Source organism: Zingiber officinale, chromosome 4A (genome assembly GCF_018446385.1).
Source record: "Zingiber officinale cultivar Zhangliang chromosome 4A, Zo_v1.1, whole genome shotgun sequence".
In the NCBI taxonomy this organism is placed as follows: domain Eukaryota; kingdom Viridiplantae; phylum Streptophyta; class Magnoliopsida; order Zingiberales; family Zingiberaceae; genus Zingiber; species Zingiber officinale.
This window is the reverse complement of record NC_055992.1, coordinates 78,661,546-78,733,634: the sequence shown is the minus strand read 5'-3', so window position 1 is coordinate 78,733,634 and position 72,089 is coordinate 78,661,546. Positions and strand designations below refer to the sequence as shown.

General features: G+C 40.5%; 1 protein-coding gene across 3 annotated transcripts; it reads left to right on the top strand.

Annotated features, from left to right (window-relative positions):
- Positions 1-25,125: 25,125 nt before the first annotated feature.
- On the top strand, positions 25,126-61,891 carry LOC121970017 (protein CLP1 homolog). 3 transcript variants are annotated; one of them, XM_042520403.1, is made up of 11 exons: positions 25,126-25,255; positions 28,471-28,689; positions 28,762-28,965; positions 29,045-29,113; positions 29,194-29,289; positions 30,570-30,811; positions 30,919-31,057; positions 31,158-31,214; positions 31,663-31,797; positions 42,645-42,880; positions 61,651-61,891. In XM_042520403.1, exons 3-11 carry the CDS (start codon positions 28,798-28,800, stop codon positions 61,652-61,654), a joined length of 1,146 nt encoding a protein of 381 aa, XP_042376337.1. In that variant the 5' UTR covers positions 25,126-25,255; positions 28,471-28,689; positions 28,762-28,797; the 3' UTR covers positions 61,655-61,891. The 3 variants fall into 3 exon arrangements, with proteins under 3 accessions (XP_042376337.1, XP_042376336.1, XP_042376338.1); XM_042520402.1 differs by having other exon boundaries at positions 28,757-28,965; XM_042520404.1 differs by lacking the exon at positions 61,651-61,891 and adding an exon at positions 52,877-53,117 and having other exon boundaries at positions 28,471-28,965.
- The last annotated feature ends 10,198 nt before the right edge of the window (positions 61,892-72,089 follow it).

Sequence of the window (72,089 nt, the reverse complement as noted above, 5' to 3'; positions counted from 1 at the left end):
TTTGATAGAAAATAAGCTCCAGGGAGTTTTATGATACCTCTTGTTGCTAGAGAAATGGTGTAAGAAGGCCTTCTTGAAATCTTTGAATCTTCGGATAGAGCTCTCTGGCAATCTCTTAAACCAGCGTTAAGCAGCCCCTCCCAGTGTTGTAAGGAACATCCGACACTTTACTCCATCAGAAAATTGTTGCAATAAGGGTAGACGCTTTCAAATTTTTATAGGTGATCCTCGGGATCTGTGGTTCCAGTGTATTCGGCGATTTGAAGACTTTGGTATTGTTTGGGAAGAGGATCATCCATTACATTTTGGGAAAATGGGGTAATAACTCTCTCTGGTGAGCTATCACTAGTCACCACCATCTTGGCCTTACGCTTTTCTCTATTTGGTGCCTCTCCAGAAGATTCCTGGAACATAGGCCTTCGCCCCCCTTGCTCGAAAGGAGTACCAGGAAAGGCTCGAGGACGTCGGGTGGGAGAAGCAGCGGCGGGAGGAACATATATGCGGTCCTCTTCTTCTTCTAACTCCTTCCCTTTTCGATGATCGGTTATGGAGATTTCGGGGTTATAGGCCGCTGGCATAGTAGTTCCAGTGTGGGCTTGTTGTTGTTGTTGTTGGAGAGCCTTCTGCACGTGTGCGTTGATGAGGAGATCCAGATCCTCACGACTAATAGTAAGTATGTTCGATTTTTCGGCGTCTTCCATCTCGCGATCTCAGATTCAGGTGAGCTTCCTACAGACGGCGCCAAATTTGATCCTGTCTGAGAAGCTTGATGAAACGGAGAGCCGAAAAGGGGTAGAACTTACTGTCGATGACGAGGAAGAAATGCTACGACACTGTCGATGACGAGGAAGAAATGCTGCGACACCTTTGATCCGAGAAACCCAAAGTGGATCGGGAAGAACAAATTCATCGGAGATCTCCTGATACGAAAACTCAAGGACGGAAGGAAGGCTCCAATGAAGAGGGATGAGATATAGAGTTCCTCAGAATTCCTGCGCACAGGAGACCAACCAACGCTATCGTCAGTGACCTAAGACCGGGGTGGGAATCCCTCGCTAGGCCCTCCGACGCTCAAGTCAGTGATCTCTCTCTTTGGGTCTCGAAGAAGATGAACAGTGACCTCTCTTAGGGTTTAAGTCCAGGGACTATGCGTACCTACCAACGGAGAGGATTCCCCTTTTTATACCATTTCATATAGCCTCCGTAGCCATGAAGTGGACCCCAGTCTTCAAGTTTGTTACCAGATGACGTAAGTCATGCACTTGTGAGAAATGACTTTTAAGGAATCTTTTTTGTACCCCAGATGTACCTTCTTTGTCGTCTAGTACCTGCAGAAAAGTCTAGAAATATTCTTCTCGCTAAATTAGTCAACCTGTTATGCAATCACATGCCCTAGATACTTTTATGAGATGTTTATGCACATTTCTGAAATATTTACTCTCACCTCGTCTTACATGTCACAGTGAAATATGCTCATCACCCTTGATTATGTTCCTTGTTATTGTTATGTTACGAACAGTCCGGTATGTATATTGTACCCTTGTCTTGAACGAGAATGAACCCAAGTTATTCCCGGATGAGTTATTATTATTGATCCACATTCACTCCGACTGTTTGACGACATACTATGATTAATGGAGCTTTGTCTTTACCCGGGCGATCCTATATACCCGGTCGAGGTTGGTTTGTGTTCAAATGCTTTAGTTCGGGTATTCTAGGCTTCGATGTGTTGATCTATCTGATATTAGGTCTATATCTCCATTACAGCATCATATCGCTCGGCATAAGTTTATCGTTCTTGAGGTATGATACCGCCCGATCCCGAACTATCCTATTTAAGAGATCATACCGATCGATATTAATTCGTCTTCGTTGAATCCCCGTATCGTCTGATATTAGTCTATACTTTCGTTAAAGCATTATACCGGTCGATATTGGTCTATACTTTCCTTAAGTGTATCAACTCGACCGCTATCCACGCTCACTTATTTCTTTCGTTCCCTCTCGCTAGCGATCCACTCAACTTAACCCTTATCACGTGCTGATATGGACAATCTTGATTCATTTATCACACGTGTGTAAGGTCGCCCAATCTCGACGGGTCTTTCTTAAGGTATTGTCCCGGTCGATATTGGGTTTCCTTTCTCTGGGTATGGTACCGAATGGTAGTTGTCTATATTTTTTAGGTATTATACCGAACGGTATTTGCCCATAGTTTTCTAGGTGGTATACCGAACGATATTGGCCTATATTTCACTTCTGTCGACACTTATGCTCCACCTAATTCCAACATCTCCTTCCCACCGGGGATCCTACTAAACCTAACCCATATCAGACACCAAGCAAGGGTGGTAGGCCACACCATCAAGAGAAAAAATAATTTTTATAAAATTTTATAAAAGAAGAAAACCTCTTATAAAATTTTACAAGTTCTCTTTCCTAATGTGGATGTTAAAAAAGGAAAGTTTTAAAATTTAAAACCAAGTTTTAAAATTTAAAACCAAGTTTTAAAATTTAAAACATCTCTAATAAAATTTCCTTTTTAAACATGGTTACACAAAAAAGAAAGTTTTATAAATTTTATAACTCTCTTTTAAAACCATGATGGTTACATAAAACGAAAGTTTAATAAAATTTATAACTCTATTTTAAAACATGTGGCCTAATTCAAATAAGGAAAGTTTTGTAAATTTAAAATCTCTCTTTTAAACTTGTAGATTTCTACAAATAGAAGATTTTAAAAATTCAAAAACACCCCTCTTATTTTGAATATAGTGGCCGACCCCCTCTTGCTTGGACACAAGCAAAGGGGTCGGTCCCTCTTAAGAAGAATGTGACCGACCCTAGGCTTGGTCACCAAGCCTTGGGACGACCCCCTCTTGGACACCAAGATGAGCTTTTAATGGATGGACTTGAGGCTCTAATGAGGCTACGACAGGGACCTAGAGGAGAAATTAGTTTTGGCCTCCTAATGAGCTTGAGTATCCTGTGTTCGCCCTGAACACACAACTCAAGTTCATCAATAATAACTCATTCCACTAGAGAGTTATTATTGCACTACCACACCAATCTCATATTACATTTTGGGCTCCTACTTATCATGAATGCGTTAATCTCCCTGTGTTTAAGATATCGAATGTCCATTAATTAAATGAGTTACTGACAACTCACTTAATTAATATCTAGCTCTGAGAGTAGTACCGCTCAACTTCATTGTCATGTCGGACTTGGTCCACCTGCAGGGTTTAACATGACAATCTTTATGAGATCCTCAAGGAGACATCATCAACCTAGCGCACTAGGACATAGTTTCATTTTATAATCAATAAGACACCATATAACTAATATCATTTCCCAACTTATCGGGCTTTTGATTTATCGAGCTAAATCTCACCTATTGATAAATTAAAGAAATTAATATTAAGTATATGTGCTTATTATTATATCAGGATTAAGAGTACGCACTTCCATAATAACATAGGTTTGTTCATTTATCTATTCAGTGTAAAATGAACAATCCTCAGGTGGTTCTGCTCAATCACTCTAAGTGTATTAGTATAATTATATAGTCAAGATAAACTAATACCTAATTACGCTACGACCGTACTAATGGTTTGTCTCTTTCCATTTTTGGTCGCGAGCTACTATTTATAATTTATAAGGCACTTGATAACATGATCTTCTGTGTGTGACACCACACACCATGTTATCTACAATATAAACTAAAATGGATAACTACATTTATCATAAATGTAGACATTTGACCAATGTGATTCTTTATTTCTAATAAATGTTTATACTAAAAGCTAGGCTTTTAGTATACATCCTAACAGTATTGACCAAACTTATTTGTGATTCTTAGGTATTCAAATGGCCTTCAACCCACTAGCAGCTATTCTCAAAGAGAATAAACTTACTAGTCCCAACTATATAGAATGGAAACGAAACCTAGACATTATCTTGACTGCTGAAGGTTATAAGTATGTACTGTTAGAGGTCTGCCCTAATGCACCCAATGATGATTCTAGTGAAGAGGAGAATGAGTATTATAGAAAGTGGATGAAGGCAGATGAAATGACACGATGTTACATTTTGACATCTATGTCAAATGTATTGCAACATCAGCACCAAGCCATGCCTACCGCTTATGATATGACGTTCAATCTCAAAGAACTCTTCGGACACCAGAATCGGGCTACTAGGCAAGAGGCAATGAGAAACTTAATGACAACCACCATGTCAGAGGGTATACCTGTAAGGGATCATATCCTCAAGATGATGGCTTATTTGAATGAAATATATATACTTGGAGCAGAAATCGATGCGGAAACGCAGGTCGATATTATTCTCCAGACACTGCCCAGAAGTTTTGAGCAGTTTCGCCTGAACTATAATATGAACAAAAGGACATATACATTGGCGGAACTACTAATAGAACTTCAAGCAGCAGAAGAGTTATTTCGTTATAATTCTCAAGTTCACTTTGCTAGAAAGGTTTCTAATTCTAAACCGAAAGGAAAGAAGAAAAAGAAACAAGCAGGTTCGGCAAGGAAAGTGAATCATCCTCTAGGTACTGGACCAAAAGCAGGAGTGAAGAAGCCGAAAGGCAAGTGCTTCATCTACAAGCAGGCTGAACATTGGAAGGCAGACTGTCCTAATAAGAAAGTGAAGAATAAAGGTACATCTTATTCTCTAGTTGTTAAAACATGTTTAGCGGTGTTATTTACCAACACCTGGTGTGTAGATACGGGAGCCACTGATCATGTCTGTAATTTTTTCCAGGGGTTCCAGGAAACCCGACGATTATATGAAGGAGAAATTACCGTCTACATGGGAAATGCTACGAAAGTGGCGGCTGTTGTAGTGGGAGACGTCAATTTATCTTTTGATAGGAATAGAATTTTGGTTTTAAGAAATTATCTCTATGTACCAACTTTTAGAAAGAATTTAATTTCAGTTTCTAAATTGTTTGGGGATGGATATTCTATCTATTTTGATGACAAGGTTGTTATCAAGAAAAATAGAATTCTTATTTGTTCTGGTACATTAATTGACAATTTGTATACCTTAAATCCAATTACTCCCACAAAGCAACAAATGGAAATTAATAACGCATCTTCTAATTCTAATAAGAGAAAAGAACCTTCTGAGATGAACGAAACATATCTTTGTGTTGGGTTTTTCGGGTCACGAAAACTGCTTTTTCGCGTCGCGGAAACCCCGAAACCCCCGTCACCGGATCCGTGCGAAGAATAAAAATTTTGAAAACCTTCGAGTACGAGTTTACTAACTCTAGATCTACATTAGAGTTCTAGATGGTTAAGAGTTTTTACCATTGATGCGCGCCCTTCGCGAATCCTGCTCGTCCAAGGTGCCGGATCTCAAGGTTGTCAAAGTAGACAACCCTCTATGCGTATCCGCACGAACAAAAGAGGGAGAAAACCAAACTAAAGTGTGCTAGCACCTTAGTAGGGTTCGGCCAAGGTAGGATGAGAGGGAGAGAAGAAAGAGCTCAAGGAGGAAGAAGATAGAATGAATGCCTTGAATGAAAAAATTCATTCTCATTCATTTTGAGTGGCCGGCCACAATTGTAACTCCCTTACAATTAATGTGGCCGACCACATTAAATGGAAAGGGGTTTGTAACCTCCATGATGTGGCACATACATGTGCTAGCCTTGATGATGTGGCACATCATCATTAGTCCTCCTATTGCCAACTCACAAATGAGGTGGCAAATAGTCAAGTCAAACTTGACATTTCATCTTCCTTCTCAAGTCAAGTCAAACATGACCAAATCTCTCTCATGGTTGATCTAATCTAACCATTTGATTCAAGCCAACTTAATATAATGAATCTAATTCATTTAATTAAATTGATTCAATGAGTCATAATCCAAATTAGACTCATTGAACACATGAATCAACTTGAGTTCAACTCAATTAGCTCAATTTGGATTACTCTTAATCCAATTTGGTTCATCACATGAACCTAATCCTCTTGGTTCATCATATGAACCTAATCTCCATCTAATTGTCCTTTGTGTGTGACCCTATAGGTTCTTGTAACGTTGGCAATGCTCCTAAACTCATTTAGAAGCATATGTAATGAGCGGTATCTAGTAACACATCATTACTACCCAAGTTACAAGAATGTTGAGATCCAACATCACCTTGTGACTACTAATTGTGACTCCTCACAATATGTGACATTGTCCTTCTATCCTAGACATCTAGATTGATCAATGTGAGGCATAGACCGTGTCATCCTCTAATCAATCTAAATCTTGAACTCCAAGTAGACCCACTCGATCAAATGAGCTCAACATCTCATATTGACTCATTTGAGCATGGTCATGCACTTAGTGGTCTCACTCTATCAAGAATATCGATGTCACTCCCGTCATATAGGAGGGATAGATCCCATCTACATCACTCACATCCCTCTGCATAATTTGTTACATACCCAGTAATCGCCTTTATAGTCCACCCAGTTACGGGTGACGTTTGACGAAGCAAAGTACATAACTTCTTATGTAGGGAACCATGGTGACTTCAGGTCCAAGGACCAATAGTCATACTAATAGCCATATGAGAAAGTATATGACACTCATATAATGATCCATGATACTTTCTCATGGCGGGTCATTCAGTATACATTCTCCAATGCATACCCATGTGTCAACTTGATATCTCTATATCCATGACTTGTGAGATCAAGTCATCGAGTTGACCTGTATGCTAGTCTCGTCGCATTAACATTGTCCCTGAATGTTAATACTTGACTAGGAATGATTAAGAGTAGTATTCCCTATATCATCTCACTATCGATTCAACTAATCGATTGATATAGGTGAGAACCTTCTACTCAAGGACGCTATTATACTTAGTTATTTGGCACCAATACAAGTAAGTATAATAACCAAAACAAATGCCTTTATTAATATACAAGAATATGATACAATGAGTCCATACAACAATCATCAAATGATTGACTTTAGGGCTCTAACTAACACTTTGGCATCTAAGACTTGGTCATATTAACTTAAGTAGGATTCAAAGGCTTATAGCCGATGGACTCTTGGGTTCAATAGAGTTGGAAAACTTTCCAACATATGAATCTTACTTGGAAGGTAAAATGACCAAAAGACCTTTTAAGGACAAGGGGTATAGAGCCAAAGATGTGTTAGGATTGGTTCATTCTGATTTGTGTGGTCTTATATCTATCCAGGCAAGAGGTGGTTTCAAATATTTTGTCACCTTTATATATGACTATTCGAGATATGGATACATTTACTTGATGCGCCGCAAGTCTGAATGTTTTGATAAGTTCAAAGAATATAAGGCTGATGTAGAGAAACGTCATGGAAAAAGTATCAAGACACTACGGTCAGATAGTTGTGGCGAATACCTCTTAGAAGAATTTAGGAATTACTTATCAGAAGTCAGGATTCAATATCAATTGTCTGCACCCGGTACACCCCAACAGAACGGTGTGGTAGAAAGAAGGAATAGGACTCTTATGGAAATGGTTAGATCGATGATGAGTTATTCTGAATTACCTAATTCATTCTGGGGATATGCTCTGGAAACGACAGTACACATTCTGAACTTGGTACCTTCTAAATCAGTACCTACTACTCCCACAGAATTATGGAATGGGCGAAAGACCAGTCTAAGACATATTCGGGTTTGGGGTAGTCTAGCACATGTGCTGAAACCAGATGCTGATAAGTTGGAATCTCGTACAGAAGTTCGCTTGTTTGTGGGTTATCCTAGAGGAACGAAAGGTGACTTATTTTATAGCCCTAAAGATCAGAAGGTCATTGTTAGCACCAATGTCCATTTTTTAGAAGAAGACTATATAATGGACCACAAGTCCATGAGTAAAATTGTTCTAGAAGAAATTAGGGAGGACACGTCTAACTTAGTACCATCAGTACAAGATGAAGTACCACAAGAAACTGCAACACGTGTTACAAATGATACACAATTGAAGACGGTACCTCGTCGTAGTGGGAGAGTTGTGAGGCAACTTGAAAGATTCATGTTCTTAGGATAGTCTTCGGACTTGATCCCTGGAGAACATGAACCTGATCCTCGGACATATAACGAAGCACTCTAAGATAAAGATGCAGTATCTTGGCAAAAAATAATGAATTTCGAAATAGAATCTATATATTCTAATAAGGTCTAGGAGCTTGTAGAACCACCGGATGGTGTAAAAGCCATTGGATACAAGTGGATCTACAAAAGGAAAAGAGGGACAGACGGGAAGATGAAAACCTTCAAAGCAAGGCTTGTTGCGAAAGGGTATACTCAGAAAGAGGGAATCGATTATGATGAAACTTTTTCGCCAGTAGTCATGCTTAAATCTATTCAGATTCTCTTATCCATTGCCGCTTATATGGATTATGAGATTTGGCAAATGGATGTCAAGACAGCTTTCCTTAATGGAAGTCTTGAAGAAAATGTTAGTTAGAGCCCTAGAGCCAATCATTTGATGATTGTTGTATAGATTCATTGTATCATATTCTTGTATATTAATAAAGGCATTTATTTTTTTGGTTATTATACTTACTTGTATTGGTGCCAAATAACTAAGTATAAAAGCGTCTTTGAGTAGAAGGTTCTCACCTATATCAATCGATTAGTTGAATCAAAAGTGAGATGATATAGGGAACACTACTCTTAATCATTCCTAGTCGAGTATTAACATTCAGGGACAATGTTAATGCAATAAGACTAGCATGTAGGTCAACTCGATGACTTGATCTCACAAGTCATGGATATGGAGATATCAAGTTGACACATGGGTATGCATTGGAGAATGTATACTGAATGACCCGCTATGAGAAAGTAACATGGATCGTTATATGAGTGTCATATACTTTCTCATATGGCTATTAGTATGATTATTGGTCCTTGGACCTAAAGTCACCATGGTTCCTTACATAAGGAGTTATGTACTTTGACTTCGTCAAACGTCACCCGTAACTGGGTGGACTATAAAGGCGATTACTGGGTATGTAACAAATTATGCAGAGGGATGTGAGTGATGTAGATGAGATCTATCCCTCCTATATAACGGGAGTGACATCGATATTCTTGATAGAGTGAGACCACTAAGTGCATGGAAATGCCCAAATGAGTCAATATGAGATGTTGAGCTCATTTGATCGAGTGAGTCTACTTAGAGTTCAAGATTTAGATTGATTAGAGGATGACACGGTCTATGCCTCACATTGATCAATCTAGATGTCTAGGATAGAAGGACATTCTCATATATTGTGAGGAGTCACAATTAGTAGTCACAAGGTGATGTTGGATCTCAACATTCTTGTAACTTGGGTAGTAATGATGTGTTGCTAGATACCGCTCATTACTTATGCTTTTAAATGAGTTTAGGAGCATTGCCAACGTTACAAGAACCTATAGGGTCACACACAAAGGATAATTAGATGGAGATTAGGTTCATATGATGAACCAAGAGGATTAGATTCATGTGATGAACTAAATTGGATTAAGAGTAATCCAAATTGGGCTAATTGAGTTGGACTCAAGTTGATTCATGTGTTCAATGAGTCTAATTTAGATTATGACTCATTGAATCAATTTAATTAAATGAATTAGATTCATTATATTAAGTTGGCTTGAATCAATTGGTTGGATTAGATCAACCATGAGAGAGATTTGGTCAAGTTTGACTTGACTTGAGAAGGAAGATGAAAGGTCAAGTTTGACTTGACCATTTGACACCTCATTTGTGAGTTGGCATTAGGAGGACCAATGATGATATGCCACATCATCAAGCCTAGCACATGTGTGTGCCACCTCATGGAGGTTACAAATCCCCTTCCATTTACTATGGTCGGCGACATTAAATGAGAGGGGGTTATATTTTGTGGCCGACCACATTTGAATTGCAAGTGAATGCAATTCAATTGTCATTTAACTCATCTTCTTCCTCCTCTCAATCTTGCTCTTCCTCTCCTCCTCCTTGGCCGAACCATCTAAGGTGCTAGCACACCTTTGTTTGGTCTTCTCCACCTAGTTTGTTCGTGTGGATACTTCTAGAGGATCGTACACTTGACGATCTCGAGATCCGGCGAACCGTTGGACGAGCGGGATTGCGAAGGGCATCACATCGAGGGTAAATTCCTTCTTCTTGTAGATCTAGTTTAGAACTAGCGTAAGAAACTCGTATTCGTAATGTTTTTCAAAAATTTTATCTTCGCACGGATCCGGTGGCTTGGGGTTCAGGGTTTCCGCGACGTGAAAAAGCCGTTTTCGCGGCCCGAAAAATCCAATAATGGTATCAGAGCCACGTGCGAAGTCGTGTACGAGTTTATTTTGGTTTTTATGAAAATCTACAGATCTGTAACTTTCTGTAAATTCATGATTTTTATAGTTTTAATGGGTATTTTTCTCGTAGAAGCGAAGCACAAGTGTTTAGACACTTGTAGGCTTTGACTACAGAGAAGATTTTTCCGAAACGGCAAGGTTTCGACCCAATTTTTTCGAAACAGCAAGGTTTCGACCCAAATCATTTTGGGACAGTGGGCTAAGACACTGTAGGATCGCTTAAAAGCAACTCGCAATGGTTATATCACGGGTAGGGGTACTGCCCCTAACCCCGCAAGGGGCTTTGTTCCGCAATTGCGCCCGAAATCGTTAAACGGGACCGCCGGGAAAATTTTACTCATAAAATTGTAAAACTTGTAATAAAAATTACAGAAAATTATAGATAATTCATAATTTAGAATTATGTATTATTTTGTGATAGTCATGGCCTAAAAGACCCAATTGGATTGGAAAAATTGTGTTGTAATTTATAATACGGTCTGCGCGCCGTCATTTGTGTTGTGTGTGCTGTATACTTGATACGTGACCTGCGCGTCGTGCCTATCTTTTATATTCCTGTTGTAAATTAGTTTAGACTTGAATGTAACTCGAGTTTCAAAATTGTAATGTACAAAATTGGAGCGGTGGAAGGTCCACTCGAGACGGAGTTACGAGGAAGGCGCGAGCAACACAAGGTGGTCAAAAGGAAGGAGCTTGAGAAGCTGTTGACCTTAGGTTGACCATCCGATCTTCTCATTGGCTTGAGAAGATCGTAGTAGGACCATGACTAATCATAAAATTATTTAATTAATTGCTTGTGTGTGTATGTGATGCATGCTAGTAAAATAGTAATTAATTAGCACTTTAACGATTAGATTAGATCTAAATCATGTACAAGATGCACCCTTATCGATTAGATTAGATCTCAATCGCGTCAACTCAAATGCCTATCATGCCGTGATACCTATCACTACCTCGATCACATGTGTTGTTGAATCTGCCAAAGCAGAGCAACACATATTATCTTGGTAGGGTACGGAGGGACAATCTTGGTCACGCCTATCAATGCATGGGTGAGTACAACTCAATTAGATTGAGTAACTAGTTAACTCGGTTGGATCGAGTACAACTATAAGCATTCTTCCAACGGTTGGAAAGATAGGACATAAATCACATTTATATTAATTCTTGGGCGTATTAGCCAAAGCTAACTCAAGTTTTAATATAACTGCGGATAATGATCCTATAAACAAGAGTTGCATAGAGATGTAATTGGTAATCGCTACCTACCAATCATACTAAGTCTTGGGCATATTAGCCAAAGCTAACTCAAGGGTTAGTATGATGTGGATCTTGCCCCACATGAATTATATAGAATTTAGTGGGAGCATCATTTAGTTATAGGCCTAATTAAATGATTAAAAAGAATATGATATTTACTTTCTGCTTTCAATTCTGTTGTAGATTACCATGACTGTCCTTGAGAAGGACAAGCTCAACGGAGAAAATTTCGTGGACTGGTACAGGAATCTAAGAATAGTTCTCACTCAGGAACGTAAATTGTACGTTCTGGAGCAGCCAATTCCGGAGGCTCCTCCTGCCACTGCCACGTGAGCTGACCGAGATGCTTACAAGAAGCATCAAGATGACACATTAGATGTGTCTTTGTCTAATGCTCGCGACCATGAACTCTGAGCTTCAGAAGCAACACGAGTTGATGGGCGCTTACGATATGGTTGAACATCTTCGTCAACTATATCAGGGACAAGCGAGGCATGAGAGATTCAAGATCTCTAAGGCACTATTTCAGTGCAAGATGTCAGATGGAAGACTAAAGGAGGGGTCGCCAAGGATGCTACCGCTTCCACTGGTCGACTGCACTGGAAGAGGAACTGCAAAGTGTACTTGGAGGATCTTAAGAAGAAGCGAAGTGAGACTTCCACTTAAGGTATATATTTTATAGAAGTCAATCTATCTATTTCTACATCATGGGTATTAGATACAGGATGTGCTTCTTACATTTGTACTGATGTGCAGACGCTGAGAAATAGCAGGGTATTGACAAAGGGCGAGTTGGAACTACGAGTAGGCAATGGAACTTGTTTGGACAAGAAAGGTTTCTCTTTTATAATAAAGGACAAATGTTGTTCAGTTTATTTAAAAGATATGTTCTATTGTAGTGCACCTTTGATGAACGGACTCTATATTCTAGACTTAGAGAACCCTATCTATAACATAAATACCAAAAGGTTCAATTCAAATGAAATGAACCAAACTTATCTCTGGCACTGTTGCTTAGGTCATATAAATGACAAGCGTTTATCCCAGCTCCATAAAGATGGTTTGCTGGACTCATTTGATTTTGAATCATATGAGACATGCAAGTCATGCCTTCTAGGCAAGATGACCAAGACTCCCTTTAGTGGACACAGTGAGAGAGTGACTGACTTGTTAGGTCTTATACATAGTGATGTATGTGACCCTTTCAATGTCACTGCTAGAGGAGGTTATAGGTACTTCATTATATTTACTGATGAATTCAGTAGATATGGTTATGTATACTTGATGACACATAAATCGATCCTTTGAGAAGTTCAAAGAATTCAAGAATGAAGTCCAAAACCAGCTTGGCAAGAGTATCAAGATACTTCGATCAAATCGAGGTGGTGAATACCTTAGCCATGAATTTCGTGACTATCTAGCTGAGTGTGGGATTCTATCTCAACTTTCTCCTCCTGGAACACCACAGTGGAATGGTGTATCTGAAAGGAGGAATCATACCCTATTAGATATGGTACGGTCTATGATGAGTCACACAGATCTTCCTATGTCTCTTTGGGGCTATGATCTGGATACAGCAGCCTTCATACTCAACCGAGTTCCATCTAAGGCTGTCATAAAGACACCATATAGGATATGGACTGGGAGAAATGCCTAGTTGTCTTTTATGAGGATTTGGGGTTATGAGACTTACGTTCGACGTCAAGTCTCGGACAAACTGGGACCCAAATCTGACAAGTGCTACTTTATTGGATATCCCAAGGAAACTAAGGGATATTACTTCTACATTCCCAGTCAACACAAGGTAGTTGTGGCAAAGACTGGGGTATTTCTAGAAAGGGATTTTGTTTCTAGAAAGACTAGTGGGAGTACATTCGATCTTGAAGAAGTTCAAGATGCGGACCATGGCATTGAAGCCTCGATGAAAGTTGAACTGGAACCACAAAGTATTGTGGATGATGTTATTCCACAAAGAGTTGAGGAACAACAACCAGTTCAAGTAGACATACCTCTTCGCAGGTCTGATAGGATACGTCGTCAGCCTGGGAGATACTCATTTTTCTTGTCTGACCATGATGACATTGTGCTCATAGAGAATGAGCCTACCACCTATCAGGAAGCTGTGATGAGACCAGCTTCTGAGAAATGGCTAGAGGCCATGAGATTCTAAAAGAGTTCTCACAATTGTAACTCCTAGAATAATGTGGCCGACCACTTTAGAGGTTTTTAAACCTCCATGGGATACCAAGAGTCACAACTCTTGATCTCCCTCATGAGGTGGCGCACACATAAGAAAATCTTGGTAAAACCCATTGGGTGTAAGTGGGTCTTTAAGAGAAAGACTGACATGGATGGACTTATCTATAAGGGTCGCTTGGTAGCTAAATGTTTCAAGCAAATTCATGGTATTGAATATGATGAAACCTTTTCTCCAGTAGCGATGTTTAAATCCATTCGGATCATGCTTGCTATTGTAGCATACCATGACTATGAGATATGACAGATGGATGTTAAAACTGTGTTTTTGAATGGAAACCTGCTCGAGAATGTGTACATGACACAACCTGAGGGTTTTGTAGATCCACAGCATACTAGCTGAGTATGCAAGCTGCATAGGTCCATTTATGGACTAAAGCAAGCTTCTCGAAGCTGGAATCTTCGATTCAATGATGCAATCAAATAGTTTGATTTCATCAAGAATGAAGATGAGCCTTGTGTCTACAAGAAAGTTGTAGAGAACATAGTTGTCTTCCTCATATTGTATGTGGATGACATACTACTCATTGGGAGTGATATCCCTTTGCTTCAGTCTGTCAAGACTTGGCTAGGGAGTTGTTTCTCAATGAAGGACTTAGGTGAAGCATCTCGTATTCTAGGCATACAGATCTATAGAGATAGATCTAAGAGGTTGCTTGGCCTAAGTCAGAGTACATATATTGACAAGGTACTCCTACGGTTTGCCATGCAGAACTCCAAGAAGGGATTTCTGCCGATGTCACATGGCATGAGTCTTTCGAAGATTCAAGGTCCCTCTTCTAGAGAGGAGAGAGACCGCATGGATCAGATCCCTTATGCCTCAGCCATAGGATCTATCATGTACGCCATGCTATGTACTCGTCCTGATGTCTCGTATGCTTTGAGCATGACGAGCAGATACCAGTCAGATCCAGGTGAAAGTCACTAAAGAGCGGTCAAGAATATTCTTAAGTACTTGAGAAGGACTAAAGAATATTTCTTGATATATGGAGGTGATGACGGGCTAACTGTAAAGGGTTACAGTGATGCCAGCTTCCAGATCGACCAGGATGATTATCGATCGCAGTTAGGGTTTGTGTTTTGCATAAATGGTGGTGCTATGAGCTGGAAGAGTTCAAAGCAGGACACAGTCGTTGATTCTACAATAGAGGCCAAGTATATTGCTGCATCAGAGGCGGCAAAGGAGGCAGTTTGGATCCGCAAGTTCATCACTAAACTTGGGGTGGTTCCTAGCATCGCTGACCCTATTGAGCTCTATTGTGACAACAATGGAGCAATTGCGCAGTCTAAGGAACCTCGCTCACACCAGCGGACCAAACACATACTACGGCGCTTCCATCTCATTCGAGAGATTATCGATAGAGGAGATATGAAGATTTGTAGAGTACCTACAGAGGCTGACATCGCAGATCCCTTGACCAAGACTTTGCCACAGAGAAAGCATGATGATCACACTAGGTCATTAGGCCTTAGAGCCTATACTGATTGGCACTAGTGCTAGTGGGAGATTGTTAGTTAGAGCCCTAGAGCCAATCATTTGATGATTGTATGGACTCATGTATATCATATTCTTGTATATTAATAAAGGCATTTGTTTGGTTATTATACTTATTTATATTAGTGTCAAATAGACTAAGTATAATAGCGTCCTTGAGTAGAAGGTTCATACCTATATCAATCGATTAGTTGAATCGATAGTGAGATGATATAGGGAACACTACTCTAAATCATTCCTAGTCGAGTATTAGCATTCAAGGACAATGTTAATACAATAAGACTAGCATGTAGGTCAGCTCGATGACTTGATCTCACAAGTCATGGATATAGAGATATCAAGCTGACACATGGGTATGCATTAGAAAATGTATATTGAATGACCCGCCATGAGAAAGTATCATGGATCGTTATATGAGTGTCATATACTTTCTCATGTGGCTATTAGTATGACTATTAGTCCTTAGACCTGAAGTCACCATGGATCCCTACATAAGGAGTTATGTACTTTAGTTTCGTCAAACGTCACCGGTAACTGGGTGGACTATAAAGGCGATTACTGGGTATATAATGAATTATGTAGAGGGATGTGAGTGATGTAGATGGAATCTATCCCTCCCATATGACGGGAGCGACATCTGTATTCTTGATAGAGTGAGACCACTAAGTGCATGACCATGCCCAAATGAGTCAACATTAGATGTTGAGCTCATTTGATCGAGTGAGTCTAACTTGGAGTTCAAGATTTAGATTGATTAGAGGATGACACTGTCTATGCCTCATATTGATCAATCTAGATATCTAGGATAGAAGGACACTTGTCATTATTTTGTGAGTAGTTACAATTGGTAGTCACAAGGTGATGTCGGATCTCGACATTCTTGTAACTTGGGTAGTAATGATGTGTTGCTAGATACCGCTCATTACTTATTCTCCTAAATGGGTTTAGGGCATTGCCAACGTTACAAGAACCTATAGGGTCACACACTTAGGACAATTAGGTGGAGATTAGGTTCATATGATGAACCAAGAGGATTAGATTCATTTGATGAATCAAATTGGATTAAGAGTAATCCTAATTGGGCTAACTTGAGTTCGACTCAAGTTGATTCATGTGTTAAATGAGTCTAATTTAGATTTTGACTCATTGAATCAATTTAATTTAATGAATTAGATTCATTATATTAAGTTGGCTCGAATCAAATGGTTGGATTAGATCCACCATGGTAGAGATTGAGTCAAGTTTGACTTGACTTGAGAAGGAAGACCAAAGGTCAATTTTGACTTGACCTTTTGCCACCTCATTGGTGAGTTGGCATTAGGTGGACCAATAATGATGTTCCACATCATCATGGGTGCCACCTCATGGAAGTAACAAAGCCACTCTCTTAATGGTTTCATATTAATTACAATTAATGCAATTAATGTGATTTTATGGTTTCATATTAATTGCAATTAATGCAATTAATGTGAATTTTGAAATGTGGCCGCCACCTTGGTTTTTGGGTGAAAAAATTCATTTTTCATTCACCTGTGTGCATCTTCCTCCTTCTCCTTCTCAAGCTCTCCCTCTCCCTCTCCTCCCTTGGCGAACCACATAGGTGCTAGCACACCTTGGTTTTGGTCATCTCCATCTAGTGTGTCCGTGTACTTCTAGAGGACCGACGGTCTTGAGATCCGGCATCATTTGGACGAGCGGAACGCGAAGGGCATCGCATTAAGGGTAAACACTTTTTCCTCATAGATCTAAGTAGTAGATCAGTTTTTGAACTCGTACAAGAAATAGTTTTTCGAATTTTTATACGAATCTTTGCACGGATCTACGGCTTTGGGTCCTTCGGGGTTTCCGCGACGCGAAAAAGTGATTTTAGAAGATGATGTTATCAGTACCTTATAAATTATAAACAGTAGCTCACGACCAAAATGGAAAGGAACAAACCATTGGAAGGTCGTAGTGTAATTAGGAATTAGTTTATCTTAACTATATAATTACACTAGTACACTTAGAGTGTATTGAGTAGGACCATTAGAGGTCATTTCTTTTATACTGACTTTATAAAGGAACAAAGACCTCAGTTATTGTGGAAGTGTGTGCTCTTAATCATAATATAATAACAAGAACATATATTTGATATTTATTTCTTTAATTTATCAATGGGTGAGATTTAGTTCGATAAATCAATAAGCCCGATAAATTGGGAAGTGATATCACTTATAGTGTGTGTTGTTGATTATAAAAGGAAACTGTGTCCTAGTGATCTAGGTTGATAATGCCCCTAAGATGAGCTCATAAGGATTGTCATGTTAAACCCTGCAGGTGGACTTAGTCCGACATGATGATAAGGTTGAGTGGTACTATTCTTGGACTAAGATATTAATTAAATGAGTTGTCAGTAACTCACTTAATTAGTGGACATTCGACATCTTAAACAGGGAGACTAACACACTCATAATATGAAGGAAAATATAATTTGGGATTGGTGCGGTAGTTCAATAATAGTTCTCTAGTGGAATGAATTATTATTGATAAATTAAGTTGTGTGTTCGGACACGGATGCTTAATTTTATCGGAGACCAAAACCAATTCCTCCTCTCGGTCCCTATCATAGCCTCTTATTTATAGAGTACTATACCCACCAATAGGGGGCCGGCCAAGCTTGGACCGGCCTAGGTATAAAATTGGGTGGCCGGCCTAGCTTGAACCCAAGCTTAGGTGGCATTAAATTAAAAAGAATTTTAATTTTAAAATTTTCTTATGTGAAAGATATAATTTATTGGAGAGATTAAAAATTAAAATATCTCTTTTAAAAGGATCTACAAAAGATTAAAGAAAGAGATTAGATCTCTTTCCTTATTTGTAGATTGAAAAGATATTTTATTTTTCTTCTTTGTAAATTATTCACATGTTGAAAAATTAAAATTATAGAAATTTCTTTTTATCAACCATGAAGGGATTTTAAAGGGAAATTTTATTTTTTAAAATTTCTGAAGACAAATAAGGAATTTTAATTGTTGATTGAAATTGTCTTGTTTTATCTTATTGATGTGGTCGACCATGACATGAAGGTTTAGGAAATTTTTGTTTAATTTTTCTTAATTAATTCATGTCAAGGAAAGTTAAGGAAATTTTATTGTAATTAAATTTCCTTATTTACCAAAGCAAAGGATTATAAAAGAGGGGGTTGTGGTGCCTTCATGACACACAACTTTTATTATTCTTCTCCCTCTTTTCATCCTTGGTGTGGCCGACCCCTTCAAGATCTCTCTTCTCCTTGTTGTGGCCGAACCTCCTCTTCCTCTAGGAGATTAAGTGGTGGCCGGTTTCTAGCTTGGAGAAGAAGGAGAGAAAGCTTTCATCCCTTGGAGCTTGGTTGGTTGTTTCTCTTCTTCCTTGGAGGTGCACTTGATTTGGCCGAACCTTGCAAGGAGGAGAAGAAGGTGCTTTGGTGGTTTCTTATCTCGGAAGACCGTTGCCCACACAACGTCCGAGGTTAGAAGAGGAATACGGTAGAAGACCTAGAGGTTTTTGCTTGCAAAAGAAAAGGTATACTAGTATTTAATTTCCGCATCATACTAGTTTTATCTTCATGTAAAAAATACCAAATACAAGAGGCATGCGATTCTAGTATTTCGAATTTATTTTCGATGTTGTGTTCTTTGTTTTTCTTTTCCTTGTGATTTGATTGTTCTTTTCGGTTGACATAAAGTTATTTAAGGAAATTAAATATTAGCTTTCCTTAAAAGGCTTTGTCTAGGCAGTGGTGGTTGTTCCCATATCCACGAAGGCCATGTGCCTCGCCATGCAGTCCTGGAAGCCAATTTTGGAAATTAATATTTAATGGAATTAATAACCTAGGTGATTTGGATCGAACGTGTTAAGTTCTGCAGGAGATCCAAGTCTAAACCTAAAAGAACAAATAGATTAAACTTTGGATCAAACGTGTTAAGTTCCGCAGCTGATCCAAGTTTAATTTAAAAGAACACATGGTAGCTAGGAAAAGGTTCAGACCTTGGTACAAAATTTTTATACAGTGGAACCATTAGGTTTTCCGAGTATCAACCAACAGAGCCTACACTGATTGGCACTAGTGCTAGTGGGAGATTGTTAGTTAGAGCCCTAGAGCCAATCATTTGATGATTGTTGTATGGACTCATTGTATCATATTCTTGTATATTAATAAAGGCATTTGTTTTTTGGTTATTATACTTACTTGTATTGGTGCCAAATAACTAAGTATAATAGCATCATTGAGTAGAAGGTTCTTACCTATATCAATCGATTAGTTAATCGATAGTGAGATGATATAGGGAACACTACTCTTAATCATTGCTAGTCAAGTATTAACATTCAGGGACAGTGTTAATGCGACGAGACTAGCATGTAGGTCAACTCGATGACTTGATCTCACAAGTCATGGATATGGAGATATCAAGTTGACACATGGGTATGCATTGGAGAATGTATACTGAATGACCCGCCATGAGAAAGTATCATGGATCGTTATATGAGTGTCATATACTTTCTCATGTGGCTATTAGTATGACTATTGCTCCTTGGACCTGAAGTCACCATGGTTCCCTACATAAGGAGTTATGTACTTTGGCTTCGTCAAACGTCACTCGTAACTGGGTGGACTATAAAGGCGATTACTGGGTATGTAACGAATTATGCAGAGGGATGTGAGTGATGTAGATGGGATCTATCCCTCCTATATAATGGGAGTGACATCGATATTCTTGATAAAGTGAGACCACTAAGTGCATGGTCATGCCCAAATGAGTCAATATGAGATGTTGAGCTCATTTGATCGAGTGAGTCTACTTGGAGTTCAAGATTTAGATTGATTAGAGGATGACACGGTCTATGCCTCACATTGATCAATCTAGATGTCTAGGATAGAAGGACATTCTCATATATTGTGAGGAGTCACAATTAGTAGTCACAAGGTGATGTTGGATCTCAACATTCTTGTAACTTGGGTAGTAATGATGTGTTGCTAGATACCGCTCATTACTTATGCTTTTAAATGAGTTTAGGAGCATTGCCAACGTTACAAGAACCTATAAGGTCACACACAAAGGACAATTAGATGGAGATTAGGTTCATATGATGAACCAAGAGGATTAGATTAATGTGATGAACCAAATTGGATTAAGAGTAATCCAAATTGGGCTAATTGAGTTGGACTCAAGTTGATTCATGTGTTCAATGAGTCTAATTTAGATTATGACTCATTGAATCAATTTAATTAAATGAATTAGATTCATTATATTAAGATGGCTTGAATCAATTGGTTGGATTAGATCAACCATGGGAGAGATTTGGTCAAGTTTGACTTGACTTGAGAAGGAAGATGAAAGGTCAAGTTTGACTTGACCATTTGCCACCTCATTTGTGAGTTGGCATTAGGAGGACCAATGATGATGTGCCACATCATCAAGGCTAGCTCATGTGTGTGTCACCTCATGGAGGTTACAAATCCCCTTCCATTTAATGTGGTCGGCCACATTAAATGAGAGGGGGTTACATTTTGTGGCCGGCCACATTTGAATTGCAAGTGAATGCAATTCAATTGTCATTCAACTCATCTTCTTCCTCCTCTTAATCTTGCTCTTCCTCTCCTCCTCCTTGGCCGAACCATCTAAGGTGCTAGCACACCTTTGTTTGGTCTTCTCTACCTAGTTTGTTCGTGTGGATACTTCTAGAGGATCATACACTTGACGATCTCGAGATCCGGCGAACCGTTGGACGAGCGGGATTGCGAAGGGCATCAACAGAAAACATCCATATGAAGCAACCAGAAGGATTTATTGAAAAGAGAAAAGAGCATCTAGTTTGTAAGCTCAACCGGTCCATTTATGGACTAAAGCAAGCTTCAAGATCTTGGAACATCCGGTTTAATGAAGTAATCCTGACCTATGGATTTATTCAATGCCTGAATGAGTCTTGTGTATACAAGAAGTGTAACGGAAACATGGTGGTATTTCTTGTACTATATGTAAATGATATGTTGTTAATTGACAACAATGTCAAAGTATTATCAGACATAAGGGTATGGTTATCCAAACAATTCGATATGAAGGACTTAGAAGAATGTGCACATATTTTTGGGATCAAAGTTATAAGTGATCGCAAGAAAAGAATGTTGTGTCTATCTCAAGCTTCATATATAGATACAATCCTTGCTCGTTTTAGCATGCAAAACTTCAAGAAAGGTTTCTTACCTTTTAGGCATGGAGTAGCTCTATCTAAAGAAATGTCTCCGAAGACATCGAAGGAGATAGAAGACATGAAGGCAACCCCTTATGCTTCGGCTGTAGGAAGCCTAATGTATGCTATGTTGTGTACGAGACCGGATATCTGTTTTGTCGTGGGCATGGTTAGCAGATATCAAAGTAACCCTGGACAAGGACATTGGACTACGGTGAAGCATATTTTAAAGTACCTGAGAAGGACTAGGGATTATATACTAGTTTACTAGGCAGACGATTTGCTCCCTGAGGGTTACACGGATTCAGATTTTCAATCGGATAGGGACAATAGTAAGTCAATCTCAGGCTATGTGTTTACTTTAGGAGGTGGACTCATACGAGATATCGTGAAGCGAGGAGAAGTTGTCATCGCCAAGATTGCATCAGCAGATAACCTAGCAGATCCTTTCACGAAAGGCCCTTCCAGTGAAAGCTTTTGATCGGCATGTTGAGGGGATGAGAATCAAATGTATGGCAGCAGATATGGCAGTTTAGTTTTTAGTATAAGTGGGAGATTGTTAGAGTGTATACTAAAAGCCTAAGCTTTTTGTAAACATTTATTTTGAATAAAGAATCACATTTGGTTAAATTATCTACATTTATTTGTTAAGTGTAGTTGTTCAATTAATTTATATTGTAGATAACATAGTGTGGGGTGTCACACATAGAAGATTATGTTATCAACACCTTATAAATTATAAACAGTAGCTCACGACTAAGATGAAAAAGAACAAACCATTGGAAGGTCGTAGTGCAATTAGGTATTAGTTTATCTTGACTATATAATTACACTTGTACACTTATAGTGTATTGAGTAGGACCATTTAAGGAAAGTTCTTTTTATAATGACTAAATAAAAGAACTAGACCTCGGTTATTATGGAAGTGTGTGCTCTTAATCGTAATATAATAACAAGCACATATATTTAATATTTATTTCTTTAATTTATCAATGGGTGAGATTTAGTTCGATAAATCAAGAAGCCCGATAAATTGGGAAATAATATTACTTATAGTGTGCGTTGTTGATTATAGAAGGAAACTGTGTCCTATTAATCTAGGTTGATAATGTCCCCAAGAGGAGTTCATAAGGATTGTCATGTTAAACCCTACAGGTGGACTTAGTCAGACATGATGATAAGGTTGAGTGGTACTACTCTTGGAATTAGATATTAATTAAGTGAGTGTCAGTAGCTCATTTAATTAATGGACATTCGATATCTTAAACACAGGAAGACTAACACACTCATAATAAGAAGGAGCCCAAAAATATAATTTGCGATTGGTGCGGTAGTTCAATAATAGTTCTCTAGTGGAATGAATTATTATTGAAGAAATTAAGTTGTGTGTTCGGGGCGAACACGGGATGCTTAATTTCATCGGGAGACCAAAACCAAATCCTCATCTAGGTCCCTATCGTAGCCTCTTAATTATAGAGTACTATATACCCACCTATACCTACCTTCTTACCCAACCTATGGGGTTGGCCAAGCTAGCTTGGAGACCAAGCTAGGGTCGGCCAAGACTTGGTTCAATGGGTTCATATAGGTGGTCGGCCCTAGCTTGAATTCAAGCTAGGTGTGGCCGGCCACAATAAATTAAAAGAATTTTTATTTTTTAAATTTTTTCTTATATGGATCACATGATTTAAAAGAGAGTTTAAAAATTTAAATCTTTCCTTTTATAAGTTTCTATAAAAGATTAAAAGAAGAGTTAAATCTCTTTCCTTATTTGTAGGTTAAAAGGTTGATTTTAATTTTGACATAAACTTTCCTTATTTGTAAATCATCCACATATTGAAAAAGATAAATTTTAAATTATAGAAATTTCCTTTTATAAACCAACCATGAAGGGATTTTAAAAGAGAAATTTTATTTATAAAATTTTCAAAAGCAAATAAGGAAGTTTTAATTTTGTGATTGAAACTTACCTTATTTGGAGACATTGATACGACCATGATATGAAGTATAAGGGAGAATTAATTAATTTTTCCTTATTAGTTCATGTCAAAGAAAATAAGGAGATTTAATTGTAATTAAATTTCCTTATTTGCAACACCAAGGATTATAAAAGAGGAGAAAGGGGTGTCTTCATGAGACACAACCTCTATTCTATTTTTCCCTCTCTTCTCTTCCTATTGTGGCCGAACCTCATCTCATCCTTGGAGTCCTTGTGGTGGCCGGTTCTAGCTTGGAGAAGAAGGAGAGAAAGGAGGCTTCGCTCTTGCATCCCTTGGAGTTTGGTGGTGGTGGCCGAACCTCTTCACCCTAGGAGAAGTTTTGGTGGCCGAAACTTGCAAGGAAGAAGAAGGTGCTTGGTGGTTCTCGTTTCGGAAGACCGTTGCCCACACAACGTCCGAGATTAGAAGAGGAATATGGTAGAAGATCAAGAGGTCATTGAAGTTTACAAAGAAAGGTATAACTAGTATTTATTTTCCCCATCATGCTAGTTTAATTTCTTTGTAAGAATTCCAAACACAAGAGGCTAGATATTCTAGGTTTCAAATTTATGTTTCGAATCGTGTTCTTTTGTTTTCTTTTTCGAACTTGTGTTTCGATTGTTCTTTGTGGTTAACCTAGGGTTACTATGGGAAGGTTAAATATTCAATTTCCTTAAAAGGCATTATCTAGTCGGTGGTGGTTGCTCCCATATCCAAGAAGGCCAAGTGCCTCGCTATGCAGTACTGGAAGCCAATTTTGGAAATAAATATTTAATCGACTTTGTGACCTAGGTGATTTGGATCAAACGTGTTAAGTTCCGCACGAGATCCAAGTCTAAACCTAAAAGAACAAATAAGTTAAACTTAGGATCAAACGTGTTATGTTCCGCAGGCGATCCAAGTTTAATTTAAAAGAACACATGGTAGCTAGGAAAGGTTCAGACCTTGTACAAAATTTTTGTACATGGAAACCATTAGGTTTTCCGAGTAGCAACCAACACAAACAATATCCTAACAACTTATAAAAAAAAAACAACCATGTGTCAGAGAATATTCTTCTAGAACTTTCTTCAAGGGTCATTATGTCTCCTATCAGCAGACTAATTATAACAGTATATTCCTTCAACAACCATAGTAATAACAGAAGCTATAAATGATAAAAGAGGTATACATTTGGGTAAAGGGAAAGTTCCTTGGATAATCATTACACCTTACCTAGGTTGTATAATCCCCCTTTACCTAACAGACTCTGACACATTCTGCCACCTCACGACTGCGAAAGTTAAGTGAGGAGGTATATAAAGGGGAGTCCTCTCCATGGCGAAGGTACACTCACTAACATCAGCAACTTTCGCACATACATTCTTACAGTTCTTCATCCACCCATCCAAACTCATACTGACTTGAGCATCAGAGCGTCTTTGCCAGGAACTCCCCCTAGTTTCTAGGCACTAACATATTATTGGCTCGTTTCCTTGTGCATAGGATCAAAGAAAAAGCTACTCCTGGGAGAGAAAGGTCTTTTGCTAGTCAACTATTCGTCCACCATGCCCAGCGCGTCATCTTTGCAAATTTCATATAAGAACATTGATAATCAAGAAAGCAATTGGTGGCTTCTCCCTTGTCAAGCTTGCAGGGTATAGCTTCAAAAATCTGATGATTAAAGAGTTGTCTATGCTTCTTAACTATAAGGTACATATTTAACAAATTTAAAGAAATACCTAGATGATTAAGTTTTGTTTGTCTCGATCACCAAATTAGATATCAATTCATGGAGGAAAAATAAAAGAAATTTCTAACTAGAATAAGAAAGCAATAAATACAAAGCATGGAAAATAAGAAAGTAGTAAATACAAAACATAGAAAATGCTCTAAAATGGTAACCAAATTCGAATTTTTCTTCAAGAAAACTTCTACCCGGGCAATTGACAGATGAGCGGAACAATTGTAGAAGAGAAAAAGAGGGCCATCGGACATCAATTACTCTAAGTATTAATAGTGGGAGTCACAGACTCATAGGTGAAGAGCAAGAACTAAAGAAGATTCGAAGAAATTGAGCAGATGAAGAGGAAGAGAAATTAGGCAGATGAAGATGGAGAAGAAATCGACGGACGAGAAAACGGGATGAAGAAAAAATCAGTAGATGGAAAAAGAGGGGTAGCTTTTTTTTTTTCCTAATTTTCCTTTCTCATTCTGTCGATTTTGATGTCCTCAAGCTGCGTATTAAAAAAATGGGCCCCAAGATATATTAAAAGAGGGGAAAAAAATTAACGAAGCATTAAAAAAAAGATCTTGGACTACAACCCAAGTAACTTGTTACCGGGCTCTGCCCGTGCTCCTACTTTCTCAGTCCAATGACTAAAATTGTTTCAAAATCCAACCGATTAAAAATGGGAAATAAAAGTTGTTTTCTCTTCTATGCACAGTTTGTTATCATCAAACCCTACGCTACCCCATCCATCACCTTGCTAACGCTGTCGCCGCCAACTCTCGGAAGATTAGCAGTCTCTTGAGAATGGTTGACCAAAAGCCGGCAGTCGAGTCGGCGAGATGATGCGTCGTTTCTCGGAGACACGTGATCCGTGGTCGAGATGACACCGGCGACAAGGCACGGCTGCTTCGGCGGTCTGTGACTGCTTGCGACTGTGGTGCTGGAGGATGGCAAGAACAGTTGGATTTGTGAGAGGCATGATAAGTAGCTTAATTTAAACCTAACTAATTTAAACCAACCCGGATCGGACCGAACCGATCTAGATTAGTTCAACGTTGATTCAACTTAAAAATGTCAAAAGCACTATTTAGTTGTGTCATACAAATAACAATAATAAAGCAAATACAAAAAGAAATACAGTGTAGTGTAGTTCAGATATTTTACTTTTATTTGTATTTTATGATGTACTGATGTGTCATTTTCACAAATGCATTAATGAGTAAGCCTTTATACTCTCAACTAATTATTTACAATAAACTTTCATATCTTAAAAAAATCTATTCTAAAATCAACTACACCCATGTGAAAAAGTGATATTTTAACATAAAGATTAATAGTTAGGAATTAAAAACAATTAAACAATCCGAAAAGAGTGAAGTCATGAGGCTATAAGCTCGGCTCGATTATTTTTTCCTAAGCTCGAGTACGGCTTGATTTCGATTCGAACTTTAATTCTAGGCTTGAGTTGGTTCGTAATGAAATTAAAGAATTCAAGAATAACTCGAGCTCTGTTTAAAACTAATTCTTTTAAAAATTAAATAAACTTAGTTTAAGTTCAGTTGATTAAATTAGCTTGAGTTTGAGCTTATTAGAGATATAATCGAGCTCGAGTTCGAACTCATGAAAATCACCTACAATTTGTGTATCATGAAAATTTTCTATAAAAGTGAATACATAACATGTAAACAAATATCACAACTCATAGTCCAGATTACAATTAGGCTACGTTGATTATTTTGTTTGGTTTCATTTTTAACTTGTAATGTAATGTAATCTGGATTACAAAATATAATGAAGTTTTGTAATCTGGATTACAAAACAAACATACTGTAATCCGATTACATTACGAGATCACCTTTGAATGAAAATTTGAATGTCAAATATACCCCTAGTCTGTCGCTGCCCATCGTCGCCCGCCGCCGCCCACCGCCACCCGCCGGCGACGACCGGCGAATGGCGGCCGCTGGTGACGGCCGACGACCGACAACGACCGGCGGCGGCTGGCGACTGATGGCGACCGGCGACAACCGGTGATTGGTGACCGGTGGCGACCGGCGGCCGGTGGCCGGCGACGGCCGGTGGCCGGCGACGGCCGGTGGCCGGCGACGGCCGGTGGCCGGCGACGGCCGGTGGCCGGCGACGGCCGGTGGCCGGCGACGGCCGGTGGCCGGCGACGGCCGGTGGCCGGCGACGGCCGGCGACCGGCTACGGCCGGCGACCGGCTACGATCGGCGACTCGTAATGTAATCGGATTACAGTATGTTTGTTTTGTAATCCAGATTACAAAACTTCATTATATTTTGTAATCCAGATTACATTACATTACAAGTTAAAAATGAAACCAAACAAAATAATCAGCCTTGTAATGTAATCTGGATTACATTACAAGACAGATTACATCCTACCAAACGCAACCTAATTGTAATCTGGACTATGAGTTGTGATATTTGTTTACATGTTATGTATTCGCTTTTATAGAAAATTTTCATGATACACAAATTGTAGGTGATTTTCATGAGTTCGAACTCGAGCTCGATTATATCTCTAATAAGCTCAAACTCAAGCTAATTTAATCAACTGAACTTAAACTAAGTTTATTTAATTTTTAAAAGAATTAGTTTTAAACAGAGCTCGAGTTATTCTTGAATTCTTTAATTTCATTACGAACCAACTCAAGCCTAGAATTAAAGTTCGAATCGAAATCAAGCCGTACTCGAGCTTAGGAAAAAATAATCGAGCCGAGCTTATAGCCTCATGACTTCACTCTTTTCGGATTATTTAATTGTTTTTAATTCCTAACTATTAATCTTTATGTTAAAATATCACTTTTTCACATGGGTGTAGTTGATTTTAGAATAGATTTTTTTAAGATATGAAAGTTTATTGTAAATAATTAGTTGAGAGTATAAAGGCTTACTCATTAATGCATTTGTGAAAATGACACATCAGTACATCATAAAATACAAGTAAAAGTAAAATATCTGAACTACACTACACTGTATTTCTTTTTGTATTTGCTTTATTATTGTTATTTGTATGACACAACTAAATAGTGCTTTTGACATTTTTAAGTTGAATCAACGTTGAACTAATCTAGATCGGTTCGGTCCGATCCGGGTTGGTTTAAATTAGTTAGGTTTAAATTAAGCTACTTATCGTGCCTCTCACAAATCCAACTATTCTTGCCATCCTCCAGCACCACAGCCGCAAGCAGTCACAGACCGCCGAAGCAGCCGTGCCTTGTCGCCGGTGTCATCTCGACCACGGATCACGTGTCTCCGAGAAACGACGCATCATCTCGCCGACTCGACTGCCGACTTTTGGTCAACCATTCTCAGAATTTTCAGCCGGAGTGACCATCAATCCACCCTCGCCGTCAACATAAAGCGTGGCTTCCCACTCCTCATCTTCGCAAGTAGCGTTGTTTGTCCTTGAACAACTACTGTACCAGTCATATAGTTTCTAATTGCCACAATTATCAGAGTAGGGTTCTGGGCATTTCAAGCGCCTTTGCCTATTAATTATGGCCTCGTCCAGACAATTTAAATTAGCGAAGGAGAGTGAGCTCAGAGTCGAGGTTGGCCCTGACATGCCCCTTCGCATTCGCCTCCTCTTTGGCACAGCTGAAATATTCGGTACTGAGTTGCCTCCTAGCAATTGGCTCTCCATCTCACCATGCAGCAAAATCACAGTAAGCCATCTTTTCTGATTTTCTTCATGGCATTATAAATGGGAAGTGAATATGGAGAAAATACGAACTTATGCATTAGGTGTTCACTTGGAACGGCGCCACCATCGAGTTGGATGGAGTCAGCGAAGTGGAGTATGTGGCAGATGAGGTAGCCTGGTATAGCTATTAATTAATTGTTCATGAACCATTCGTGTATTGTCTTTTAATTATTTCAGCTGATGGATCTAGACACCCATGGTGAGCTACGTGAATGCTCATGCCATACTTGATGCAAGAAGAGCTCAAGCAAAGGCATCACATAGTAACAATGTGGACTCTCTGCAGGTATCCTCACCTGTTTTTGATATTTGATCCTTGAGAATAGCATGTTGATAGCATTGACTGTCACAAACTACGTTCATTGTATATGTTAACTTCTTATGTAGTCTATTAGAGCTAGGAGGTATCTTATACGTCTTATATGATGATAAATTGTATTTGATGAAGTTTATTAAATCTTAGAGTTTATCTACAAGAAATCTAAAATCAACACCATGGTGGCAATCTCAATCATATTTCAATACTATGGTCACATGCCCCAAATGCATACCAGATTATCATTCACATAAATCAAAATGCTTTGCCACACAATATTTATAAATTGTTCACTCTTCCTCTACAAAACAGAAAACCATAAATTAACAGAACAATAATTGACATAGGAAATTCTACATCTAATGTGTATTCACTTACACAACCTATATTACTGAGGCTCAGATAAGAGTATCTAACATGGATGCAGCCAAACGTTAGGCATTGTTTCTAGAAATTTTTACAAGTGATCAATAGGAAGATTAATGTTCACTTAGACTGTTAGTGTTGAGAATATATGATAAGTCCGACTATTAGAACTCAACCAAGTATTAGCATTCAGACATTGTATAGTCACATAGTGCATCTTCCATGTTCATGCTTGATCTGCTGGCTCCTTATCTGCACAGCTGCTTATACAGCTTCAACAAGTGCCTTCCCGATGAGTATCGCTCCCTCCTACATAGAAAAATTAGTGTCCAACAATGTCTGACCAATCGGACAGTATCTGATGATTTTTGTTTTGAATACTTAAGATAGAATAGGCCAGACTTCATATTATTAGGTTTCTGATTACCTGTAAAACTTATTTTTCTTCTAGAATCCGACTACAAAACCCTGATGATGTTGTTGGGTTTTTGTTAGAAACTGAAAAATACAGCATGTTGATTTATGATCATGTCACAGTTCAAGATTGGACATGAACATAGTTTCCAAGAGAACATTTATGTGTGCCAATATATATTTGAATACTGGTTTGGATATGTCATTACAACTGGTTTATGCTGGACTGAAGCAATGCCATTTGCTATTAAAAATATTTTTCAAGTGATACTGTGAGATACATCTGAGTAGTGTATACCTATCCTTATCTTTCTTTACTCAATTACTCTTGAGTGTGTCAAAATCAGTAGAAAATGACTAAAATTTTGGTTGACTGCCACCTGCCACTTCAAATACACACACATTACTTTAAAATTGTTTCAATATGTTTCAAATTAGCATTTTAAATGTCAAATACCTTTGTATATCAGGGTCCTAGGGTGATTGTTGTGGGACCCACAGATTCTGGGAAGAGTAGCTTGTGCAAAATGCTTCTAAGCTGGGCTTGTAAACAAGGATGGAAACCGACCTATGTGGATTTGGATATTGGTCAGGGCTACATAACTATTCCTGGCTGCATAGCTGCTACTCCAGTTGAGATGCCTATAGATGCAGTGGAAGGAATTCCTCTAGAAATGCCTATTGTGTATTTTTATGGGCACACATCTCCTACGTAAGCATTTATTTCTGTACTTTGTTGCAATTGATGCTTCATGATAGATTTGTCTTATGAGTTGATATTTGTGAATGCAATTAATGCTTGGTTTGTTGTTTGGACAGTGCAAATGGTGATCTTTATAAAGTGTTTGTGAAGGAGTTGGCTAGAACCCTAGAGAGGCAGTTCTCTGGAAATGCTGAAGCTAGAGCTGTAGGCATGGTGATTAATACTATGGGATGGGTGGAAGGCCTTGGTTATGAGGTAGTTTATTCAGAGTGAAAACTACATCAATCTTTAATTTTCAAGGTCAATGTTAAATTGTCTTCTAAACTCACATCCAACTTTTTTGATTGGCTTGTAGTTACTTCTCAATGCTATTGATACATTTAATTGTGATGTGGTTCTAGTCTTGGGCCAGGTAACTTATATCTATCCTGCTTTCTTTGTTCTTTTGTTGCATTGAAAGTCTTTGTTGCATCGGTAGTTTGTATATCCAGATACCAATCAATCTTGCTTTATTATTGAGCTGTTTTAGTTTTTGGATGTCAGTTGAATGTTGATATCACTGGACTAATTGACTTCCAATTTCTCTTATGTCTCAAGTGTTCCAGATTTAACGACAAATCACTTATTATTTAAGTTGGATAGAAATTTGATTGCTACACAAATCTTGAATTTCTAAATAATCCTTTTGTTTGTTGGACATCTTTATTCTTGGAAATGTAGTTCTATTATGTTATAAAATTCTTCATTAATAGTTCACAGGTAAGAGTACATCAATTCACTTTTGTTTAGCAGATATTGTTCTCGGTACTTGTCAGAGAGCATTTGCGTTTCTTATTGGTCTCTTATTGTATTGTTTTCAGGAAAAACTTTGCAGCATGCTTAAAGAAGTTTTAAAAACCAAGCCTAAAGTAGATGTTGTGAAACTCCATAAATCTGGAGGGATAGTTATGAGGAATCAAAAAGTACGCCAAAAGGCTAGGAGTTTGAAAATCAGAGTAAGTGCAACTTGTGAATTTTCATTGTGAATGCGGTGAAAGAATTTTTTTTACAAATGTTCTCCTTTGTGTTCATACTCTGAAATCAGGGACTGCTTACAATGTAGATTAAATATGCATTTGCTAACATTGTAGACGTCCCATATTTATTCTTTGCTTGTGCTTATGCAAGCCTGTGTTTGTTGACGAGGTAAGAGGAACGAAAGACACTAAACAAAGGCTTCTATTTTGCAGAAAAAGATTTTTACATATTTAGAAAGAAAAAATCAGAGCCTATTTATAGGCTTTTACAGTAGAATATTTCATCCACTATCTCCTAATTAATAGGATCACACTAAAACTAATCGATAAGCAAAAGACTCAAACAAAACCAAAAGACTCGGACAAATGATAAAACTTTTTTAATCTTATCACCCTCCCTTAAACTAAATGTTTTTTTTAAAAAAACATTTGGTTTAAGAATTATCAAATGGACATACTCCAATCAACCCCCTTAACCTTTAAAATGTAGATAACTTCAATGGCTTGGTCATAATATCAGCAATTTGATCTTCACTTGTGCAGAAGTAAAGATCAATTACTCTATCCTTCGTCAAGTCCCTTAAAAAATGAAACCTCACATCTATGTGCTTGCTTCTTCCATGCATGACGGGATTTTTAGAGAGTTTAATAGTTGAACTATTATCACAATATATTTTAACAGCACCTTCTTGCTTGAAATATAACTCTTCAAGTATGTTCTTTAGCCAAATTACTTGAGAAGCACAAACTGTTGTAGCTACAAATTCTGCTTCTGTTGTGGATAAAGTCACAATTGGTTGCTTCTTTGAACACCATGAAATAGCTGCTGAACTCATCATAAAAATATATCCAGAAGTACTTTTTCTATCATCGAGATCACCTGCATAATCACTATCAGTAAAACCAATTAAGTCTGATTTTTCATTCTTCTTGTAGAACAAACCATATTCAATGGTTCCTTTTAAGTATCTAAAAATTCTCTTCGCGGCTTGAAGATGTATCTCCTTTGGACTTTCCATGTATCTGCTGATAAGACTTACAGCATGCATAATATCAGGTCTTGTAGCTGTTAAGTACATCAAACTCCCAACAATTTGCTTATAAATTGTGCTGTCAATCTTCCTGCCTTCAGGATTTCGAATTAGCTTCAATCCTGCTTCAGCAGGAGTGTTAACAGAGTTGCAATTTTTCATTTGAAACCTGTCCAGAATTTCTTGTGCATACTTCTTTTGGGAAATGAAAATTCCAGCTGCTGATTGAACTACTTCAATGCCCAAAAAATAATGCATCTTTCCAAGATCAGACATATCAAATTCAACCATCATAGATCTTTTAAATTTTGCAATCATGGCAATATCATTTCCAGTAAAAATAAGATCATCCACATATAAGCAAACTATAAGCAGTTTTCTTTCATCTTCAATCTTTGTAAAAAGTGTAAGTTCATATGGACATTTTTAAACCCCTCCTTTGAAAAATATGCATCTATGCGACTATACCAAGCACGCGGAGCTTGTTTCAGTCCATATAATGCCTTTTTGAGTCTATAAACTTTATTTTCACAACCAGATTTTATATAACCAGGTGGTTGATCAATAAATACCTTTTCTTGAAGTTCACCATGCAGGAATGCTGATTTAACATCCAACTGGAAGATAGGCCACGATCTTTGTGCTGCCAATGCTATCACCAATCTAATTGTGTCAAGTCTTGCAACTGGTGCAAAGACTTCTTTGTAATCCACACCAAATTCTTGCTTGTAGCCTTTTGCAACTAAGCGTGCCTTGTGCTTGTCAATTTCACCATTTTCTTTCAATTTTGTCTTGTATATCCACTTGACCCCAATAGTTTTATGCCCTTTTGGAAGATCAGTTAACTCCCATGTATTATTCCGTTCAATGGCTTTAATTTCTTCATCCATAGCCTTTCGCCATTTTGATTCCTTGATAGCTTCTTCAAAAATTGTAGGATCACAATCGGAAAATAGGGCAAAGTATGTAAGTGGATCATCAGATTGACCAATTCCAGTTACCTCATAGTCTGTCATCCAAGCAGGTCTTCTTCTAGTGCGTCGAGGTAGTTCTTCACTTTCTACTATTGTTGGCAAGCTTGGAGCATCTACTTCATTTGATGAAAGTTGTTGATTATCTTCTGTTGTTGATTGCCGTTCTTCATCAACTCCATCAAAGCTAGTAGGTATTAGTTCTTCAGTAAAGTTGTTGTTCCATTGCCAAAATTTTCCTTCTTCAAAAACCACATCTCGGCTGATGATAATTTTCTTGGCGATAGGATTATAAAGCTTATAAGCTTTTGATTGATCACTAACACCAAGAAATATATATTTTTCTCCCTTGTCATCAAGTTTGATCCTGTTCTGATCTGGAATATGAGCATAAGCAATACATCCAAAAATTCTGAGATAATCTACCTTTGGTTTTTGATTGCTCCATGCTTCTTCTGGTGTCATATTCTGTGTAACGCCCGCCCCCTTTTTCCCACTCTTGCCTAGTGAGAGGGGCGGGGTTACTGACTTTCACTTAGACTTAGCAGACATAACATACGTACAGCGGAAGCATATATATATATATTTTAAAATCATACTAAGCATATGAACATGAAATAACATGGTTCAACTTAATAGTCATATTATTCATTTCTAACACATGCATAGGGAATCATGAAAGACATCAACATAACATAACATATTATTCATAAGTTCTTTTAAGCAGGTCATTTTATTTCTTTAGCCAAATCACCATCACACATCTCTTGCCCCTTCCTGCTGCTCCTCTAGTTTATCCATCTTTTACCTTTATCTGTGGTACAAGGAAAAGTATCTGTAAGCACTCAAGGCTTAGTGAGATCCTTTCCTACTCACAAAAACCAACATATTATGTAAAATCATCATATCATACATCATGAAATAAATGACCCTCATATCATCATATAATTAAAAACATATCATATCATGGCATGAATTTCAATAATATCGTAACATAAAGTAAACAACATATTATGGCATAAATCTTATCATGGTATAAGTAACATCATATCATAGCATAAATCATATCATAGCATAAGTAATCATCATATCATGGTATAATTCATATCATAGCATAAGAAATCATCATATCATGGTATAGATCATATCATAACATAAGAAATCATCATATCATGGTATACATCACATCATAGTATAAGTGTACATCATAGCATAAGTGAAAACATCATAACATTTCTTTTCATAACAGCAAGGCATCATATCATAGCATAACTGTAAGCATTATTTCACATCATATCGTAAGCATGGATGCAAGATGTCCTTTAAAACATGGGTAATGTCATGTGCAATATGCCTTTCAAAACATGTTTTATGTCATGGGTGAGATGTCTTAAAACAATATCATATAGTACTTGAAAATAATCTCAACATAAAAAGGGCCCGGCTTAGTACCACATACATACATAATGCGCGCATCCTAAGTAGACCCAAGGTAGCTAGTCTTGAACCTACTAGGAAACTAGGCCCGTAGCTCGGCCTAGGGGCACGTAAGGAGCCCACCCTTTACTAGGCCCGTAATTCGACCTAGGGGCGCATAAGGAGCCCACCCTTTTGGTACAAGCCATTCAAAGTAAAATACATGTCATATCATATCTTTATCATTTCATAACATATCCGTTTCATTCTTAGCATATCATATTCATGTCATTCATAGCATATCATGTTCATGTCATTCATAGCATATCATGTTCATGTCATTCATAGCATATTACGTTCATGTCATTCATAGCATATCATGTTCATGTCATTCATAGCATATCATGTTCATGTCATTCATAACATATCATGTTCATGTCATTCATAGCATATCATGTTCACGTCATTCATGTCATTCATAAGGTATGCATAAATGGGCACATAGCCATGCATAGTTGGGCACATAGCCATCATACTTGTCTTGGGCACATAGCCATCATATTTGGGCACATAGCCATTATAGGTATCATTCTCATGCATGGTTCATAAGCATACTTAAACGAGCAATAAAATATATCATGGAAGGAAAAAAGAAAACATAATCATGCATGGATCACGAGTTAACTTTTCCTAATTCATATCATGGCAAAGGAAAGTACATAATGAGTCATAATTTAGTCTAAATCCTCAACCCACTAAGGGTGGCCGAAACATGCATAGGCTCATTTAGGTTACATGAAGTCATACAAGCATATGAACTCAAATTCATTTCTATAACATTTATCATAAGGAACATCATAAGCATATTTGATTTAGGTTCTATGCTTCCTAGGTTTTGAAACCCACCTTGGCCTAAACATACAAGGTCCAAAACTTGGTTACAAATAGCATATAAACATGTGAACCTTAAACAATTTCCATGCATTTATCATAGGCAACCACATGAGCATATTAGGTTAAAGTTTCAAGCTTCCTAAGTCCACAAACATAGGTGGCCGAATGTCATCAATGTGACTCTAAGGTTTTCAACCAAATATAAGCATGTGAGTACCTTACAAATTTCATAGCATATCATAGAGGAGAACATAAACATGTTAGGGTTGAATTTAGGCTTGCCTAAGCCCTACATTTCATGTTGGCCGAAAATTCAACATGTGACAACCTAACTCTAAACAACATGAAATCTCAAGTGCATTATGTTATCTTCATATCTTTTCATAAGGTAAAACATAAGCAAGCTAGGTTTGATGTTGAGCCTCCTTAAGGTATTTAATCCCTTCATGGCCGAAACCTTAAGGTAAGGTCCTACTAGTTCTAAGCAACCTAAAAGTATAAAACATCAAGAGAACATTCATAATATATTAAGGAAAACTTCATACTTGATACTTCTTCTAGAATTTACAAGCATGTGAGTACCTTATAAATTTCATAGCATATCATAGAGAAGAACATAAACATGTTAGGGTTGAATTTAGGCTTGCCTAAGCCCTACATTTCATGTTGGCCGAAAGTTCATCATATGACAACCTAACCCTAAACAACATGAAATCTCAAGAGCATTATGTTATCTTCATATCTTTTCATAAGGTAAAACATAAGCAAGCTAGATTTAAGGTTGAGCCTCCTTAAGGTATTTAATCCTTTCATGGCCGAAACCTTAAAGTAGGGTCCTACTAGTTCTAAGCAACATACAAGTATAAAACATCAAGAAAATATTCATATCACATCATAGAAGAGATCATAAGCATGGTAATTTTTAAATTGAGCTTTCCTAGGGTTTTAAGTCTCTTCATGTCCGAACCCTAAGGTAGGGTATTACCTAATTCTAAGCCACATACAAGCATGAAATATCAAGATCATATTCATAGCATATCATGGGGGAAAACTTAAGCATGTTGGTTTTGGTTTTAAGTTTCCATAAACCTTACAAGTGTCATGGCCGAAAGTTCCCATAAGAAACTCTAGGTTGTTAATCCATCTAAACTCAAAAAAAAATCATATAACAACTTGTACCACAGGTGAGGGGATACTCACATCCTCTTGCTTGGTCTTTTCCTAAGAGAAGATACCCTTTGTGAAGAGAAAGAAGAGAGCTTCTCCTCCTAGTGCTTCTTTTTGCTTCTCTTGCTTGTGAGAGGTAGATCTTGAGGATTCCTTCTTGTGGTTTGGTTTTCTTAGGGAGAAAACCTTAGTTGGATTTTCAGAAAAAGGAGAGGGGATGCTCTAGGTCACGGCAAAGGGTGAGGAAAGGGAAGAAAAATGAAATCCCTTCTTAGTTTTTCCTCTTATGCTAGGTGGGAGTAAGAAGCAAAAAGAAACTTTGCCTTCCCTTCTTCTTAACTCATCCTTTATTCTCTTAATGATGAAGAAATGTCTTCATTCATCCCCTTTTTGCTCTCCAATTCCCTCATCTTATCATCCCACGAAAATGAAAAAGAAAGAAGGAGAAGAAGACAATTTGTCTTTTTCTTGTTTTCTTCTTAATCAAGAGAAGGAGGAAGAAAGCTAATTGAATCTTTTTCTTGATTCCTTCTTTTTATCATGCTCTTAACTTTATCTAGAGTTTCCATTCCTCCTTTAACAATAAATTATGATGGTCTAGTGGTAATTCCATAATCCTTAGCTTAAAAGGTTCAAGTATCAATCCTTGACCAATTCCTTTTCTTTTATATATATATATATATATTTTTCTATCTTATCTTTTTATTCTAAGAGAAAATCTTCACATACTTAGCTTAAGAAATTCGTGGGTGTTACATTCTGAACTGCAAGTGTAGGACTTCTGTTTAATATATGGATACTCCAGTTGACTGCTTCAGGCCAAAAAGCTTTTGAAATGCCGCATTTTGCCAAAAGACTTCGCACCATATTCAAACTAGTACGATTTTTCCGCTCACAAACACCATTCTGTTGAGGAGTATAAGCCGCAGTTAGTTGCCTTTTGATTCCATGATTTTCACAAAAATTTAAAATTTTTTGTGAGAGATATTCTCCACCACGATCTGTGCGTAGAACTTTGATTGGACTGCTTGTTTCTTTCTCAACTAGCGCTTTATAGCTCTTAAAAGCTGTAAATGCTTCAGATTTTTCTTGCAAAAAATATACCCATGATTTCCTACTAAAATCATCAATGAAGGTGATTATATATCTCTTACCTCCATTAGAATATAGATTAATTGGGCCACACAAGTCGAAATACACCAACTCCAAAGCTTTCTTTGCTCTCCACGTTTTTCCTTTTGGAAAATAGTTTCTATGTTGTTTGCTAACAATACATTCTTCACAAACTTCAGAAGGAGCAATAATTTGAGGAAGTCCAGTTACCATATTTTTTTGCTGCAAAGTCTTCAATCCACTAAAGTTTAGGTGGCCATAACAAAAATGCCATAGCCATGAAACATCATTCACTTTTGCTGAAAAACATGAATGAGTAGTATTGTTCAAGTAGAGTGGGAACATGCGATTTGTTGTCATGTTAACTTGGGCAATTAAACCCATCTTTGCATCTTGAATTTGGCATACTCCATATTTAATAGAAATCTCATACCCTTTTTCTTGCAGCTGACCAATACTAAGGAGATTGGTCTTTAGATCTGGGACAAAAAGAACATTAGATATTATATGAGAAGAATTTCTTTTGGTTTGGATAGTTACCATTCCTTTTCCCGTAACAGAAATGGTAGAGTTATCACCAAACTTGACTGTGTTGCGGAATGATTCATCCAGTTCAGAAAATGCCATCTTATCTCCACACATGTGATTGCTGCAACCAGTATCCAGATACCACATATTTTGCTGGGTTTCTTTATTTACATGGCACACCTTTAGGAGAGTGACCTCTTCTTCCTTTTCAACAAGGTTAGATCTTTCTTCATCTTGCTTATTCAGATTAGTATGACATTCTGATTGATAATGACCATACTTATGACATCTATAACATTCAATATTGGACTTATCTGCTGATTTATGTTTATAAGTTGTTGAGTGATTACCTCCTCTTCCTCTTCCACGAGATTGTTTTTCTTGGTAATGGTGGTGTTGTTGTTGGCTATCACGATAATTACTTCCTCTTGCTTTGAATTTTCCTCTTCCTTGCCTTCTATCTCCTCTTTGTGTTGATTGATTTTCTGTTGAAACTTTCAATGCTTGCTCCTCTTTGTCTTGTTGGTTGAGTTTTTGTTCATGAACCAACAAAGAACTCTGCAACTCATCAATTGTAAGTTTATCAATATCTTTTGACTCTTCTATTGAACAAACAACAAAATTAAATTTTGGTGTCATTGATCGAAGAATCTTCTCAACAATGGTGACGTCTTGCATTTTTTCACCATATATCCTCATTTTGTTGGAAATTGTCATGGTTCTTGCAAAAAATTCTGAAACAGATTCCCCAGACTTCATGCGTAAAGTCTCGAATTCTGTCCGAAGAACTTGAAGCTGCACCCTCTTAGCCTTGGCATTCCCTTGATACTTCTTCTTCATGCAATCCCAAATATCCTTGGATGTTTCTTTGCTAAGAATTGTCTCTAAGGTTGCTCGATCTATGGCTTGGAAAAAATAGTTCTTTGCCTTGAGATCCTTCAGCTTCAATGCATCTAATTCCATTTTTTGTGCACTTGTTAGTACTTCTCCAGCTGCTGGTTCTGCTACTCCAGATTCAACAACCTGCCAATACTCCTTGGATCTCAAAAAGTTCTCCATTAACATGCTCCAATGGTCATAGTGACCATCAAAGCGAGGAATTGCTGGTTGAACAAAGTTGTCAGACATCATGATAATATACTGCTGCTACAGAAAGAACTCAAACTCAACCCTTTTTTCCTCACAAAAACATTCACACAACTCAACCTCTCTTTTTTTAATGGCGGACCAGTTCTCCAACCTGGCTCTGATACCACTGTTGACGAGGTAAGAGGAACGAAAGACACTAAACAAAGGCTTCTACTTTGCATAAAAAGATTTTTACATATTCAGAAAGAAAAAACCAGAGCCTATTTATAGGCTTTTACAGTAGAATATTTCATCCACTATCTCCTAATTAATAGGATCACACTAAAACTAATCGATAAGGAAAAGACTCAAATAAAACCAAAAGACTCAGACAAATGATAAAACTTTTTTAATCTTATCAGTGTTGAGTGTCATCTAAATACGATTAATACTTTTTTCTCATCTCCAATCCTATCTAACTACACAACTTCTGTTGGATCGAAAGCGCTAGAGGGGGGAGGGTGAATAACGCTCGTGGCTTTCACTTTATGTTTCGGAAGACTAAGAGAAAAACGCAGCTGAAATAAGAACAAATAATGCAAACACCAAGATTTACTTGATTCGGAGCCTAGGGCGACTCCTACTCCAAGGCCCTCGCTTGTTGAGCATTTACTTTGGGCAATCAATATAAGTTCACAAAGTATTACAAAAGAGTACAATAATTCAAGTGCTACAAAAATTATACCGATAGTAAATAAGTCTAAAATCGAAGGCTTCTGGTCGTCGATGTCTTGCTTTAGCTTTATCGGATGATCCTTTGAACAGTGCACGGAAGATGGATCGTGTTTCTGATGTTTTTCCAAGCTGCTGCTCGAGACAGGCTTATATAGCTTGTGGAGGGTGCCTCCAACACCATGGAGGGCGCCCTCATCTGTGCTGAATCCATAGTGTGGATGAGCTCCGACCAAGTAGCTGCCTATCCACCTGAGGGCGCCTCCAAGCCCATGGAGGGCGCCCTCACACTCCATGAGGGCGCCCTCGCGCCTTGCATCCAGGGCGCCTCCAAGCTCCATGGAGGCGCCCTCTGCCCTACTGCGCGGAGGTCTTCAGCTAATGACCCGAGGCGCCTCCAAGCTCCATGGAGGGCGCTTTGGGATTGTTCATCCGAGGCTTTTGCTTCTTTTTCACCCCTGCAAGATGGGTTAGTGCAAACGACAAAAGCATATCCTGCAAGACAGAGTTTAGCAAAAAAATAAGCAAACCATAAGTGTTTGACAGTCTCCGGACTGTCCGATTCTGACTTCGGATTCCCGACCGGAAAGGTCGAACGGACGCCTACTATTCCCTCACCTGGGAACGCGTCCTTACCTACTCCTCTCAGGAGAGTATATACTTGTTGCCTGACCGGTCCTCCAGATCGACTGGACTTTTGCTCAGCACCCGAGACTCAAGGACTTTCTGCTAGATGTCCGCTCCACGACTCGCCCAGACTTCCACCTGGTTCGCGTCACCAGGACTTTCCACCTAGAGTCTTCGACTCTAGGACTTTTTGCTCGAAACCTTCGACTCGCTAAGACTTTCCGCCTATGGTTACCACCCCTAGGACCTAGGGTTACCGCCCCCTAGGGTTTTCCTTTTGCCTAACTGCAGCTATGACTTTTCCTCACCTAGGGTTACCACCCCCTAGGGTTTTTCCACCTGCCTAACCGCAGCTAGGACTTTTACCTAAGACAACTTAGGACTTTCTTGCAAACTCATTCAATCACGTTAGATCACAAGACAACCTAACTTTGAACCCTTTGACATAATCAAAACACAGGTTCGATCGTCGGATGCTTCCTGCACCAACAGCTTCTACAACTCTATTGATTACTCACTATTATCAAGATCAAGGTATAAAATCTCAAGTGGTGCACTGGTGCCAATGTTTTAGTCTTTGACTCTAATGATACTAATTTGGTATTGTGCCAACGTTCCGATCTATGATGTCGGCGGCAAATTGGAGGAGTAAGGAGATAAGAAGAAAAAGATAAAACAACAATATACTTAATTTCAAATTCTATTTTCTATCTAGAATGATATAATTTGAACATTATCTTCTATGGAGATAAAATAAAAATAAAAATAATATTATCTCAATTCATCTTGATTTGACATGTATTTTTAGCACACAAGGGTGTCCATATACAAAGGGTGTCGGTATCAACATGATCGATACAAAGGCACATGAGACATTATTTGTGTCAAGAAGTATCAAGTTTCATTAATTTGTTTGAATAATATATTTCAATCGCTTTATCAAGGTACGAGATGTCAAATTACTCTTGCTTGCCTTAGATACTACATTGTTAGGAGAAATATCAAGCCACTTTAGGCATATGCATAAGGAATTGTTATTTTTATACTGTTGTATTTATTTAAGTTCTTGTTAAGAGCCATTGCATTCGGTTAACTTGGGATGAAATGGCTTGTAGACTGTACTAGCTTCTTTTACTAATGTCTGTTATTTTATTTAACCACAACTGCCTTATGACTAGACTAAATTATTCAATGTAATCTATGCAAGTTTTGTGTTTATTTGTTTGACATGTAGGAATTTTTTCACAAGTTTTTACTTAGCTAGCTGATTTCTTTACAGGAATACTTCTATGGGCCTATAAATGATCTCTCCCCACATTCAAATATTGTCAACTTTAGTGACATTTCTGTTTATAGAATTGGTGGTGGCCCACAGGCTCCTTGTTCTGCACTGCCTATTGGTGCGGAACCTGTAGCCGACCCTACTCGACTAGTTGCTATTAACATAAATCGTGACTTACTCCATCTTGTTCTAGCTATTTCATCTGCAAAGGAGCCTGATCAGATTATATCCAGGTAATTCTTTCTAGTAATTTGTCAAGTATTCAGGAGACCTTGGTACTTGTTTATCATGTCCTAGAAAATCTTTCTAAATTTAAGTTGTAGTGGTTTTCCTCATCAGCATAGAAGTATTTGGTAGGATTTCCTTGATGCAGCGCAAGAAGATGGTTTGCTTGTTTGAAGACATGTTGAAGGGGAGCCTTGGTATAACGGTAAAATTATTGCTTTGTGACCAAAAGGTCACGGGTTCGAATCCTGAAAACGACCTCTTGCAAAAAGCAGGGTAAGGCTACGTACATTGGATCCTTCCCCGGAACCCCGCATAACGGGAGCTTCCTGCACTGGACTATCCTTTTTCAAAGGTATTAGTGGGTAATAACTTGGGCATCACACCTAAAGAATCCTAGGCTACACACTGAAGGCAAATTATATAAGACAGTGGAAGATTTTTTCTTAAAAATCTCACTTTTATGTTTCATAGTAGTAGGTGGAAAGAAAAACATAAAAGAATTCACATAAATATACTTTAACTGATTCTTAGGATTTCTTGCTAATCACAAACTTAAGAACTCTTTGAATAAATTAAAAACTTTTTAATTGACTTTTTGACTTCTTAAACTTTGACTTTCAAACATTGAAACTACTACACGTTACATTATTTCCTAAATGGTTCATCATTTTCCTTAGTATGTCAAATTAAATATTGGACTTAAATCTATTTCTACGCATAGACTTTAAGAGGAGAATGGCACTTCTCTCAATCAACTCTCTTTGGGTGAGAAAAAACTTATTCCTGACAACTTATAAACATAGAATCTTTCATAAGGATCTTGGTTTAGCGATTAAAATTCATCACTAGTAATCCGTGTACATTCAGAAAGGGGTTGTGTTTTATATTTAACAAGATACTTTTAATAACCACCTCTTGTTGGTCGATTTCATCTTCAATGTGTTCTTTGAAGGTTTGAATAGATGGCAAGAGAGCATTAGGTCCATTACTTGCTACAATATCTTTATGTTTAGAGTATGGGGTGAGGTCCTCAATGTTAAAGATGTAGTTTCTTATAGACCCTTTTTGGATGTTCTTCAAGTCTTGCACAAGCCATAGCCATATCAACTGCTTTAAATTCAACAAACTTTATTTTCAAATCAACATGTGCCTTATACCTTTGATTTACTCAGCAATTTTTTTGCATGATGTCATTGTGTGTATCTTATATGTGTTTCTTAAAAACATTAATTTCACCACTTTGTGTTGCCTCTAATACTAATGGAACCAAATTAATTGAGTTTTTACCTAACAATTTCAAATGAACTGCATCTAGTGGACCTATTCACAAAAATATTATATTCAAATTCAACTATAGAAAGAATTTAATCCCATGTGGCATGCTCTCCAACAAACAACGAAGTAAATCATCTAAACTTTTGTGGACAATCTCTATCTGGACTGAGGGTGAAAATAAAGGAAACTTCAACTTTATATTTGTTATTTTCCACAAGGTTTACCCGAACTAAAGCATCTGAACACAAACCAACCTTGAGCGGGTATATAGGATCGCCCGGGTAAACACAAAGCTCCATTAGAATCATAGTATGTCGTCAAACAGTCGGGGTGAATGTGGATCAATAATAATAACTCGTCCGGGAATAACTTGGGTTCATTCTCGTTCAAGACAAGGGTGTATACAATATACATACCGGACTGTTTGTAACTTAACAATAACAAGGAACGTAATCAAGGGCGATGAGCATACTTCACTGTGACATGTAAGACGAGGTGAGAGTAAATATTTCAGTAATGTGCATAAACATCTCATAAAAGTATCTAGGGCATGTGATTGCATAACAGGTTGACTAATTTGACGGAAAGAATGTTTCTAGACTTTTCTGCAGGTACTAGACGACAAAGAAGGTACATCTGGGGTAAAAAAAAGATTCCTTAAAAGTCATTTCTCACAAGTGCATGGCTTACGTCATCTGGTAACAAACTTGAAGACCGGGGTCCACTTCATGGCTACGGAGGCTATATGAAGTGGTATAAAAAGGGGAATCCTCTCCATTGGCAGGTACGCATAGTCCCTGGACTTAAACCCTAAGAGAGGTCACTGTTCATCTTCTTCGAGACCCAAAGAGAGAGATCACTGACTTGAGCGTCGGAGGGCCTAGCGTTGGATTCCCACCCCGGTCTTAGGTCACTGACGATAGCGTTGGTTGGTCTCCTGTACGCAGAAATTATGAGGAACTCCAGATCTCATCCCTCTTCATCAGAGCCTTCCTTCCATCCTTGAGTTTTCGTATCAGGAGATCTCCGATGAATTTGTTCTTCTCGATCCACTTTGGGTTTCTCGGATCAAAGGTGTCGCAGCATTTCTTCCTCGTCATCGACAGTGCCGTAGCATTTCTTCCTCGTCATCGACAGTAAGTTCTACCCCTTTCCGGCTCTCCGTTTCATCAAGCTTCTCAGACAGGATCAAATTTGGCGTCGTCTGTGGGAAGCTCACCTGAATCTGAGATCGCGAGATGGAAGACGCCGGAAAATCGAACATACTTACTATTAGTCATGAGGATCTGGATCTCCTCATCAACACACACGTGCAGAAGGCTCTCCAACAACAACAACAACAACAATAACAAGTCCACACTGGAACTACTATGCCAGGGGCCTATAACCCCGAAATCTCCATAACCGATCATCGAAAAGGGAAGGAGTTAGAAGAAGAAGAGGACCGCATATATATTCTTCCCGCCGCTGCTTCTCCCACCCGACGTCCTCGAGCCTTTCCTAGTACTCCTTTCGAGCAAGGGGGGCGAAGGCCTATGTTCCAGGAATCTTCTGGAGAGGCATCAAACAGAGAAAAACGTAAGGCCAAGATGGTGGTGACTAGTGATAGCTCATTAGAGAGAGTTATTACCCCATTTTCCCAAAATGTAATGGATGATCCTCTTCCCAAACAATACTAAAGTCTTCAAATCACCGAATACACTGGAACCACAGATCCCGAGGATCACCTATCAAAATTTGAAAGCGTAGCCTTATTGCAACAATTTTCTGATGGAGTAAAGTGTCAGATGTTCCTTACAACACTAGGAGGGGCTGCTCAACGCTGGTTTAAGAGATTGCCAGAGAGCTCCATCCGAAGATTCAAAGATTTCAAGAAGGCCTTCTTACACCATTTCTCTAGCAACAAGAGGTATCATAAAACTCTCTGGAGCTTATTTTCTATCAAACAGGGGCTCAAAGAATCTATTAGAGCCTATATCCAGAAATTTAATCAGGTAGCTGTGGATGTACCTAACGCGACTACTGAAATATTAGTAAGTGCCTTCTCTCAAGGCCTGCATGATGGCGATTTCTTTAAAGATCTCGTGAGACATCCTCCCGCGAACATTGACTTATTAATTGCTCGGGCTACTGAGTTTATTAATGTGGAAGAAGCTCAAGCCGCTCGTCGAAAAGAAGACACTACTTCTTTTCCAGCTACTACCAAGGAGAAAGCCCCTGCTCCTACGCCCCCGCCCAGGGGACCTAGGACAGTCCCTTTACCTCATCGACACCCATAATATCGTCCTCAAGCAGTATAACATGTGGAGATGCAGCAAGAAGCACCCCGAAGATGGTGCACCTATCATAAAACTAGCAGTCATCACACAGAAGATTGTTTTGTTTTGAAAAAAAAGCAAACAGGGAGCATTATCAAAGACGAAACTACTATCAACAGCCGTATCCCAGACAACAAAGCCCACTTAAGCCAGGACACTGCCCGACCGAGACTCAACAAGACATGTTGCAAACCTCGGCCGGCGCAACTCAGGTACATGAGAAGACTTAGCCTGATATTGCGACCACCCGACAGGAAGAAAACAGGAGCAACGCTATGCGGGGCAGCATTAATATGATCGCAGGCGGGCCCACTGACGAAGATTCCAATCGAGCTAGAAAGGCACATGCCAGAAGACTGGAGATCCATGCTATAGGATGCAGCATGGAAAGAGTAGTGGGACCGGAGATAAGTTTTGCGTCTAGAGATTTGGAAGGGGTAGAAATCCCCTATGACGACGCCCTGATAATTACAACAGTGATAGCCAATTATGCCATTTCTCGCACCTTTATTGATACTGGTAGTTCTATAAATATAATCTTTAAAAAAGTTTTTGATCAGCTGCAGATTGACCCGAGCGAACTTCAACAGATGGTGATTCCTCTATATGGCTTTACCGGTAATGAAGTGCAGCTGCTCGGCCAAATGAAGTTGGCTATATCCCTAGGGGAGGAGCCCCTAATGCGGACGAGGAGATCTCCCTTTATGGTGGTGGACGCCCCGTCTGCCTATAATGTGATTCTGGGTCGGCTGAACGAATTCAGAGCAGTCATTTCTACCTTTTGTCAGAAGATTAAATTTCCCGTAGATGACCAGGTTGGGGAAGTGCGGGGTGATCAGAAGATAGCCCGCAAATGTTATGTGGAGATCGTCCGAACCGAAGCCAATACTGCTCGGAAAGTGCAAAGAACGGAGGTTAATGCCATTCAGGAGAAACCACCCATCCTGGTGTATGAAGAAAAGGAGGAGGTCCAAATACAGACCGGTCGCCCTGAGGCTATCACTTATATCGCGACCGACCTAAACTCTACACTGAAGACAGAGCTAGCTCAATGCCTAAGGAAAAATAACGACGTCTTCGCCTAGACGCCTAAAGAAGTCATGGGCATTTCGCCCTCTATGATGGAGCATTCTTTGCACGTCTTCCCAGATGCTCGGCCTGTCATGCAAAGGAAGAGGAGCTTCAGCTCAGAACAAAATCAGATCATCAAAGAAGAGGTAGCCAAACTTATGGAGGCTGGCTATATTAGGGAGGTGCAGTTCCCTAGTTGGTTAGCCAATGTTGTCCTGGTCTCTATACCAGGGAACAAATGGCGAGTATGCATTGATTTCCGTGACCTTAACAAGGCCTATCCTAAGGACTATTATCCATTGTCCCGGATCGATCAACTGGTAGATTCTACAGCTGGATGTGAGCATATTTCCATGCTGGACGTCTATCAAGGCTATCATCAAGTACCTCTGGCCAAAGAGGATCAAGAGAAGGTTAGTTTCGTGACACCTGAAGGTACTTATTGCTATAATGTTATGCCTTTCGGACTGAAGAATACAGGAGCAACCTATCAGAGACTTTTGAATAAGATCTTCCGGAAGCAGATTGTGAGAAATATGGAAGTATATGTTGATGATATTTTAATCAAGTCTCTTTAAGCTGCTGATCTGTGCAGGGATGTAGAAGAAACCTGCGCCACGTTGAGACAGTATGGTCTCAAGATGAACCCGAGCAAATGCTTATTTGGAGCAAGAGGAGGAAAATTCCTGGGTTATATGGTGTCCGAGTGGGGAATAGAGGCCAACTCAAGCAAGCTCAAAGCACTACAAAATATGGAACCACCACGCAATATGAGGGAAGCGCAAAGACTGACCGGCCGGATCACCACCTTGTCTAGATTCATTTCAAGGTTGGCCGACCATAGCTTCCACTTCTTTAAGATACTCCAGAAGGCTAACAAATTTCAGTGGAATGAAGAATGTGATAAGGCTTTTCAGGAACTAAAAGACTATTTGTCCACCCTTCCTGTATTAGCAAAGCCTGTATTAGGAGAGACCTTATGGGTGTACTTGTCGGCTAATGGAAACATTGTAGGCTCCGTGTTAGTCAAACAGGAGGGGAAGGAGCAACAACCTGTGTACTTTTCCAGTCGTTTATTAAAAGGAGCCGAGTGTAGGTATACCACGCTCGAGAAGTTGGCCTATGCACTGGTATTAACCACCCGGAGGTTGCACCCATATTTTTTATCACATGCGATTATTGTGTTAACCAACAGTACTCTCGGACGGGTATTGCTCAACCCGGAGGCATCTAGCTGATTAATAAAATGGACAACTGAACTTAGTGAGTACGACATACAATACCAGCCTCGCTCGACCATCAAAGCACAAGCTTTAGCAGATTTTATCATAGAAGTTCAAAGTCCTGAAGAGGAAAGTGTTGAAAGTCTATGAGGATGGATCGTCAACCAGACAAGGTAGCGGGATTGACATTCTTCTTATATCCCCGAAGGAGGACAAGTTGCAACTCTCCGTTAGACTGAATTACAGGGCCACCAATAATGAAGCAAAAGATGAAACATTAATAGCAGGGTTATAGGCTGCTCGCCACGTAGGGGCAGCTCAAGTTTGCATATATTCTGATTCTCAGTTAGCCGCACAACAATTATCAGGTAACTTCGAAATCAATAATGAGAGACTAAAGTTATATGCTGAGGCTTTTGATAAATTAAAGATCCAATTCCAAGAAGTCAATATACAAAAAATTCCCCGAGCCGAGAACCAAGTAGCAGATGAGCTAACCAAGTTAGCTTCTGCTATAACGCCATGGAACTTGGATCGACCGGTGGAGCAGATATTATTAGTATCTTGTATTGAAAGACAAGCTGACATATAAATACAAGGTGATTAGAGGGTGCAAATCATATTATATCTACAGCAGGGTATTCTTCCAGGCGACATGGAATATGCAAGAACATTCAAAAGGAGAGCTTCCCAATATACTATGGTAGGGGAGCAATTATATAAAAGAGCTTTCTCCATACCTTTGCTCAGGTGCATTGGCACTGAAGATATACAGTTCATCTTACAAGAGGTTCATCAGGGCTCCTGTGGCAGTCACATAGGGGGAAGATCCTTAGCTCGTCAAATACTGCTAGCGGGATATTTCTGGCCAACATTACAGGAAGATGCTGCTAAATTTGTAAGAACTTGCATTCCTTGTCAGAAACATCAGAATATTCCACATCATCCTACACAATTACTGAAAACCTCTATAGTTTCTTGCCCCTTTGATCAGTGGGGCATGGATATAGTGGGTCCATTTCCTATGACAACCACACAAAGGAAATTTTTATTAGTAGCAGTGGATTATTTCTCTAAGTGGGTGGAAGCAGAACCCCTTGCCCGGATTACGGAAGGCGCCGCCATCAAGTTCTTGTGGAAAAATATTGTTTGCAGATTCGGCATTCCTCACAAATTAGTCTCAGACAATCGGAGACAATTTCAAGGGGATAGAATACTGGATTGGTGCAAAAGTTATGGTATTATGCAAGCATTTACCTTTGTAGCATATCCTCAGAGCAACGAACAAGCTGAAGTAACCAATAGAGAAATCATAAGAGGCCTAAAAATCAAGCTGGATCATACGGGGTGGATGAGCTACCCAGTGTTCTTTGGGCATATTGTACAACACCCCGGGAAGCTATCGGAATTACTCCTTTTCAACTAGTTTATGGAGGAGAAGCTGTAATCCCTATTGAGGTGGGAGTAGAATCAGATAGAAGATAGCTATACGATGAGGATAATGAAGGTCGACGACTTATGGAGCTGGACTCAATAGAAGAAATCCGGGACAAGGCCGTAACTCGCCTTACTTCATATAGACAATGAATGAGACAAAATTATAATAGAAGAGTCATCCCAAGGTTTTTTCAAGTGGGTGATCTGGTATGGAGGCGGGTCTAGCCTGCTGGAGAGGTCAGCAAATTGGCACCACAGTGGGGAGGCCCCTACAAGGTGGTGGAAAAACTCGTATCGGGCTCGTATTACCTTCAAGACGCGGAAGGAAGAATCCTCGAGCGTCCATAGAGTGCAAACCATCTGCAGCCCTACTGAGCTTAGTGAGCTCTTATCGCTCGAATAATATGATCATCCCTGGGCTAGTGAATTTAGCTTACCTTAAGCAAGTCCTTTCCGTTTAGCCTCGCGAAATGATAACGAGTATGCTTATAATTCCAATGTTTCACTTAACTTTTTTACTAAGATGAAGAGAAAATATCGCTCGAAAGCCAGATGAGGTTTAAACAAAGGAGTGGCTGATGAACACACACTTGCACTCCGCATGAAATTCCGTCAACTAGGGGCTTTAAGGAAGAACCAGTCAAGCTTCCTTAAGGAATCTTGAAGACGTTAAATCATAAGAAGGTCAGTACCAGCGTTATAAATTTTACGCAACCACATAGTCGATCGGGAAATCTCCTGAAGCCACCCGGATGAGCCTTCTTGAGAAGAACCGGAGACTTAAAACTATCAACCACATAGTCGATCGGTAAATCTCCTGAAGCCACCCGGACGGGCCTTCTCGAGAAGAACCGGAGACTTAAAACTATCAACCACATAGTCGATTGGGAAATCTCCTGAAGCCATCCGGATGGGCCTTCTCGAGAAGAACCGGAGACTTAAAACTATTAACCACATAGTCAATCGGGAAATCTCCTAAAGCCACCCGGACGAGCCTTCTCGAGAAGAACCGGAGACTTAAAACTATCAACCACATAGTCGATTGATAAATCTCCTGAAGTCACCCGGACGGGCCTTCTCGAGAAGAATCGGAGACTTAAAACTATCAACCACATAGTCGATCGGGAAATCTCCTGAAGCCACTCGGACGGGCCTTCTCGAGAAGAACTGGAGATGTAACGCCCGAAAATTCTCAAAACTATTTTAGGAATATTCTATGATATTTCTGGAATTTTGGAATATTTTTTATGGAATTTTTAGAAGAGTGGAAATAGCAAAAATAAATAGGACCGTAAAATAGCCTACGCGGGAATTGAACCCGAGACCTATTGGGTCCTACGACTTATAGATAGCTTTAGTAACCGGATGAACCCAGTAGGGCCGTGCTGAAAGGAAAGGGAAACAATTTTATTTAAATTAGAGTTGGGGGAAATAATTCCTTATTATAAATAGGAATTAATAAGTGGGGAGATGGGATTTAATCGGCAACTTCTCCTTTCCTCACCCTAGCCACGCCGCAACCCTCCTTCTCCTCTCTTCCTCTCGGCGCCAACCACAAGAACAAGCAAGGGTTCCGTCCCAAGGGTTCCAAGGGCAAATTTCGGCAACGACTTCGACACGTGGGCGCTCCCCTCCGCGAGAGGAATGCTTAGACGCGAGAAGATCGTCGAAAGGATCGTCTCCTCCGGAAATCTAGCGATTAGAATCGTAAGAAACTTCGAGCAGGAGGTAAGAAACCCCTCACCTGCAGTATAAGTAGCTTTTCGTACGATTCTATGTTTTTAAATTAGTTATGTGCAAACTTTTCGACGCATAGGGTGTATTTAACCCTTCTCGCAGGTTTAGGGATTTAGTTGAGCACCTCTAGATGGGCCAGACACGTTTCCTCCTTTCAGTTGGAGATTTTAGACGTTGTCGGGTGCCTAGAGGTGGTCTCCCTAATGGAGAGGAGAGTTGGAGCACACTAAGTGTTTGATAAAATGCTTAGCTCAGTAAAATGCTACAGTAGCCAATTTTTAATAGCTTAGTAAATGCAATAGAAGCATTTAAATAGTTTAGTTAGTCTTGCTACAGCTTATATGGGACTACGGTCCAATGGGTGGGCACCCATAATCATCTCTATGTTCAGATAACCTAGTAAAAGCAAGATAAATTAGTTAGCTATAATTCAGTATTTTATTTTCAGTAGGGGCACTGTACAGGATTAGATATCCATTGGGCGGGGCTCCCATAGTCGGTCCCTAGGTTTAGATAACCTAGTAAACCTTACTAAATTTGGGATTTGCAACCCCGGGTTTAGTTAAGGATGCGCGCATAGCATGTACAGTTGCCGGGCCCATTAGCAGTATGATTATGTATTTTAATCTATTATATTATAGTTTTTCAAAACTCACAAGGGTTAGTTATGATAGTTGAGTTTGAATTCAGTTCCAGCTTAGCTCAGTTCATGTTCAGTTCAGTTTCCTTTATTGATGCTCATGATAGTTTATGACTAGCTTGTATGCCATGCTTTAGTGTTCATGTTCAGTGATTTCAGTATGCCATGTGTTAACAAGTTCATCATATATTTGATAGCATGTTTTAAACAGCATAAATGCATCGTATGCATGTTTTAGTGAGGTAGATGGTTTCTTACTAAGCGAAAGCTTATAGATACTTTCTTTTCCTTATACTGCAGATAAAGGTAAAGGAAAGATGGACTAGCGGAGGCTGGAGGACAATGCTACGAAGATGTGTGTGGGCAGGAACTTGGGATAGAGATCTAAGGAAGTTTAGCAAGCTTGGTTTAAGCATTAAAACCTTTCAGTATTTTATCAATTGCACTTTAGTATGATAATTGCTACGAATTAGTTAACCATGCACATTATTATGCTTAGAACATTGTTTTTATAATGTTAGAATGTTAGTTGTTATTGTTAGAGTGTTTCTTAATCATTTTAGAACCTGTAATGAGATTGAGGCATGAAATAGTGCTGAAATCAGATCATTGGCACGAAATCAGAAACTCGAATCGATCAGCTGATCGATTCGAGAGTTTCCAATCGATCGATGGATCGATTGGGCAACTCGTCTCGTGAACAGTAGGCGTCTAGATCGATCAGCCGATTGATCCAGCCAATTCCGTCGCGAACAGAAGGCTCTGGGATCGATCACCGGATCGATTGACCAGTCTGGATCGATCAGCTGATCGATCCAGAATATTGCCCGAGCACCGGATCGATCCGACATTCCAATCGATCAATGGATCGATTGGGAGGTCTGATATCAGCGGAAAAATGTTTAAGTTCAGTTCGTTGACCATGGGGAAGGTAAAACATGTCATGAATAGTTAGTTTACACCCCTTAGCATGTATAGTACCAAGAAATGTTAGTAGTTTAGCAAAATTTCAGTTAGTATAGCTTCCGCACTTAGTATTTAATGATGGTCATGGATTAGCTAGCACAGATTAATGTAACGATTGGCCTCACAGCCTAGTTAGTAGAAGGTGGGTCGTTACAGAGTGGTATCAGAGCAAGTTCCCATACTTCCTACACACACATCAGCATTGAACCTGCAGCTTTCAAGTAAGAACATCTCTCACTTTCGTTATGTTTCTTGTTTTCATGTTCAGATATAACTAAAGCATGCTTGTTTATGATAGTAGTTAACATGATAACAATAGTTACTCTATTATGCTTGTGTTAGTCATGTATGTCCTTCATGTCTTTAGAAATGACACGAGGACGTCCAGCTAGAAGGGCAGCAGCCACTAAGCCCCAGCATGGGGCAGGCAGTTCAGTGCCTCCCCCAGACCTTACAGCATTAGTGGCTCAGTTACAGCAGCAGCTAGCTGAACAGCAACAGGAAATAGCCACCCTAAAGGCTAGTCAGCAGAACACTCCCACTGTCACCCCGGAGCCTAACTTAGCGACACCAGTGGTTTTAGAGGTTCTACCAGTCCAACCTGCAGCACCAGTGGCCCCAGTAGCAGGAACCCAGAGAGAAGCCTATCTGATCCAGTGGCAAAGAGTCAAACCAGAGAACTTCTCAGGCAGCAGTGAACCATGGGATGCACAGGCCTGGTTCAAAACACTAGAGAGTACGATGGAGCTTCTGGACTGTCCAGAACATGAGAAGGTGAAGTGCGCCTCCTTCTGTCTGACAGGAGATGCACGTATGTGGTGGGAGAGAATTAGAGCGAAGCGCCCAGTAAACCAGATGACATGGGATGACTTCGAGAAGGAGTTCTTTGAGGAATTCTTTCACATGCGGGTTACAAACCGCCACTACGACGAGTTCACTGAGTTTCGTTAGGGCAACCTTTCAGTGGAGGAAGCCGTGAAGAAATTCAACAGATTGGCTCGTCTATGCCCTGAACTAGTCAGCATAGAGAAAGAACGAGTCCGGTTGATGCTCAAGATGCTGAGGGCGGAAATAGCAATGAACGTGGCTGGCGGCGTTCATAGGCCGCAAACCACCGAAGAACTAGTCAGCAGTGCTCTGACCACCGAGCACTACCAGAACAATATCAAGCAGCAGAAGCAAGTCCTCTCAGAGTCCAAAGGGTAAGGAGGCTTAGGTACTCAGAAACACCAGGGCCACAGCTCCCATGTCTCTAACTGGAAAGGGAACTCCAGCAACAAGCGCAAACCAGGGAGTTACCCAAAGGGAGGACCAGCCAACAAACAGCCTAGTTATCCCAAATGTGCTACTTGTGGAAAATTTCACCCAGGAGTTTGTCGCAAGGGCACACGAGGATGCTTTGAATGTGGACAAGAAGGGCATATGGCTAAGCAATGCCCGAACAAGACAAGTCTTCCTCAACCACAGCCGATACAGTATGGAGGCCAGCCAGCACAGCTACATCATATGTAGGCCGTTTTAGATGGTCCACACATCAGCCAGGGCCGACTAGAAGCCCCTCCAGCCACGACAAATGCACGAATCTACTCGCTGACTAGAGAGGACGTAGCAAATGCCTCGACGGTTGTCACAGGTCAGATTAGTATTTTACAGCAAAGTACAACTGTCTTATTCGATACTGGGGCAACCCATTCATATATATCCAGGGCATTTGCTGAGAAGTTAGCAATATCTCCAGAGGTACTCAGTAGTCAGTTTTTGACGACGTTGCCTTCAGGAGAAATTATGGCATCCACGCATTGGTTCAGAGCAGTGCCAGTCATTATAGCAGACAGATAACTCTTTTGTGATCTGATAGTGCTAAACATGACTGACTACGATGTTATCTTTGGGATGGACTTCCTGATCAGATACGGTGCTTCCATAGAGTGCCGTAAACAGAAAGTCATATTCCAACCTGAAGCAGAAGTGCAGTTTGAGTACATTGGAGAACCCAAGAGAAAGGCCAAGAAGTTTCTCTCAGCTATGAAGGCACAGAGGTTAATGGATTCAGGATGTACGGGATTTTTAGCACATGTAGTCGACGGCCAGACAAGGACCAACTAGCAGAGGACCGAGTCGTATGTGATTACCCAGCCTTCCTCAAGAGTTACCGTGCTTAACACCGCATGTGAGATCAATTCGAGATAGAACTCATTCCCAGTACAAATCCTATCTCCAAAGCACCGTACCGCATGGCTCCAGCAGAACTGAAGGAACTTCATGAGCAACTACAGGAGCTGCTTGACAAAGGCTTCATACGTCCTAGTCACTCACCATGGGGAGCGCCTGTATTATTCGTGAAGAAGAAGGACGGGAGCATGCGCTTATGCATAGACTACAGGGCACTGAACCAAGTCACCATCAAGAACAGGTATCCTCTTCCCAGAATAGATGACCTGTTCGATCAGCTAAGGGGAGCAGCAGTGTTCTCTAAGATAGACCTCAGATTAGGTTATCATCAGGTGAAAGTTAAAGAAGGGGATATACCCAAGACAGCATTCATGACTAGATACGGACATTACGAGTTCGTAGTCATGCCCTTTGGCGTGACAAATGCTCCAGCTACTTTCATGGACCTCATGAACAGGATATTCAGAGAATACTTAGATAAGTTCATTATCGTATTCATCGATGACATTCTTATCTATTCAGGAACTCAGGAAGAACACGTAGAACACCTGAAAATAGTATTGCAGACCCTTCAGCAGAACCAGCTGTACGCCAAGTTCACGAAATGTGAATTTTGGTTAGATCAGGTGTCCTTCCTGGGCCATATCATCTCAAAGGATGGTATTATGGTAGACCCCAGTAAGATAGAAGCTGTGAGTAATTGGAAAAGACCCAAGAACGCCAGTGAAATCAGAAGCTTTCTGGGATTAGCAGGTTATTACAGAAGATTCGTAGAGGACTTCTCTAGGATAGCCTCCCCACTGACAGGTTATTACTTGTGGGAAATTTCACCCAGGAGTTTGTCGCAAGGGCACACGAGGATGCTTTGAATGTGGACAAGAAGGGCATATGGCTAAGCAATGCTCGAACAAGACAAGTCTTCCTCAACCACAGCCGATACAGTATGGAGGCTAGCCAGCACAGCTACATCATATGCAAGCCGTTTTAGATGGTCCACACATCAGCCAGGGCCGACTAGAAGCCCCTCCAGCCACGACAAATGCACGAATCTACTCGCTGACTAGAGAGGACGTAGCAAATGCCTCGACGGTTGTCTCAGGTCAGATTAGTATTTTACAGTAAAGTACAACTGTCTTATTCGATACTGGGGCAACCCATTCATATATATCCAGGGCATTTGCTGAGAAGTTAGCAATACCTCCAGAGGTACTCAGTAGTCAGTTTTTGACGACGTTGCCTTCAGGAGAAATTATGGCATCCACGCATTGGTTCAGAGCAGTGCCAGTAATTATAGCAGACAGATAACTCTTTTGTGATCTGATAGTGCTAAATATGACTGACTACGATGTTATCTTTGGGATGAACTTCCTGATCAGATACAGTGCTTCCATAGAGTGCCGTAAACAGAAAGTCATATTCCAACCTGAAGCAGAAGTGCAGTTTGAGTACATTGGAGAACCCAAGAGAAAGTCCAAGAAGTTTCTCTTAGCTATGAAGGCACAGAGGTTAATGGATTCAAGATGTACGAGATTTTTAGCACATGTAGTCAGTACCGGTCAGGACAAGGACCAACAGCTAGCAGAGGTCCGAGTCGTATGTGATTACCCAGCAGTCTTCCCTGAAGAGTTACCAGGCTTAGCACCAGACAGGGAGATTGAATTCGAGATAGAACTCATTCCCGGTACAACTCCTATCTCCAAAGCACCGTACCGCATGGTTCCAGTAGAACTGAAGGAACTTCATGAGCAACTACAGGAGCTGCTTGACAAAGGCTTCATACGTCCTAGTCACTCACCATGGGGAGCGCCTGTATTGTTCGTGAAGAAGAAGGACGGGAGCATGCGCTTATGCATAGACTACAGGGCACTGAACCAAGTCACCATCAAGAACAGGTATCCTCTTCCCAGAATAGATGACCTGTTCGATCAGCTAAAGGGAGCAGCAGTGTTATCTAAGATAGACCTCAGATCAGGTTATCATCAGGTGAAGGTCAAAGAAGGAGACATACCCAAGACAGCATTCAGGACTAGATACGGACACTACGAGCTCGTAGTCATGCCCTTTGGCGTGACAAATGCTCCAGCTACTTTCATGGACCTCATGAACAGGGTATTCATGGATTACCTAGATAAATTTGTTATTGTGTTTATCGATGACATTCTTATCTATTCAGGAACTCAGGAAGAACACGCAGAGCACCTGAAAATAGTATTGCAGACCCTTCAGCAGAACTAGCTGTACGCCAAGTTCATGAAATGTGAATTTTGGTTAGATCAGGTGTCCTTCCTGGGCCATATCATCTCAAAGGATGGTATTATGGTAGACCCCAGTAAGATAGAAGCTGTGAGTAATTGGAAAAGACCCAAGAACGCCAGTGAAATCAGAAGCTTTCTGGGATTAGGAGGTTATTACAGAAGATTCGTAGAGGACTTCTCCAGGATAGCCTCCCCACTGACAGCTCTTACCAGAAAGAACAGAAAGTTTCAGTGGACAGAGGACTGCGAGAACAGTTTCGGCGAGCTGAAAAGGAGATTGACCAGCACACCTATTCTGACTCTACCAGAAAACACAGACAACTTTGATATATATAGTGATGCCTCTAAGTTGGGACTAGGAGCGGTGCTGATGCAAGATGGCAATGTAATCGCCTATGCCTCCAGACAACTCAAGGATTATGAGAGGAATTACCCCACTCATGACCTTGAGCTTGCAGCAGTGGTGTTCGCTCTCAAGATTTGGAGACATTACTTATATGAAGCTCAGTGCAGAGTATATACAGATCATCAGTGTCTGAAATACTTCTTCACTCAGAAGGATCTGAATATGCGACAGCGCAGATGGCTAGAGCTGGTCAAAGACTACGATATAGACCTCCTCTACCACCCAGGAAAAGCAAATAGGGTAGCAGACGCCCTTAGCAGAAAGTCCAGTGCTGCCCTATTATCTCTAGCAGCCATGTCACCGCCCCTACAGAGAGAGATCGCAGATTTCGGTCTCGAACTCATAGTCGGACAGCTCTCTACTATGACATTAGAGTCTACCTTGCTTGGTGATCTCCAGACAGCTCAGGATCCCGAAATTGAGAAAATCAAGCAAGGATTGCGTAATCGAAAGTGGAGAATTTTGAGTGTCCGCTGGGGGTGTTGTACTGGCGATGACATTATCGTTCGCATCGGGAGGAACCACGAAGAAAGATTTTAGATGAGGCTCACAAGACTCCCTATGCGATGCATCCTGGCTCCACCAAAATGTATCAGGACTTGAAGAAACGTTTTTGGTGGCCTGGGATGAAGAGATACATCGCTAGATATGTCAGCACCTGTCTAACCTGTCAGAGGGTCAAGGCAGAACATCAGAGACCAGGAGGAGTTTTGCAGCCTATTCAGATCCCAGAATGGAAGTGGGAAGACATTTCTATGGATTTCATAGTGGGATTACCCAGAACCACGAATGGTTTTGATACCATCCGGTAATAGTCGACGATTGACTAAATCACCCACTTCTTAGCTATCGTGATCTCCTACTCCATGGAAGCTAGCTCGAGATCTCAAGGAGATCGTTAGACTACATGGAGTCCCACGAACCATTATATCAGACAGAAGATTCACATCACACTTCCGGGAGTGTGTACACTTTGGGCACGGTTGAAGTTTAGCATGACCTTCCATCCTCATGACGGATGCATTTGAGTGAGTAAATCAGGTACTCGAGGATATGCTCCGAGCATGTGCCCTAGATTTCAAAGGAAGTTGGTGCAAATATCTAAGTCTAGCAGAATTTGCATACAACAACAGCTATCAGACCACTATCGGTATGGTACCTTATGAGGCTCTCTATGGGTGGAGGTGTAGATCTCCAATCTGCTGGTATGAGAGTGGTGAACATATCACAGCAGCTATACAGCAGATCCGCCAGAGGATAGAGACAGCTCAGAGCCGCCAGAAAAGCTATGCTGATACACGGTGCAGACCTTTAGAGTTTTCAGTTGCGGATTCAGTGTTCCTCAGAGTAGCTCCCATGAAGGGAGTAATGCGTTTTGGGAAGAAGGGCAAGCTAAGTCCCAGATATGTGGGACCATACCGCATCAGCAAAAGAGTGGGCAAGGTAGCATATGAGCTAGAGCTACCATAGGAAATGTTAGCTGTCCACAATGTATTTCATGTCTCTATGCTGAAGAAGCCCCCAGATGCCACCCAGGTGATTGAGCCTCAGTCGGTACAGATCCGCGAAGACCTCAGCTATGACAGTCGGCCTATTCAGATAATAGACCGAGCAGTTAAGAAATTGCGGAATAAGGAAGTACCATTAGTCAAAGTCATTTGGCACAGTTACACAGCAGAAGAGGCAACTTGGGAGACAGAAGCTAGTATGAGACAGAAGTACCCAGAGTTATTCTAAGTTCGAGGATGAACTTTTTATAAGGTATGGGGGATTGTAACGCCCGAAAATTCTCAAAACTATTTTAGGAATATTCTATGATTTTTCTGGAATTTTGGAATATTTTTTATGGAATTTTTAGAATAGCGGAAGTAGCAAAAATAAATAGGACCGTAAAATATCCTACGCGGGAATTGAACCCGAGACCTATTGGGTCCTACGACTTATAGATAGCTTTAGTAACCGGATGAACCCAGCAGGGCCGTGCTGAAAGGAAAGGGAAACAATTTTATTTAAATTAGAGTTGGGGGAAATAATTCCTTAATATAAATAGGAATTAATAAGTGGGGAGATGGGATTTAATCGGCAACTTCTCCTTTCCTCACCCTAGCCACGCCGCAACCCTCCTTCTCCTCTCTTCCTCTCGGCGCCAACCACAAGAACAAGCAAGGGTTCCGTCCCAAGGGTTCCAAGGGCAAATTCCGATGATGACTTCGACACGTGGGCACTCCCCTCCGCGAGAGGAACGCTTAGACGCGAGAAGATCGTCGAAAGGATCGTCTCCTCCGGAAATCTAGCGATTAGAATCGTAAGAAACTTCGAGCAGGAGGTAAGAAACCCCTCACCTGCAGTATAAGTAGATTTTCGTACGATTCTATGTTTTTAAATTAGTTATGTGCAGACTTTTCGACGCATAGGGTGTATTTAACCCTTCTCGCAGGTTTAGGGATTTAGTTGAGCACCTCTAGATGGGCCAGACACGTTTCCTCCTTTCAGTTGGAGATTCTAGACGTTGTCGGGTGCCTAGAGGTGGTCTCCCTAATGGAGAGGAGAGTTGGAGCACACTAAGTGTTCGATAAAATGCTTAGCTCAGTAAAATGCTACAGTAGACAATTTTTAATAGCTCAGTAAATGCAATAGAAGCATTTAAATAGTTTAGTTAGTCTTGCTACAGCTTATATGGGACTACGGTCCAATGGGTGGGCACCCACAGTCGCCTCTAGGTTCAGATAACCTAGTAAAAGCAAGATAAATTAGTTAGCTTTGATTCAGTATTTTATTTTCAGTAGGGGCACTGTACAGGATTAGATATCCATTGGGCGGGACTCCCATAGTCGGTCCCTAGGTTTAGATAACCTAGTAAACCTTACTAAATTTGGGATTTGCAACCCCGGGTTTAGTTAAGGATGCGCGCATAACATGTACAGTTGTCGGGCCCATTAGCAGTATGATTATGTATTTTAATCTATTATATTATAGTTTTTCAAAACTCACAAGGGTTAGTTATGATAGTTGAGTTTGAATTCAGTTCCAGCTTAGCTCAGTTCATGTTCAGTTCAGTTTCCTTTATTGATACTCATGATAGTTTATGACTAGCTTGTATGCCATGCTTTAGTGTTCATGTTCAGTGATTTCAGTATGCCATGTGTTAACAAGTTCATCATATGTTTGATAGCATGTTTTAAACAGCATAAATGCATCGTATGCATGTTTTAGTGAGGTAGATGGTTTCTTACTAAGCGAAAGCTTATAGATACTTTCTTTTCCTTATACTGCAGATAAAGGTAAAGAAAAGATGGACTAGCGGAGGCTGGAGGACAATGCTACGAAGATGTGTATGGGCAGGAACTTGGGATAGAGATCTAAGGAAGTTTAGCAAGCTTGGTTTAAGCATTAAAACCTTTCAGTATTTTATCAATTGCACTTTAGTATGATAATTGCTACGAATTAGTTAACCATGCACATTATTATGCTTAGAACATTGTTTTTATAATGTTAGAATGTTAGTTGTTATTGTTAGAGTGTTTCTTAATCATTTTAGAACCTGTAATGAGATTGAGGCATGAAATAGTGCTGAAATCAGATCATTGGCACGAAATCAGAAACTCGAATCGATCAGCTGATCGATTCGAGAGTTTCCAATCGATCGATGGATCGATTGGGCAACTCGTCTCGTGAACAGTAGGCGTCTGGATCGATCAGCCGATTGATCCAGCCAATTCCGTCGCGAACAGAAGGCTCTGGGATCGATCACCGGATCGATTGACTAGTCTGGATCGATCAATCGATCGATCCTGAATATTGCCCGAGCACAGTAGCGTGCTGGATCAATCACCGGATCGATCCGACATTCCAATCGATCAATGGATCGATTGGGAGGTCTGATATCAGCGGAAAAATGTTTAAGTTCAGTTCGTTGACCATGGGGAAGGTAAAACATGTCATGAATAGTTAGTTTACACCCCTTAGCATGTATAGTACCAAGAAATGTTAGTAGTTTAGCAAAATTTTAGTTAGTATAGCTTCCGCACTTAGTATTTAATGATGGTCATGGATTAGTTAGCACAGATTAATGTAACGATTGGCCTCACAGCCTAGTTAGTAGAAGGTGGGTCGTTACAGGAGACTTAAAACTATCAACCACATAGTCGATCGGGAAATCTCCTGAAGCCACCTGGAAGGGCCTTCTCGAGAAGAACCGGAGACTTAAAACTATCAACCACATAGTCGATCGGGAGATCTCCTGAAGCCACCCAGACGGGCCTTCTCGAGAAGAACCGTAGACTTAATGTTAGGACCTTCAGATGCGGCTAGAGAGGGGGGGGGGGTGAATAGCCGACCCCAAATTCACGTTTTTTCCTACAATTCGAGTTAGCGCAACGGAAATAAAAGATAGAAACGAAAATGGAGAAGATCAAACCTCAAACGCGACGATATAATGAGGTTCGGAGATGATACTCCTACTCCTCGGCGTGTCGATAAGGTGGACGAATCCTATCAATCCGTCGGTGGATGAGACCCCGGGAAACCGGCTAATAAATACTCCTTCTGGGTGGAAAAACCTCGCCACAATCTCTCTTGCAACAGCAAGATCAGAGTACAAGAAATATAGCAAGAAGTCAAGAACAATATGAATGTAAAACACTAGTTTGCTTGCCTTCTCGTCGACTATTGATGAAGCAGCAACTTCACGGATGCCAACCACAGCAGCAGCTGTTCAGTTGGAAACTCAGCCGAGGGAAGCTCACACGAAGCTTCAGCGATGAAAAGCTCTGCAAAGCTCAGATAGCAAGGAGGAAGAAGTCATCTGCTTCCCTGTAGTGGCCCTCTTATATGAACCTGCGAAGAATACAAAGAAGAAGCAGAAATCTAGCCGTTGTGACTCAACGGCTAGGTCTGGACCGATCAGGCTCCACCCTGATCGGTCCAGGGCGGATCTGATCGGTCAGGGGACTGATCAGGGCCTACGCTGATCAGTCCCCAGACCGATCCCAACTCTCACAGAGAGTTGGTTGCGATTCCTGATCGGTCTGTGGACCGATCAGGCCCTAGGCTGATCGGTCCCCAGACCGATCCCAACTCTCACAGAGAGTTGGTTGCCAGAGCCCTGATCGGTCTGTGGACCGATCAGGCCATTCCTTCTCCCAATCTGTTTGGTTACTGATTGATCACCAGATCGATCAGATGACCCAGTGTATCACTGGATCGGTCAGCAGACCGATCCAATTTCCCAGCCTTAAACCTAAAGCCTTCCTGATCTAGAGAACGAGCTACCGAGCCCTCTCTGACCTAGTCCGGAGAATGAACTACCGAGCCCTCTCTGACATCCACGTCCGGTCCAGAGAACGAGCTACCGATCCCTCTCTGACCTAGTCCGGAGAACGAGCTACCGAGCCCTCTCCGACTTCCACGTCCGGTCCAGAGAACGAGCTACCGAGCCCTCTCCGACTTCCACGTCCAGTCCAGAGAACGAGCTACTGAGCCCTCTTTGACCTAGTCCGGAGAACGAGCTACCGAGCCCTCTCCGACTCCATCCAGTCCAGAGAACGAGCTACCGAGCTCTCTCTGACCTAATCCGGAGAACGAGCTACCGAGCCCTCTCCGACTCCATCCAATCCAGAGAACGAGCTACCGAGCCCTCTCTGACCTCCCATGCCAAGCTTCCATACTTGGACTTTTCCCCGTGCCAAGCTCCCTGCTTGGACTTTTCCCGTGCCAAGCCTCCATCCTTGGACTTTTCCCGTGCCAAGCTCCCTGCTTGGACTTTTCCCGTGCCAAGCTCCTTGCTTGGATTTTTCCGTGCCAAGTCTCCATACTTGGACTTTTCCGTGCCAAGTCTTCGTACTTGGACTTTTCCCGAATCAGGTCAACTCAAGTCAGGTCAACCTTGACCAAAGGTTGCGCCCACAATCCCCCAAGTTCCTATTCTTGTCAAACATCAAAATATAACTTCTCTATTCTTGTCAAACATCAAAATATACCTCGAGTCAGGTCAACTCGAGTCGGGTCACCCAGGTCAACCTTGACCTAAGGTTGCACCAACAATCTCCCCCTTTTTGATGTTTGACAAAAACCATAATCAAGTTAGTTTAACCCGATAACCTAACTTAGATTTTCCAATAGTTCTCCAATGTTCTTCCTTGAACATTCTCTGAGCATTCTCCCCAAACTCCAATGTTCTTCCTTGAACATTTTCTAGACATTCTCCCCCTTTTTGACATACATCAAAAAGAGTGAATCAAGGTCAAGAGGTTATTCCTAATGAAAGTCCCATACCATTCATTGAAACCCTTAATTTCCCCTTTGATACTAAAATCAACAATCAACTTAGTGATAATCCCATATCACTCATCCTCAGAAATCTTGACGAGTAAAAACTCCCCATAAAAGTCAACTCCCCCTTGACCAATAGGTAAAACTCCCCCTAAAGGTCAACTCCTCCTTGACCATTGCACCAACAATGTCATGGAGAGTTTCAACCCTTTAGAAATCTAAAACACCAACTTCCACAGCTGAAATTTCAGACAACAGTCGAAAATCAGCATTTTGGCACGCTCTGATCAGTCACCAGACCGATCAGGCCTCCACTGGATCGGTCACCAGACCGATCCACACTGCCCTAGATCGGTCCAGTGACCGATCCAGACTTCCCTGGACCGATCAAGATCTCCTCTGATCGGTCCACGACTCTCTGATAAGATTTCTGATTTTTTCTCCCGAAATTCAGAAATCCCTAAAAAATTACAAAAAATTTCAAAAATTGTAAAATTTTGAGGATACATTCCTCATAACATATATTATCATGGAAAAATAGTTTTCTATGAAAATAACTCCCATTTTTTAATCTTGATACAAAGTTCAAAAGACTTTGAAATAGCTCAAGGTTAATCCATCTTTGTATCAACTTGCTCAATGATGAATGCTATCACTAGAAAAACTTCATCAAGGTTTTTCAAATCAATTTTGAAATGATCTTAAACCATTCAATTTAGGACCACAATCTTAGGGCTAAATGTACATGACTTGTACACAAGTTTTCTCTATGATCCTCAAATTCGAATTAGGCTCATCTAGATATAAGAACTATGCACCTTGATCCTAACTCATAATCCTAATATCTCACACACATCTAAGGTGTATCAAACACATCCAAGTCAATTTTGATGTGAGATATGAGTTTAGGTTATCTTAAGCTAAGTTCTCATGCATTTTCTAAACAACAATTTGATCTCCATATCAAATTGTGTTTCTATCCTTAAATCAAATTAATTGATCATAAATGCAAGAGATGATGACATGGCATAAAATAATATCATAAGTGAAAACATGTGCCAATGTCATGATGTCATGTCATCAAGTATGAAACTTAAATAAGGCATGACATATAACTAACCTAAGCATTATCATGACATTTCAAATGATAATAAAATAAATATGATGTCATGACATGACATATGACAAACAATGTATGACAAATAACATATAAAGGTATAGAAAATACCTAATTCTATCCTTAGTTGCCATTTTTGATAATTTTGATCATTTTACTATAAATTCTATATTCCTAAGTGTAATAGACCTAAAATCATATACTAAAGATTTTTAGATCACTATGTGCCAATTAGATTGACCGTAGAAAACTCCTCAAATGTGGTTGACACATCCTAATCACCTTAGGAATACTTTTTAATTTCATTTTCAAGGCTTGATTACACCTTGAAAATTCCTAAAATGCCACCTTTTGCCATGAGTAGGTTAACTACCTATCCAATTAAGGTTGGCACACCCTAAACCATCTAGCGTGAAGGAATCACGCTCCTAGGAACCCAATACCTATTTGAGCTCATTGGGTTCACTAAATATTCACTAGGGATGACTTCCCTAGCAACCCTCCTAATGACCCTCCTAGGCTTTAAAGCCTTGGTCATTTGGGACTCATCAAGATCAACTCTAGGGGTGACTCCCCTTGTGACCTTGGTGATGGTTTTCTTAGCCCTAGGTCTTGTTCCATAATCGAATGGAACATTATGATAAGCGGGCTTGACCACTTGAGACTTAGGTTTGTGACCCAAACCTCTCATGTCCTTGGGCTTTGATTTTTGACCCTTAGACCCTAGAGTCGACTTCTCCAAATTCTTAAGAGCCTTTTCTAAAGTGTCAAGTCTTGACCTCAAGACTTGATTTTCCTTCTTTAATACCTCAAGCTTTAATTTTCCATTTTTCTTTGAGGTATTCCTAGGCATATGTCTAGTTGTTTTGGGATTCCTATCTTTAACTCTAGGGTTGGCATTTCTAGCATTGTCCTTATCTAGGCTAACATGTTTGGCACCTAAGCACATGTATCGGTTTCTATGGTTATCATGCTTATCATTATTGATAATTGCAATAAAACTACTAGCATGTGTCTTATTAGAATTGCAAGAATGTGCCTTAAAGGATACCTTAGGATTTGCCTTAGCTCCCCCCCATAGATGTGCTTGATCTCTTGTCCTTGTGAGGTTGCCTCCCCCTTTTACATTGACTCCTATAATGTCCCCTTTGCTTGCATTGGAAGCACACCACGTGCTCCTTGCCCTTGCGTATCGGGACTCCGGCTTCCTTGACCTTTGGTGCCGGTGGAGTCTTCCTAATCCTCTTTGGACATTTACTTTTGTAATGCCCATATTCCCTACACTCAAAGCACATTATATGTAATTTACTTGAAATTAAGTTGCTTGAGTTACCTAGGGTTGAGGATGGATATAAGCTCTCTCCTTCATCCCTTCCGGAGGTAGAGGCTTCTTCTTCTTGCTCCAATCTTGAAGAAGAACTCTCCTCCTCTTCTTCCTTAGATGTTGAGTAGCCCTCAACTTCTAATTCCATACCTCCATGATGTGAGCTACTTGGCTCACTTGACTCCTCTTCATGACTTGAATTGGAGCTCTCCTCATGGAACTTAGCCAAGTTGTTCCACAACTCCTTGGCATTGTTGTATTTACCTATCTTACACGAGATATTATTAGGTAATGAAAATTCAAAGATTTTCGTTACCTCGTCATTGATTATGGATTGGTGGATTTGTTCCTTCGTCCACTTCTTCTTCTCGAGAGGTTCTCCTTCTTTATCCACCGGAGGAATAAAACCTACTTGTACACAATTCCAATTTACTATGTTAGTCATAAGAAAATACTTCATTCTTACCTTCCAATACGCAAAGTCGTCGCGATCATAGAAGGGTGGAATCGTGACGTCTTCTCCAAGTTGATCCATTCTCTAGCTCGTGCTCCCCCGGGTGTTAATCCGACGAAGAGCAACCTCACTCTGGGCATGATATTGTCCACTTTGGGCTTAAGCCCTCATGGTTTTTCTCTTGGGCTCTACCCAAAAGGCCTCAAGCCAAGGAAGATATCTTTTCTCTTATAAACCCATGATCTTTCCCATGTGTTTCCAATATGGGACTATGTTTGCAACCTTGCAACCCCAACAATCCCCCCCTCAAACAAAGGACCATAGGCTTCCCACATCCGATCCTCGACCCACCAGGTCTTCCTGCCCCTCGGTCCACCCGACCTACTAGGACTTCCTTGCCTAGTCACAACTAGGACTTCCTACCTGGTGCCTGGTCCTCTTGATCCAAACATAGGAGCCCCCACTTTCTTTGTTCGAGGTCAATATTGTACCCACATGGCTCAATCAAACCATAGCTCTTGTGCACAGTCGGCGGTTAAACCTTCTGGCAGTCCGGGCTCTGATATCAATTGTTAGGACCTTCGGATGCAGCTAGAGAGGGGGGGTGTGAATAGCCGACCCCAAATTCACGTTTCTTCCTACAACTCGAGTTAGCGCAGCAGAAATAAAAGATAGAAACGAAAATGGAGAAGATCAAACCTCAAACGCGATGATATAATGAGGTTCGGAGATGATACTCCTACTCCTCGGCGTGCCCGTAAGGTGGACGAATCCAATCAATCCGTCGGTGGATGAGACCCCGGGAAACCGGCTAATAAATACTCCTTCTGGGTGGAGAAACCTCGCCACAATCTCTCTTGCAACAGCAAGATCAGAGTACAAGAAATACAGCAAGAAGTCAAGAACAATATGAATGTAAAACACTAGTTTGCTTGCCTTCTCGTCGACTATTGATGAAGCAGCAACTTCACGGATGCCAACCACAGCAGCAGCTGTTCAGTTGGAAACTCAGCCGAGGGAAGCTCACACGAAGCTTCAGTGATGAAAAGCTCAGCAAAGCTCAGATAGCAAGGAGGAAGAAGTCATCTGCTTCCCTGTAGTGGCCCTCTTATATGAACCTGCGAAGAAGACAAAGAAGAAGCAGAAATCTAGCCGTTGTGACTCAACGGCTAGGTCTGGACCGATCAGGCTCCACCCTGATCGGTCCAGGGTGGATCTGATCGGTCAGGGGACCGATCAGGGCCTACGCTGATCGGTCCCAGACGATCCCAACTCTCAGAGTTGGTTGCGATCTGATCGGTGTGGACCGATCAGGCCCTAGGCGATCGGTCCCAGACCGATCCCAACTCTCACGAGAGTTGGTTGCTCGATCGGTCCGTGGACCGATCGGCATTCTCTCCCAATGTTTTTCTCGATCGATCACGGATCGATCGGATGACCAGATGTATCGGATCGGTCGTGACCGATCCAATTTCCCAGCCTTAAACCTAAAGCCTTCCTGATCTAGAGAACGAGCTACCGAGCCCTCTCTGACCTAGTCCGGAGAATGAACTACCGAGCCCTCTCCGACATCCACGTCCGGTCCAGAGAACGAGCTACCGATCCCTCTCTGACCTAGTCCGGAGAATGAGCTACCGAGCCCTCTCCGACTTCCACGTCCGGTCCAGAGAACGAGCTACCGAGCCCTCTCTGACCTAGTCCAGAGAACAAGCTACCGAGCCCTCTCTGACTTCCACGTCCGGTCCAGAGAACGAGCTACTGAGCCCTCTTTGACCTAGTCCGGAGAACGAGCTACCGAGCCCTCTCTGACCTAATCCGGAGAACGAGCTACCGAGCCCTCTCCGACTCCATCCAATCCAGAGAACGAGCTACCGAGCCCTCTCTGACCTCCCATGCCAAGCTTCCATACTTGGACTTTTCCCCGTGTCAAGCTCCCTGCTTGGACTTTTCCCGTGCCAAGCCTCCATCCTTGGACTTTTCTCGTGCCAAGCTCCCTGCTTGGACTTTTCCCGTGCCAAGCTCCCTGCTTGGACTTTTCCCGTGCCCAGCTCCCTGCTTGGACTTTTCCGTGCCAAGTCTCCATACTTGGACTTTTCCGTGCCAAGTCTCCATACTTGGACTTTTCCCGAATCAGGTCAACTCAAGTCAGGTCAACCAGGTCAACCTTGACCAAAGGTTGCACCCACAATCCCCCAAGTTCCTATTCTTGTCAAACATCAAAATATAACTTCTCTATTCTTGTCAAGCATCAAAATATACCTCGAGTCAGGTTAACTCGAGTCGGGTCACCCAGGTCAACCTTGACCAAAGGTTGCACCAACACTTAAAACTATCAACCACATAGTCGATCAGGAAATCTCCTGAAGCCACCCAGACGGGCCTTCTCGAGAAGAGCCGGAGACTTAAAACTATCAAATCCTAAACTCGGCAGGAATTCTGAACATACATGTGGTCCTTCAGAAGTACGCTCCCTGTCGTGATTCACATCCTCAGGAAAAGTCCGCGATCTTCCACATATCATGGATCAAGGATGAAAGCCCGAGTATCAGTAGCAAGCATATGGAAGTTTTTCATCAAAACAGTCCGAAGTCAGATCATAAGCCATAACCATCTGGGGTTCTTCAGCCAAGGTCGCTCGGAATTGCGCACCCAACGAAAGTGTATAAATACTATTCAATCCTTTATGTATTACCGTCCAAGGTTGCACGTCCATCTGAAAGGCTGAAATCCTTGAAATTCCTTATTTATAACTACGGTTGATGGGAAGAGGACGATCTTAGCTCTCAAGACCATATCAATGGAAACAACAACTAACAAGAGGCCAGCACCAGAGGCAGATATAAACTCTCCCAGAAGTTCAGAAGGTTTTAACCCCGCTTTGGATTAGACTCGGCTAGATTATAGAAGTGGCAATATTCTACCTGGCACAGGAGTGGTAGAGAGAACGTGGTCGTCCAAAAGGAGCTGCCCTTCCCCCAGGAGATGCATAGCACCACCTAGTATGAAGCAGAGTGGTCCCACGAACAAGAGAAGAGGGGGAGGAGAAGGCCAACATGAGGAGCAAATTTATCTAGCCCGGCGAAAAGATAACGGAGTCACCTTCTGCCTGCCTGAGCCCCTTAAGCTTCATTTCAAGAGAACCCACTCTAGGTTGCAAGTATTCGGAGTCTTGTTGTTGACGTGACCACAGCAGACCAAATACATGAGCCTTCCTGACTAAGACAAATGTCTCCTTAGCTTGTGAAGCCCGCGATCAGTTAATTCGTTAGTCCTGAACTCCCGAGCTTGATAAGTTTGGCACCTCAAGGCTGTCTCTGACTCCACTCGAGGTTGGGCGGCTAATAGTGACACCTCCAGCTCTCGTTCTCGAGAGTGGGGTTGATCGGAAACCAGAGCAGCCTCACTTATAAATCCCACCTTTTCTAACAACAATTACTCCCAGGAAGGAGGACCTGAAGCCATACCTTTAATAGGTAAAGGAAAGAAAGCAATAGCGTGTGTGACTGAGAAGAGTGAAGAGAAATGGGAAGGTTGGCACCTCTATTTAACCTAGCTGAGGGGTCACGGGGTCACTGTACTAGGGGTCACGAGATCATTGCAGGAGGGGTCATGGGATCACTGCAAAGGTTATCATAGAGCCATGACCAAAAGTAAGCGAAGACACAAAACTGGACCAAGGTCTAGTCAGTCGGCTACACCTCCTTCGACTAGACTTGAAAGGAAGGCTAGTGATATGGGTTAGGTTTAGTTGGATCCCCGGTGGGAAGGAGATGTTGGAATTAGGAGGAGCATAAGTGTCGACGGAAGTGAAATATAGGCCAGTATCGTTCGGTATACCACCTAGAAAAATATGGGCAAATATCGTTCGGTATAATACCTAAAGAAATATAGACAACTACCATTCGGTACCATACCCAGAGAAAGGAAACCCAATATCGACCGGGACAATACCTTAAGAAAGACCCATCGAGATCGGGCGACCTTACACACGTGTGATAAATGAATCAAGATTGTCCATATTAGCACGTGATAAGGGTTAAGTTGAGTGGATCGCTAGCGAGAGGGGAACGACGGAAATAAGTGAGCGTGGATAGCGGTCGAGTTGATACACTTAAGGAAAGTATAGACCAATATCGGTCGGTATAATGCTTTAATGAAAGTATAGATTAATATTGGACGATAAGGGGATTTAACGAAGATGAATTAATATCGATCGGTATGATCTCTTAAATAGGATAGTTCGGGATCGGGCAGTATCATACCTCAAGAACGATAAACTTATACCGAGCGATATGATGCTGTAATGGAGATATGGACCTAATATCAGATAGATCAACACACCGAAGTCTAGAATACCCGAACTAAAGCATCTGAACACAAACCAACCTCGACCGGGTATATAGGATCGCCCGGGTAAAGACAAAGCTCCATTAGAATCATAGTATGTCGTCAAACAGTCGGGGTGAATGTGGATCAATAATAATAACTCGTCCGGGAATAACTTGGGTTCATTCTCGTTCAAGACAAGGGTGTATACAATATACATACT

Excerpts from the sequence above, each read along its gene's own strand:
- LOC121970017 (XM_042520403.1), top strand. The coding sequence starts at position 28,798 with ATGGCCTCGTCCAGACAATTTAAATTAGCGAAGGAGAGTGAGCTCAGA. Across the intron at positions 31,058-31,157 it reads TGGAAGGCCTTGGTTATGAG|TTACTTCTCAATGCTATTGA; the intron begins GTAGTTTATTCA and ends ATTGGCTTGTAG. Across the intron at positions 31,215-31,662 it reads TGGTTCTAGTCTTGGGCCAG|GAAAAACTTTGCAGCATGCT; the intron begins GTAACTTATATC and ends TATTGTTTTCAG.